The sequence below is a fragment of the Taudactylus pleione genome, unplaced genomic scaffold (genome assembly GCF_031769625.1).
Source record: "Taudactylus pleione unplaced genomic scaffold, aTauple2 ptg000202l, whole genome shotgun sequence".
Classification (NCBI taxonomy): domain Eukaryota; kingdom Metazoa; phylum Chordata; class Amphibia; order Anura; family Myobatrachidae; genus Taudactylus; species Taudactylus pleione.
Genome location: NW_028284604.1, coordinates 7,798,020 through 7,870,108, shown reverse-complemented (window position 1 = coordinate 7,870,108; position 72,089 = coordinate 7,798,020). Strand labels below are relative to the sequence as shown.

General features: G+C 44.7%; 1 protein-coding gene across 2 annotated transcripts; it reads left to right on the top strand.

Moving 5' to 3' along the window:
* Positions 1–22,085: 22,085 nt before the first annotated feature.
* REEP5 (receptor accessory protein 5) lies at positions 22,086–68,271 on the top strand. 2 transcript variants are annotated; one of them, XM_088477722.1, is made up of 5 exons: positions 22,086–22,378; positions 30,080–30,173; positions 55,263–55,401; positions 64,425–64,593; positions 67,851–68,271. In XM_088477722.1, the coding sequence occupies exons 1-5, from the start codon at positions 22,261–22,263 to the stop codon at positions 67,898–67,900; spliced, it is 570 nt and encodes a 189-aa protein (XP_088333848.1). In that variant the 5' UTR covers positions 22,086–22,260; the 3' UTR covers positions 67,901–68,271. The 2 variants fall into 2 exon arrangements, with proteins under 2 accessions (XP_088333848.1, XP_088333849.1); XM_088477723.1 differs by lacking the exon at positions 22,086–22,378 and adding an exon at positions 29,512–29,601.
* Positions 68,272–72,089: the final 3,818 nt, after the last annotated feature.

Sequence of the window (72,089 nt, the reverse complement as noted above, 5' to 3'; positions counted from 1 at the left end):
TAAAGTGGGCGTCCTTATGTAGTGCAGCAGAGGCATTGTGATCGCAATGGATTAGCAGTTGAACAGCGTGCGTAATCGCTATTACATTCACAGTTCCATTCCCTAGTGAATTAGGTCCAGTGTGTGGATGTGAAAATAGTGTAAGCTCTGCCTTCCAGATGATGCAACCGCTAAGCACCTGCCAGATGATGATCGTATAACACGTGTCTTACCTTGTGGTGATCCCACAAGATGTTCTGAGGGATCCAGTACTGTATCCAAAAAATCTATTTACATACCCCTATACTAATATGATACTTTAAAAGACAAAAAAATATTTCTTAACCAGCGCTCCAAACAGCATCTTGGCCCACAACTGAGGTCCACTAATTCTCCAAATGTGTACAAATGACAAATAAATGTGTCCCAAAAAGCGTTGTTCATATGCAAAAACCCAGTTCCTCTATGTGTCTAATGGACCGTACACACGGTCAGATCAGACAACGATCAGAGGCCCTGATTCAGAGCCGGATGCTCTGACAGAGCTCTCGCTCTGAATCAGGGCCGTCCTTCTTGATTTTTAGAGTGGCCTCCTGGCCGCTCGTATAGCTGTGGGTAACAACCCACAGCTATAGCGAGCGGCCAGGAAGATGGTCGCGATGATCAAGACCATTGCGTCCATCGGGCTTGCGACGAGACCCTTGTGGTAGGGTCTAGCTGCCGGAAGCCCTAGAGAGCTTTCGGCTCTAACAGAGCCGAAAGCACTCCCACTGACATCACTTGTGATGTCAGTGGGGCCGGCCCCAGACGGTAGGCGTTCCCATGGCAACGCCTCCGTCTGGGCAGCCACGCCGCCGGCACGCCCACCAAAGGGGACGTGCTGTCACTCAACATCGACAGCACGCCCCCTTTGGTACGAGACCCGGAGCGACGGTTTGCCCGGCGCTATCCGGGTCTTGCGCATGCGCACGACGGAGCCGGCTCCGTCATGCGCATGCCCACTGGGCCAACATCGACCCGCTTGCGAGCACTCAGCGCTCGCGAGCGGGTCTGAATCAGGCCCAGATATAGTTGTCTGATCGACCAGCATGTGCTGGATGATCATTATCGAACAGAAACCAGGGGTTTCTCTATTTACTCTGAGGGGGAGTGTCGGGAGGGACGGCAGCCCCGGGAGTCTTGCCTGCCTTTCCAGGGGCGGCACACAATATTCGGGAGGCTCCCGGCCAAATCGGGAGTGTAGGCAAGCCTGATGCTAATCCATTGCGATCGCAATGCAAACTCAGCAGTACATAAGGAAGCCTACTTTACATTGCACACATCCGTAATACTTAGCATAATAGCAAAACCATCAGTACAATCGAGTAACATCGCAGCCTCACGCACACTTGCACAAGCCCTGACCTTACTCAGAAATTGCTAACAGCCACGCACACTATGAGACCTCACACTGCGTATGGCATCGCAGTGGATAATTTATGCACGGCCATGAAATGGCATGCGAACGCACTGCGCCTACGTTTTCTCGACCATCCCCACGTCACCACCCACAAATGGTGATTCCTGTCAATCAATCTGCGAGGGGTCTGCGTAGCCTCTTTGATCACAATCCCGATCACAATAGCTAGTTTGTGCAGTGCATGCGCCCTGCAATGCATACGCAGTAAGCAATAATCAGCCAATTGCGTGCGTAATCGCAGTTGCGTACGGTAGTGAATTAAGCCCTCTATTCCTAGCTCTGAATCAGACCCTGAGATTGGCCGCCACGCTCACCTGTCAGCCGCTGCACATATGATGAATTGACAGTGCAGTACTGAGATCCCCCGCTGTTAAACTCCAGCAGCTGCTCCTAGACAGCTGCTTCTGTGTGTAACCGCAGTAGATGATCCGTAATAAGGGACCTCCTGGGCTAACCACTGTTCTACCACGCTACCACTGATAGATCTCTGCCAGCCAGTGGCGTAACTAGGGTATTTGGAGCCCAGGGCAAATTTGAAATGGGAGCCCCCCCCTCCCCCCATGTGCGCGCGCCGAAGTCGCGCGCAGCAAAAAAAATGGGCGTGGTCACTTAAAAATGGGGCGTGTCATCATGACACACCCCTTTATTTTCAAACTGAACATTCCTATCCATATGCACCTTAACCCCAGTAGTACCCCCATAATGCAGTTGTGGTCCCTCTCATGCAGGCCCATAGTAGTGCCCCTTATAGTAGTGCCCCCAGTAGTGGTCCCTCTTATACAGCCCCCAATTAGTTCCCCTTACTCAGTACCCCCAGTAGTGGCCCCCCCAAATGCAGTGCCCCACGTAGTGTTCCCCCTTATGCAGTGCCCCCAGTAGCAGTCCCCACAATGCAGTGCGCCCAGTAGTGGTATCCCCTTATGCAGTGCCCTTTTATATAGTGCCCCCAGCAGTAGTCCCCCCCATGCAGTTTTCCCAGTAGTGGTCCTCTTATGCAGGCACCCTGTAGTGATCCCCCCTATCTAGTGCCCCCTGTAGTGGTCCCCGCAGTGCCCGTAGCAGTAAGCCCCTTATATAGTGCCCCCAGCAGTAGTGTCACCCCCTCCCATGCAGTGCCCCCAGTAGTGGTCCCCCTGATGCAGGCTGCCAGTAGTGACCCCCCCCTATCCAGTGGTCCCTGTAGTGGCCCTTCCTATTATTGCCCCCATTAGTGGTCCCCCGAGTGCAGTGCCTCTAGTAATAGTATGCCCCTTTTAGAATGCCCCCAGTGGCAGTCGTTCCCCCCAAGTAGTAGTCCCCAGTAGAGTAGCCCCCCCCAGTAGAGGTCCTCCCAATGGCACCCCCAGTAGATGTCCCCCCCCAGTAGATGTCCCCCCCAGTAGTAGCCAACCCCTCCCCCGTTGTGCAGATAGGCAAGGTTTAAAAATAAATAAATATATATAAAAATATACTTACCTGATTCCACGCTGCTCCTGTCCGCGATGCCGATGCCGCTCCCGCCCTCCAGTCCGCCCGGGCTGGCGCGCTCAGCATTATGGGACTGACGTCATGACGTCAGTCCCATTACCCACTGCAGGAGCCGGACGGAAGTCCGGCTCTTGCAGTGGGTGCTGCAGCAGTCAATGAGAGTCTATCTGACTCTCATTGGCTGCTGTTTAACACACGCATCGCCGCCAGCGCTGGCGGCGATGCGTGTGTTATGCACAGCCTGAGCCCGCCTCCTGGCGCTATTGGGCAAGCGCTCAGGGGGAGGGAACGGGCTCAGGCGTGCAGCACAGGACCGGCGCTGGAAGCCTAGCGCCGGTCCTGTGCAAATGTGTAGCGCTGACCGCACTCATTGCGGTCGGCGCTACACTGGCTATCTAGGGCGGGCGGGCCGGTACCGTGGCCGGCGGCGCCCCCCCACGCCGCCGGTCCAACGGCGCCCAGGGCACGAACCCCGCTCGCCCTGCCCTAGTTACGCCACTGCTGCCAGCTGAGGCAGCCCTTGTGAAAAATGTCCCAGTGAGGCAATGAAGGTGGTAACCAGGTTGGTCAGATTGCAGATAGAAACAGGACCAGTCCTAACATGTTTCCCTGCCGCAGCAGGTTCATCGGAGGGAGATTTAGTAAAACCAGGTGTGGCATAGATATCTATTTATACCTGTTTAACAATACATTTCACCTGGTAAGGTGCCTCTATAGTTGACGTATTTTAAACAGTTTGGGTGGATTAACTGCAGTAAATTCAAAACCTCAGCTGATTAGTTAAATATATAACAATAAAAACAAATGTGATAATGAATATAATTATATATAAATATATATATTATTCTTTGTTATTAAAAAAAACACACAAATATCCTATAATAAAAATAAATGTAAACATGAATATAGCCTATGTAGACAAAAGTACTGTAATTGGACACCCCAGCACAAGCAAAATGCATACCATTGCACACGAGTTCCAAGAATACTTCGTAGGGAAGCCCATGCACTTTCAGTTCTACACAAACAACAAATGTTTTTATCAGGATGACAATGCCACCTGTCATGTTTCCAGGGTGACGCTGGACTGGTATACAGAAAATTCGGTAACCCGGATGGACTGGCCAGCGCAGAGTCTAGATCTAACCCCATTGAGAACCTCTGGGACAAATTGGAGCGATGGGTGCGTTCTAGGTCAACTCGACCTTCTTCATTGTCACGGTTGGTCACTGTACTTAAGGCGAAATGGCAAAACATACCACCTGCTGTTGTCCAGGAACTAGTGGACAGTTTGCCAGGAAGGGTGTCCGCAGTAATCACTGCACGTGGTGGACCTACAACGTACTGATGTCAATAAAATCTTGTGGATCTATTTGCTGTCAGTGTCCAATCACTTTTGTCTACATAGTGTAAATGCAAAAGAAATTATGAGAGAGACATCAATGTGTAATCGAGTAAAAACACTATATATGAAAATATCTGATAAACTGGGTAAACTAGATTCTATTTATATTAAACTACTAAACAACATTATATAGTAAGGAATAACTTAATTGTAGAAAGAGGTTAAGGAGACCAAATGGTGATCAAATGTCTAACACCTATATAAAAATAGGAAACGAAATAGTGTACCCACTATGGGTAAGTTCACTCCAAAATTGTCACAGCGCGCCGGACACCCGGCACACACTTACTGAGTCCGGCGGCGCTGGACGTCGACAGGGAAGTGGATGGGGAGTCCCCTGGCATTCGCTGCTGTGTAGTCCTCCTCCTTCCAGCATCCGGTAGCATGGTAAGGGCAGCCATGGCTCCCCTAGGATCACGTACGCTGACCTAAGTAAGATTTAAATGGCCAGATCCTCCCATTGTGACATCACAGAAGGCGTTTAATTCAAGCCCCTGTCTATATAAGGAAGTCCCTGGGAGCACTCCTGAGCCAGAGTATAGGCTCCCAAAAAACATACTCCAGCATTCCCAGTGATACTACTGCTTGATCTTGGCTTTGTTTGTGACCTGCTTCTGTCTCCTCCCTGGTACTTCGCTTGGTATTCCGGTTTTGACTTGGCTATCCTCCGTGATCTGCATACTCTGCTCCCTGGTACCGTCTTGTCCGTTCGGTTCTGACACCTGTATTAGGGAACCTAATCTGAGGGTCACGACCTGCAGGTCCAAACCTCCTTGCGGGGGTCTCTGGTGAATACCGCCTGCACATTAGACTCCACGCCTCAGTAATAGGTCTCACCAATCTAAAAATACGGGTTAGCAGCCACTATTCTCCATGTGCATAATTGGAGGGGAACCCCATTTTGCGTTCCACAGACTGGAAGTGTATCATTGTGACTTCCGGTTTATGGTCTAAAGACCGGAAGTCAGGCACCGCAGTCTAGTCCAACTGCTCCACTTCCAGACGCAGTGGTATCAAGAATGTACGGAAGCTGAATCCACTGACATGGGACGTTTTTGGACAGTTTGCCCAGTGAAATACATGGGACATAAATACTGGATTTCAACTGCATATTCTTTATACAACACTTAGGGATATGGACATCATTTGTATAGGTATTTTTAAGGATATTTTAATGGAAATATATAGAACAGACATTAGTATTAGTGTCAGGAGTTTTTAAATAAGTGTATGTCCCATTGATTAATTTTTTAATTGAAAATTTGTCTCTTTGGTGAAAAGATCACGTGACCTGGTCCAGTCATGTGACATCTACTTTTAGGTAAATAAGGCAGTTCTAGTGAGTTAAACCCCACACCTTAATAAAGGATTTAATATCCGAAAAGCATTGGTATGTATGTTGGACTCCCTGAACAGGATATACTAAACTGAAAAATGTGGTAAAACCCATGAAAATTTAGTTTTTGGGGGTTTTACCGGATTTCCCATATGTACTATGGCAAAGGACAGTTCTTATTGGGAGAGCTGTCCTTTGTGATTTAAATTGCATTTCTAAGTACATACCGTGGTCTTCAACCCCAGTATGTACACTATAAGAGGCGGAATATACGCGTTGCGGATGTGATGCTCAGTACATCCCACATTCAATCTTTTTGTGTTTTTATGTAACCATGTGAAGGCATCCTTGCCTTCCACGGCTCCCGAGTCTCTGGCGGGACTAATTATTAATGTGCTCTCACTCAGCGCTCTCTGGTATGAATGTGGTCTACCCACTGCTATGGGTTTTCGCATAATATTGCATAATATATATGTTTTTTATGTAGTGCTTTCTGTCTGCACTGAATAAATTTTTAGACTTGGTAATGCACTATTAGTGTGCTTTATATTTGTATACTTCTCTTTTGGGAAACCCCACATTAGGGACTCCATTGTGGTTGGTGAGGAGAGATCATCCAAACATACCCTTTGATATAAGGTCGCCACCTGTGTCAGGTGAGTGTAACCATTATCAGAGGTGTATTTTTATTGAAATATTAGAAAACTGCACCATGATGGCAATTTCCTATTTGTATGTGTTTTGAGAGGACCACGAAATACCAATGGAGATATAGGAAAAGGAATGCATTAAAACTTCATACATACTAAAGAAACCTTGACATCAGGATCGGTTCTATGGTTACGCGTGGTACGCGGCCGCATAAGGCGCCACATAGTGAAGGGCGCCACGGCTGCGACCATGCAGATTTATTAGAGGCTTACCGCGGTACAGACTGTGTCTCTGTGTCACAGCTGCACCGCACGTGTAGCGCTGAATGGACGGAGTTCGGTCAGCGGTAGACAGTGCCAAACACACAGCCGCCGGTGCCGGCAGCTGTGTGTTTGTTTCAGCAGCTGATGAGGGTCTGTCAGACTCTCATCGGCTGCTGCTGCTCCCACTGTGGGAGCCATCTTCCGGCTCCCGCAGTGGGTATTGTGAGAGACGTCATGATGTCATAACGTCTCTCCCATAATACAAAGCGGCCCTGGAGAACGGACGGAGTAGCTGATAGCGGCGGCGGGAGCAGGAGCGGGGATTCAGGTAAGTGTTTTTTATTTTTATTACGTGTGTCTCTACTGGGGGGGCTACAAGGGGGGATTACTACTGGGGGCACTACAAGGGGGGGATTACTACTGGGGGCACTACAAGGGGGGACTACTACTGGGGGCACAACAATGGGGGGACTACTACAAGGGGGGACTACTACTAGAGGCACTACAAGGGGGGGACCACTACTGGGGGCACTATATAAAGGGCAATACTGGGGGTCCTGCATACGGGGGGGAAACTACAACTGGGGCCACTGTTTAAAGGGCACTGCATAAGGGGTACCACTATTGGGGGCACTGCATGGGGGGGACTACTACTGGGGGCACTATATAAGGGGCACTGCATAGGGGGACTACTACTGGGGGCACTATATAAGCTTACTACTGGGGGCACAAGGGGCACTCCATAGGGGGGACCACTACAGCGGGCACGGCATAGGGGGGCGCCAAAAAATCTACTCGCTTACCAAAAAATTTGGGCTAGGGCCGGCCCTGTTTGACATGCATGATTACCACCTATAAAAGGAAGAAAACTTCACCTTCCATGCACTAAGACACACAGAGGAACTGGATTTTTGCATATGAACTGAGGGCCTAATTCAGAGCCGCTCGTAAGCGGCCGTTCGTTCGCTCTGAGCGATGTTCGCACAACTGCGCATGCGTATGGGTCGTAATGCGCATGCGCAAACCAGTCATTGCGGTCAGAAATCGTGCGCTCGCAAAACAGTGAGGGGCTGCTAATTTGATTGACAGAATGTACCGTTTGTGGGTGGTAACAGGGGAAGGTGCATGAAAACGGGGGAGTGGAGAGCCGAATGCAGGCGTGCCAAACGGTCAAAAGGGCGTTTAATGGGAGTGCATAATTAGTAAAGGAGCATCATCGACCACGTCACTTGGTTGTCTTTTAGCCTGAACTGCTTGCAGTGATAGCGGTAAGAAAAACCTACCACAAGCACTGCGAGCAGTTCAGATGCCTTTCGATGTACCCGATTAATCTAATAAATCCCGGAGATGACGTGTGTTGCGAACGGCAAAGGGGCGTCTTTACAAAATAGCGAGCGCATTTTTCGTTCGCTCGCTCAGACATAGAGGCGTCAACAAACCGCAAAGAGCGAGCGCTCAGTTTAAATAGCCGGCCCCTTTTTTGGAACGACCATCCGCAAATAACGTCCGGCTCTGAATCAGGCCCTGAGACCCTATTATAGGACATCGCTTTTTGGGACACAACCAATTGTTTGTAATATGATACCATGTTGGAGGTCTTCAATTTATTTCAGTATCATTATGAGGAATGCTGGCTGATTCTAGTTAGGGGCCTATAAGTTGACAAAGGTAAATAGTTGGTTTTAAATCTTTCCCATCATAAGGCCCCTCTCCTCATCCATGCAAATGATGGATTCCACTGGGGTAACTGTTGTACCAACAGAGCTAGAGCACTGATGCAGCAAATCCATTAGAAATGTTCGCCTAGATGATATGCAAACAGCCTGTGCAGTGCTCCCAGGAATGTTTGGAGAAGATTGAGTCAAGAATTGTTCAGTTGTAGCTTAATGTCATTTTCAGATGTATCATCAAACTTATAGCAAAGATTCTCTTAAGGTTGGTCTGATCCTTACTACACAGAAAGGAGTGGGTATGGCGAGGGTCACTTTTGGAGAGACAGGATCTCATGCTAAACTCCCTGCCACACTTTCTTCAAATTTTTTGCCAAACTTTTTATGATCCATGCAGGGCTAACATAATAGACGATTCTGTTGCTTCTTTCTATTTTTTGCTTTAACTAAAGGGTTACTCAGAACTTCGATAATCGACTGATCTGCATCCAATGATGTGCCTTGGATTTGTGAAGTCGCCGGTGGGCATTTGAATTAGAATCCTGGTGGCTGCAACATTTGCATAGTTTTGCACAATCACAGTATACAAAGACACAGTCACGACAGGATTTGCGTCCATCAAAATATTAAATTGTTGAGGGTAATTACTTAAAAACCCATTATTCGTTGGGGCTAATCTCTTGAACCACTGAACGATTTTGATGGTGTTTTCACTATTCTATACAGCATTGGTCGAGGAAGGTTTATGTGTGAAAAAAGGGAGCCAAGCAGTGACGATTTTAGTGAAGCAAAGCCACAGGAAATAATCTTGCACCAAGCAGGCTGTATAGGAGCTCACCAGGGTGCTGAAACAGCAAAAGACAGTGAGAGCCAATCAGAGATAGCAATGTGCTCTGTTGCTTAGCAGCAGCCTAGAGAGGGGAGGGAGTCAGGGACTGAGCAGGGACATGTCTGAGGCAGACAGAGAGTGAGAGACAACATATAACAAACCCATGAAGATGCCATGATGCAGACACAGTAGCCCTGAAGGAGCCAAGGGAGGCATAGCTATCAGGATTTAAAAAAAAAAACTACCATCGGAACACCATCGAATTATTTCCAATTAATGGTAGCAAAAATTGGACCACCACCTTCAAATTGTAAAAACACTACCATCTGACTAAAAACATTGATGGTTAGTAACCATCGGATTCCAATGTCCATCCCTATGCTGAACCTGCAGGCGGACTCCGGCCACCACTCCTCTACCGTGAAGTGCTCCCTTTCCAATGTGATGTCTCAGCCACACCCATCGGTGAACAGGAGGCACCGACCATGGATGTCAGCACTGTTCTCGGACAGGGTCACCATGGCGAGGAAGCTCAACAGGAAACCCCAGAAATACAGGGAACATAGGGCCTGATTCAGAGCTGAACGCTCTGACCAGAGCGCTCGCTCTGAATCAGGGCCCTCCTCCATCAAAATGGAGCATCCTCCTGGACGCTCGCAAAGCTTATGCGAGCGTCCATGATGATGGTCGCGATGGTCAAGAGTCAAGACCATCGCGACCATCGGGCTTGCGACGGAGACCCTGCGGTAGGGTCTCGCTGCCGCAAGCCCTGGAGTGATTTTGGCTCTATCAGAGCCAAAATCACTCCCACTGACATCACTAGTGATGTCAGTGGAGCTGGCTTCAGATGGTAGGCGTTCCCATGGGAACGCCTCCGTCTGGCAGCCACACCCCCAGCACGCCCACCAAAGGGGGCATGCTGTCAATCAACATCGACAGCACGCCCCCTTTGGTGCGAGACCCGGAGCGACGGAGAGCCCGTCGCTATCTGGGTCTCGCGCATGCGCACGATGGAGCTCCCTCCGTCGTGCGCATGCGCAGTGGGGCAACATCGACCCGCTTGCGAGCATACTGCGCTCGCGAGCGGGTCTGAATGACCCCCATAGTGCAAAGATGATATTTCTCATTGTCATATTTGGCAGCTGAGGAGAAGTGCGCATGGAGACTGCGTAAATATGCACAGGTGCCCAAGCCCAGGAGACATGCTGCTGATGCTTACAGCAGCTGCAATACAAATCTCTTTGATCCTCCTGCCCTTCCCAGCACATCCCAGTGGCCAGACCCCAGCCATGTGCAAGACAGCAGCAGTGGAGGTTGTGGTGACATTGGTGAGATGCAGAGGGCAGGAGTGAGAAGCAGGGGGTTGTGGTGAGATGCATGTGTGTCTTTAGAGAGGAAGGGGCCCATGTGCAAACCCCGTCATTGGCCCCCTCCTCTCACCCCGGCAGCCGATTGACCGGACACCGCAGAATCAGTAGACTCTGAGTCTGATTCAGAGCCGGACGCTCTTTCAGAGCGCTCACTCTGAATCAGGGCAGCATTTTTTTTTGAGAGCCGGCCTCCTGGCCGCTCGCTAAGCTGTGGGTAACCACCCACATCTTTTGCGAGCGGCCATCGGGCTTGCGACGAGACCCTTGTGGTAGGGTCTTGTCCATCGCAAGCCCCAGTGAGCTTCCGGCTGTAATAGAGCTGGAAGCTCACTACTGAGGCCGCCCCCTTCGGGAACACCTCCGTTTGGCCAGCCACCCCTCCTGCCCACCTCCAAAACGGGGCAAGCTGTCAATCACAATCGACAGCCGCCCCGTTTTGATGCGAGACCCATAGCGACGGAGGACCCGTCGCTGGCTGGGTGTCGAGCATGCGCACGCCGGAGCCGGCTCCGGCGTGCGCATGCACAGTGCAGGATCATCCACCCTTCTTGCGAGTGCTGTGCGCTCGTGAGCGGGTCTGAATCAGGCCCTCTGGGCACTAGAGTGTGCACAGAGTCTATTGCGCATGCGCAGATCACCAAGGAAATGGTGCAGCCGCTATTTCCCGGCGATTTCCTCACAGTGCATGTGCAAAACAGCGGGAAAATGGCCGCGGCGACCATTTTCCGGCATTTTGAGCAGCGCTGAGAGAACCGATGCGAGACCTCGGAGAGGTATGTTTTGGATAACATGGGTGCAGGGTGTGCGGTGCAGGCCCCCCTGGACCCAGGGGCCGTGTGCACCGCACACCCTGCACCCATTATAGATACACCCTGGTTAGATGCAGAGGACTGTGGTGACATGGCGTAGGTTGTTATGAGATGCAGGGGGCTTTGACGAGATGAAATCGCTCCCGTGTGAAATCAGTGAGGGTGTCACGTCCAGGGTTTCTCGGCATAGTGGTAGACGGGTAATACCTGTGAGGTCACTGTGGCAGGGGGCGTCTGGCGAGGGGCATTGGTTGTGCGTGGTTCTGTGCGGGCATGTTGTCACTCTGGGCTGGTGAGGCCTGGTGAAGCTTCCGTTCCGTTCGGCATGGGCGCCACCATCTTGCCTCGGGCCATGTGATTCAGCCGTCCTATCCTGGTGTGTCAAGTGCTGTCTCTGGCCAGTCACGGTACGTCACTTGGTATTTAGGGAGGTCCAGAGCCTCTCTTCATTGCCAGTGCAACGAGTTACTCAGCATAGCTGAGAAAGAGTTCCCTGTGCTCACCACCTGTTTTCCTGTGATACGCTACCTGCTTGTCTGCTTGTCTGCTCCAACCCCGCTGGACTACCCTGCATCATCCATTGCCTTCCCCTTGCCTAAGTACCTGAGTCTGCTGTTCACCCTGCACCTTGCCTCCACTGACACTCTGCTGGATAATCCTTCCTCAGCCTGCATTCTTCATTTAAGCCACCACACCTGATTTCTCCAACCTTTCATCTACTGGATATTTCCCTATTAACCAGTCACTACCTGGACAGTTCCCATTGTCTGCCACTACCTGAACATTCCCTATTTTAACCAGTTACTACCTGGACATTTTTCATTGTCTGTCACTAACTGGACTTTTTCCCATTACTTCACCACCGCTTCAAAGTGCACTTAGGGCCTGATTCAGACCCGGTCGCTAGCGCTGAGTGCTCGCAACCGGGTCGGTTTGCCCACTGGGCATGCACACGATGGAGCCGGCTCCGTTGAGTGCATGCGCGAGACCCAGCTAGCGACGGGTGCTCCGTCTCTCCGGGTCTCGCACCAAAGGGGGCGAGCTGTCGATGGTGATTGACAACTCGCCCCGTTTGGTAGGCGGGCAGGGGGGGTGGCTGGCCAAACGGAGGCGTTCCCGAAGGAACGCCTGCCATTTGGGGGCGGCCCCACTGACATCACCAGTGATGTCAGTGGGAGAGCTTCCGGCTCTATTAGAGCCAGAAGCCCTCTGGGGCTTGCGGCCACGAGACCCTACCACAAGGGTCTAGTCGCAAGCCCGATGGTCGCGATGGTCTTGACCATCGCAACCATCAACCTGGCTGCTTGCAATAGCTATGGGTGGTCACCCACAGCTATGCGAGTGGCCAGGAGGCCGAACAAAAAAAAAACAAAAAACGCCCTGATTCAGAGCAAGCGCTCGTTCAGAGCGTCCGGCTCTGAATCAGGCCCTTAGTGCTATATCTGGACTTTAGTTTTTGTCATATTCATGTCTATCAAACCACTCATTAAAAGTTCCAGCTTTTCATTTAAACCTGCTTCAGTGTCTGCTCCTATCACCACCCCGGGCCCACAACAAACCAGAACCTCACAGAGGGTCGCTAATTTGTTATAAATTAAAATGTCCTTTGCAAAACACACAAGCATATTTGAATGTGAAGAGGATTAAAGCAGCAGCTTGGACATCCGATACAGGTAACACTATCAATAATATCACTGTAACCTGTGAACAAAAGCACATAAAGGCAGATTCTGAGATTGGGCAGAAGCCAACATGACAGGAAGCCTGGTAAAATGATACAACTTCAAAAAGAGCTTGTTCTGAAAGTGCTTATGCAATATTGAAATGGAAATATTAAATGGTAAACTTCTATATTTATAGCGCTCCTTGATAATAAAATTATAATGTGGTGCAGATGGGTGACAGGCAAATTCACAATGACTATTTAATATTCCCAATTGCATTATTTAATCTTTTAGGGCAACAAAAAATAACAAAAAGGACCCGGCGCCAACAGTGTATATAAATTTAGATTTACACAGTGTCAACTGCTGCACACCTATACGCGTGGCTTTGCCAATCCTCACAACAAAAGCAGCACATAAAAAATGCCTACAAATTGTGCATGCACATATTTAACATCTACACAATGAAAAAGTCTCAAAGAAAACCTGGAGAATAATAAAGACAGGTGTTGGTACTAAGGAGCTCATTCAAACGTGCTCGCAAGATGCGATCGCTCGCTGGCAAAAAGGTGCCGGATATTTAAATTAAGCACTTGCACTGTGTCGCTTATGGACGCCCACTATGTTTTAGTGAGCTATGGCAAAGTGCGCTCTCAAGTGACTAAAGACGCCCCCTTACCACTCGCAACACACGTCATCTCTGGGAAATGAAGGATTAATCGGGACCATCATGAACCATCGGAGCTGCTCGCGGGGCAGGGAGATGTCGATGACAGCCTCCGTTACAGTGACAGCCTCCGCACACTCACTGACAGTGAGTGTACTACCCGGTGGTGGTGTGTTTGTTTTAGCAGCCAATAAGATGCAGACGATTATTGGCTGCTGCACCCAGGGCCGACACCAGGCTGGAGCTCACTCATATGCTCTGTCTTCTGGCTCCCACAGTGTGTAAAGGGAGAGACATCATGTCTTGACGTCTCTCCCATTGTACCGAGCGGGAGGAGCGGACGGGTGCAGGAGTGGGGATTCGGGTATGTATAGTATTGTGTTCTGTGCGTCTGTGTCTTTTATGTGTAAGGGGCACTACTACTGGGGGCACTGTAGAAGGGGCACTACTACAGGAGGCACTACTACAGAGGGCATTGAATAAGGGGCACTACAATGGGGACATTGCATAAGGGGCACTACTACTGGGGGCATTGCACAAGGGACACTACTACGGGGGGCATTGCATAAGGGGCACTACTAATGGGAGCACTGCATAAAGAGCACTACTACTGGAGGGCACTGCATAAAGGGCAATACTACTGGGGGCACTGCATAAGCAGCACTACTACTGGGGGAAATGCATAAGGGGCACTACTACAGAGGGCATTGCATAAGGGGCACTACTACTGGGGACATAGCATGATGGGCACTACTACTGGGGGCATTGCATAAGGGGCACTGCATAAAGAGCACTACTATTGTGGGCACTGTATAAGGTGCACTACTAATGGGGGCACTACATAAGGGGCAATACATAAGGGGCACTACATAAGGTGCACTACTACTGGGGACACTGCATAAAGAGCACTACTACTAGAGGCACTGCATAAGGTGCACTACTACTGGGGCACTGCATAAGGGGCACTACTACTGGGGCACTGCATAAGGGGCACTACTACTGGGGCACTGCATAAGGGGCACTACTACTGGGGACACTGCATAAAGTGCACTACTACTGGGGCACTGCACAAGGGGCACTACTACAGGGGCACTGCATAAGGTGCACTACTACTGGGGCACTGCATAAGGGGCACTACAGCTGGGGACATTGCATAAGGGGCACTACTACAGTGGACATTGCATAAGGAGCACTACTACTGGGGGCATTAAGATGCATATGGAATTAAAATGAATGTTCCCGAAGTGACGAGAAATGGTGGCGTGTCATGTTGACATGCCCCCTATTTTTGGTGGCAACTACCCTTGTGGCATGTGACCATGCCCACTTTTTTGGCACATGTGCAAATTAGGGGGGAGGGACGCGCCCTTTTTCATCTTCCCAATGCTTCACATGCTGGACAGGCATTCCCAGGGGGATGTGTTTTCTCCGCCCAGGACTGCCAGTCCTGCATGCGATAGCAGAGAGCACTTCCCATGGGAAACCACTCCCCTGCTATCACAGCAGCCCTAGCTGGCTTCTAGAGTCTGCAGCCAATGCAGTCCCTAGATGCTGGCCGGCTTGTTAATTTGTTTAAAGAGTGGTGATATTGGAGATTTATGGCCAGGCCCGCCAAGAGCCGTGGCGGGCCCCGGTAATAGGGGGGGCGTGGTCTAATAGCGGGAGGCGTGGTCACGCCCCCTTGCCGATAGAAAAAAAAAAGACAGATTTGCTGCGCCGCAAAGCCCAGGGGGGAGCGCGATCAGTGTGATCGCTCCCCCGCACAGGCATAGGAGACTGCTGTGGCTGCTGGTCAGCAGCCACGAGCAGTCTCCAACTGCAGCTCAGCACACGCTGTGTGCTGGGCTGCTGTGAGGGGGGGGGCGGCGCCGGACCCGGGCCCCCGCCGGGCCCCTCAGAAAGCCCGGGCCCGGGTAATCTGTACCCGCTCCCCCCCCTCTCGGCACCCCTGTTTATGGCTACATCGCTTCTACTGAGAAAGAACTCCAAAGTAATCATGCTAGCTATCTCTATTACCATCTTTTACATTTATCCTAATGGGTTTATTACTGAATACCATAGAGATGATTATATGACTATTGATAGTGATTGAATGCCCTTATAGTGAAATGCTAAATAAACTTCATAGTTTCCCGTGTCGGGGAAGGAGGTGCACGAGTGCGACTTCCGGACAAGGGGTAATTATGCGTGCCACGCCTCAAGATCAAAGGCGTGTAATACACTTCCTGGTTTTAGTTAGAGCTTCGTGTGAAATTAGAAGGTGTGTGAGCACAACTCCCGGCTGTTGGGAATTTTAGTAGCCGGTTATTTGAGTATATAGAGATCTCGATGTGTATTAAAGGTAATTTCCGGGACACGATTTCTGGGAAAAGGTAAACAGGAAGTGACGTTCCGCTGTTGGAATATGCGTTCCAGGAGGGAAACACTTTTACATTATGTATTATCCATTTATTGCCGACAAATCAGTGTGATTCACTACTTGTAATTTTTTGAAAAGGTATTATATGATGTTTTTTAATGTCAAAATGTATGTAACCATTTAGCTCCTCCTCCTCTGTTTACCAATCAGAGGTGTTTGAGGGGTATTTAAAGATCGTTTTAGCACCAATTAAATACACCTTGAAAAAGACTCCAAACAGGAGTTGAAACGCGTTGGTGACAGGGAAACAGCACCGGAGGACTTTCATCTTGGCGAGGAATACACACCTAGGAGCTGCAACTCCAGGTTCTTTCAGGGAAACTTTGGGATTTATTGGCTCATATGCAAATAGGTGTGCATTATACACCGCCATCTCTGGTACGCTTCTCTTATGTTGGTGAAGGATTCATGTTTTAGATATGTGTTATATTTTTTTATGTGATTAAATTGTACTACGCTATATTGCGATTCTTCTCTCTTTTTTTACATGTGATCCACGAGGGAGTTACCTGTTGGATTTGGTGTTGTTTTGAAACTGAAGGACGTTTCTTTCAATTTCCAGTGAACTTACAAATTATATATAAGACTATATCTTGCCTTATCTGGTCACGTTATTTTAGAAGGTTGCGCCATTGTCCACATCAATATTTGTTTATCAAACGTCATAGTTGGTTTCACAGACACCTGTCTAGACAGACATTCTAACCCACACGTCATTAGCAGGGAAAGTGGAATTACGTTTTACATATACCAGACAGGTGCTGCACCAGAGACAGTGATTATATTCATTTTATTTATGTAAGTGAGAACTTCCACATTATAAACCCATTGAAATGACTTGTTGGGTGGGACTGTGAATGTTATAAGACAGCATTTCCTAATGAATGCACATGTACAGGTGCACTTATTTCTTGCATTTCTAAGAATAATATTAGTCTAAATACTTTTATTTCCATTTCAGATATATGTCAAAACAATACCCAGAAATGTGCCAGCAATAGCAATATCCAGTATGCCAACAGTAATAATGCCTACTGATAGTGATGCCATAGAATATATCCAATAATAAACAAATCAGCCTATTATACTTGGCATATTGCTAGTTATCTATCTATCTATCTATCTATCTATCTATCTATACTGTGTATATATATATATATATATATATATATATATATATATAGTATACACACACACACAGTATATATATAGAATCAGATGTTCGTCAATGCACAAGCCAAACCCCTAGACCTGGAAACATGAAAATCGGGAAGTATATGCCTTCCATGACGTAGGTACCCACTAAGAAGGGATTTTTCTAAATTCGACTGCTAAGGGGGTGAAAAGGGCTAAAATGTTTCCTCCCCCTGTGCAATGTCCTGCCTGACTGTCTCATCGTGTCTGTACCACAGTTCTTAAAACACCAACTGTCATCCCAAGCGCTGCCAAACATCACTGGCAGTTTGTGTGGCTCCTCCCCTATTTGAATAGTGAGGGAAGGGATTGTGTTACCACAGAGGTGAGAGAGGAAAATGTGTTACTACACAGGTGAGGAAGGGGAATGTCAAATGTGTTACTAAGGGGCGACGGAAGGGAATGTGTTAAAACACAGGTGAGGGAGGGGAATGTCAAATGTGTTACTACAGGGTGAAGGAAGCGAATGTTAAAATGCCGACAGCGGCATCCCGATGCTCGTTATCCTGACAGGGGTCGGGTAAGTATACTAACCCTCCCCCCTTCTCCGCCTAACCCTCCCTTCTTGCACCCTAACCCTCCCTGTTAGTGCCTAAACCTAACCATCCCCCCTTAGTGTCTACCCCTAACCTCTCCCAGGGATGCCTAACCCTAACCTACCCCCAGTGGTGCCTAACCCTAACTTCGACCCCCAAGGCCTAACCCTAACCCCCCGTGGTGCCTAAAACCTAAGCATCCCCCCTCGTGGCTAACAGCTAAGATGCCCCGTTGTACCTTCGTTCAGGTTGACGGCTGTCAAAACTCCGGCGTTGGAATTTTGACTGGTGTCGGGATTTCGACGGCTGGCATCCCGTTCGCCAGCATACTGTCACGACCCGTGTTTCGCGGCATGGGGGTTTGTGGTCCTTACCGGTGAGGGCGCTGTGATACGGTCCTTCTGGCGGGGGAGCTGGCGTGTGGAGACTGGCATTGTGTGTACGCAGAGGTCTGCCAGAGTTGGGCCATCCTGGTCCTGGTGTCTCTGGGTCATGGCTGTCTGGGCGCCACCATGTAATCTTTGGCCATGTGACATAGCAGGCGAATCGTCTGTGGGTCACCTGCTCTCTCTGGCCTATCACGTTCCGTTACTGGGTACTTAAGAGTGTTTGGAGCTCCCTGTAGTTGCCAGTGCAACGTGTTCACAGCGTCAGCTGTGAGAGAGAGTTCTCTGCGCTCCTGAACCTTAGTCTTGTGCTCTGGTGCTTGCCCTAGCTCCTTGTCAGCCTCCGGCTCCCTGCATAGCCTGCACCGTTCTGCCTTGCACTCCGCTTGTGATCAGCCCTGCACCTTCCACCATACCCACTCCTGCCTAAACCTATCTCCTCAGTTAACCCATCCCTGCGCAGTCATCTTCCCAGCATTGCCGGATTTTCATTTCAGACATCACAGCATTACCGGATTCTCCTTTCAGCCATCATCACAGCATTACCGGATTTCCCTTTCAGCCATCATCACAGCATTACCGGATATCCCTCTCAGCCATTATTCAGCACACCAGGATATCTACTTCACTCTTAGGGCGGAATTCAATTGTATTCGCGGCCCGCATCTCCCGTCTAAAGTGACAGATCGCGGGCCGCTATACAATTGTCCAAGATGTTCGCGCTAATCACGCCCATAGAGGTCAGGTTTAGCCGCGTAAAGAAGCTAAACCCGACCAAAGTGCTGGGCGCGATCGCGAAAAGTGATGTTTGGGCGCCCAAACATGTCACTTTTGGCACATTTCAGCTCTCATCCCCTAGGGGCTGTGAGCTGAAATGTAGCGCTGGCAGCTCATCGTGCCCGACAGGAGCAAGAATTGAATAGCTCCGTCGGGCGCGATAGCGGCTATACAGAATTGAATTCCGCCCTTACAGTCTATCTGGATTCACCTCATTCATCTCTGTCACTGATCTGGACATTTGTTTATTCCCACTCACTACAGTTCCCTCCGGCCACATATATTAGTTTATTACTGGACTTTAGTTTATCTTATTGTTCATGTCTACCAACATTCACATTAAACAACCCACCTTTCAGTTTAAACCTTTTCCGATGTCTACTCCTGTTACCACCCCGGGTCCACAACAAACACAGACTTTGACACATACTAACTACATCCCCCTCCCACACATACAGCCTCCGTGGGTTACAGCTTGTGCATGGCTGCCGAGCACTGTGAATATTCCCAGCCAGCCCCGGGTACAGCATAAAGTACACTGTAAACCCCTCTCACTTCTCAAAGGCCTCCAGGGTTCAGCTGATCAAGGGTCTCCCCAGCAGTGGGTAGTACTGTTTGGGGGTGCAACCCCCCAGCTGCTGCTCAGTGCAACCCGCCGGCAGCACGGTGGCCACTCGCGGGGTCCCCCCCATCCTGCAGCCGCCTGGCAGCGCTCTGATCCCCGTGCAGTGCTGCACTCCAATCCCCGGTCTGAGCCCCGCACCTCCTGCCTCCAGACCGTATAATGCAGCTGTATGGCACACACCATGTATGGGAGCAGGCACTGCCGGTATATGGGGGCAGGAAATGCCAGTATATGGCTGGCACTGATGAATGGGGCAGGCAGGGGATGCAGTATCCACTAGGCCTCACTGCCCCACTACTGGGGGCACTACATAGGGGGGACCACTACTGGGAGGACTGCATAGGGGGACCACTACTGTGGGCAATGTATAAGGGGGACCACTACGGGTGTGGTATAAGAGATAGACAAAAATTAGTTAGACAATGTCTAGATCTACCCCAGTTGTTAGACAGTCAATAGATCGACAGGTACAAAAGGTTGACAGGTACAAAATGTCGACACACTAAAGGTCGACATGTAATAAGGTCGACAGTTACAAATGGTCGACATGGGAAAGGTCGACGCGAAAATGGTCGACACATTTTTTTTTTTATGTTTTTTTGCATAAATACCATTCGGCCCCTTAAGGGCTCGCTTCGCTCGCCACGCTGCGGGCACGGTGGCTCGCTTCGCTCGCCACATGGATATATTCCCCCTCCATGCCCACTTGGATGGTAGGGAATGACGTTGGATGGTAGAGAATGACGTTGGACACTGGCTCATCTTAAGTGCCTAACCCTAAACCTAAAAAAAAAATGTCGATCATTTCATGTCGACAATTTTCATGTCGACCTTTTGAACCTGTCGACCATTTGTACCTGTCGACCTTCTTACATGTCGACCTTTAGTGTGTCGACCTTTTGTACCTGTCGACCTTTTGTACCTGTCGATCTATTGACTGTCTAACAACTGGGGTCGATCTAGACATTGTCTAACTAATTACTGTCTATCTACAGTCTGGCACCCAATATGGAATAGAAAGGAATGTTCCTAGAGTGACGAGAAACGGTGGTGCGTCATGTTGAAACACCCTCATTTTCCACTGGCCACGCCCCTGTGGCATATGAACACACCCACTTTTTCTGCGCGCACACATACTTGGGGAGGGCCTCCGTTTTTTTACTTGCCCTGGGCTACAAATAGCCTAGTTACGCCACTGCAACGGACAGGTAAGTAGTAAATGGATGCAGGGTATATGGTATGGGCAGGGGTTTGTTTAATAAAGTACTTAAATACTCGGTGTGTGTACAGTGGGCCTGATTCAGAGCCGGTCGCTCTGACAGAGTGCTCGTTCTGAATCAGGGCTGGGCTTTTTTTTTTTTTAGAACGGCCTCCTGGCCGCTCGCATAGCTGTGGGTGACCACCCACAGCTATAGCGAGCGGCCAGGAAGATGGTCGCGATGATCTAGACCATCGCGACCATCGGGCTTGCGACGAGACCCTTGTGGAAGGGTCTCGTTACCACAAGCCGCAGGTAGATTTCGGCTCTAACAGAGCCGAAATTTCTCCCACTGACATCACTCGTGATCAGTGGGGCCGGCCCCAAACGGAGGCGTTCACATGGGAACGCCTCCGTTTGGGCAGCCACTCCTCCGGTCCGCCCACCAAAGGGGGCGTGCTGTCACTCAACATCGACAGCACACCCCCTTTGTTGTGAGACCCGGAGTGACGGGGAGTGCCTGTTGCTAGCCGGCTCCGTCGTGCGCATGCACACTGGCCCACCATCAACCTGGTTGCGAGCGCACAACGCTTGCGACCAGGTCTGAATCAGGCCCTGTGTTTGTTGAAATTTTTTTTACAGGTGCCAGTTGGCTCTTGATGTCCGAGCATGCTGCCACTTGTGGTTAAACAAGTGCCATAATGGCTTGGCAGGCTTGCTGCAACAACTTGTAGGCCATCTGTCAAAAACAATATTATTCATTAATTACAATTACTTCTGTGCCCACTGCCACCAGGGGTGTGAAGATGGGGAACCCCATGCCATTTTTTTTCCACTTATTTTCCAAGACCAGTCTAGGCTCAGAAGCCTTGTACTGGTAAAGGATTTTGGGGTGACCCCATGCTTTTTTTAGTTTATATTTTTTTTGCTGTTGGTTTTGAAGGGAAAGGTCAAAACCGATGTACTTAGCAGCAAAAATCAACCAAAATCGATGTTGGTTGTCATAGAAAATAGTCATTTTTTAGATGCAAACATCATTAGTTACCAGTTAGTTTTGGATGTGATCCAAAACCGATGGATAATAAATTTAGCCCTGTGGGCTGTTCCTAAAACTATAGGCATTGGAAGTACAGGAACTGCGTGGAAGCAAGAGGCCATGTAAGGGAACTGATAGTAAATGAGAGACATCTGTCAGTGTGACATACGGTAGCTCTGAATTCTCAGCTCATGTCTGTATACACTGGGGAAAGTTCTTCCTGTAAGTGCCCGGGCACAATGCGGGCAGCTGGGTTATGTACCACTGCAGTATGATGATCTGGGTGTGGTTGCAGCATTTGCAATGGAAAGAGGAGAAGAAAGGGGAGGGCTCGCAGCCGGCGGGTCGGGACTCTGTGGTTTGGTCTTAGTGCTGACGAGAAAGTCAGATCCGCGCTAGACTCCGCCCGTCCTCTCCCCGCTCATCCTCCAGCAGCCGCCCTGCCTGCCTGCTGCGTGTGTCACAGTCACAGATCAGCCATCTCAGATACGGCGGTCGGCTCCATCCCCAAACCTGCAGCATGGCTACGGCGCTGAGAGACGGCTTTGAGAAGTTCTTGCACCAGAAGAACGTGTGCACCGACCTCCTGGAGAAGATAGAGGCCAAGACCGGGGTGAACCGACGCTACATAGCGCTGGGTGAGACATGCATGCCCCAGCCTTGCTCCCTGGCACCCGCTGCAGATCAGCTGATCCAAGTGCTCCTCATAGCAGGCAACATCTGTGTTATGTATCAGTCAGGGGCAGGGCTGCCAGTCAGCAGGCCCCGGCCAGGCAGAGGGTCACACCTGCCATAGGAGGATCACACCTAGCAAGAGAAAGTGTCCCCTCTTTATTATCTCTTTAAATGGGCAGCATTGGTAGATTCAGAAGTTACCAGTTACTATGTGACTCTTCTCCTACCTGGTGCTCTTCATCTGACTGACTACACAGCATTAAGTAAAGTGTAACAAAGACACACCTGCTGTTATTGCATGTAGCACCTGACATATGGTACATGCTGTATTCTTATCTCCCCTACATCAGCTGCTGCGGTTCCCTCTGGCTCCCTATCCGGGGACTTGTGGGCTTACTGGGTCTGTATTTTTGCCCAGTCTGTAGCTATCCGTGTTCCTGGGTGGTATCAGAAGTTGCTTGCAAAACACCAGACCTAGAGGTGACCACAGCAAATGTATTTATAGTACAAATCCTTTCTGATTTTTAACACTCTAATTTCTTGCACATGATGAGTAAATGATGACACCCACCTGGTAGTAACAAATAAGTGCAGTGTTTGGCAGGCAATGAAATAACACAAGAACAGGAAATATGATAACCTGTACATATAACACACCACTCCCAATCTTTCAACTTGAGTATGATTAACGCCTTATTAAATGGCTTCTTCAGATGTTATACATTCAAAATTGCAGTACATTACATTTTCTTGTGTATTTTAATGTTGCACAAATTATAAATTTGTGAATTTAAGTTGCGTATTGCCAAAGATTGGTAACTGTGGGCATTATTATTATTGTTTATATGGCGCCACAAGTGTTCCACAGAGCCTTACAAAGTACATAAACAGATTGATTTACAGGGACTTACAGTACAATACAATACATTAAAGGACATGGATAATATACATTGCTACATTCGCGACCATAACACCCTTATCTTATTTGCAACAATGCAAAGCAACCAAGTGTTAGGTGCCCTGGTAGAGAGTAAGAAGTAGATGAAGGTAGAGTAAGGAGAAGCACAAGAGGGTAGAGGGCCCTACTCATAGGAGCTTACATTCTAAGGGGGAGGGACAGACAAAGAGGGGTGAAACAAATGGGGTGGGCAGGGAGGAAGGAGCATGTAGCAGCAAGTTAAGATGAGAGCTGGAAGGCTTTGATGAAGTTGTGAGTCTTGAGAGCCCGATTGAAGAGAGGTGGAGAGTCTGATGGGGAGAGGGAGAGAGTTCCAAAGGTGCGGAGCTGCACGGGCAAAATCTTGGAGTGGGAGGAAGTAATCAGTTGGCATGAGAGGCAGCGTGGATTTGTTGAACAAAGAGGGCGGGCAGGAGAGTGAAAGGAGATGAGGTCGGAGATGTAAGTGGGAGAGGAGTGTGTGAGGGCTTTGTAAGTGAGTGTGAGAACCTTGAATTGAGCTCTGAAGGGGAAGGGGAGCTAGTGGAGGGCTTGTAGAAGAGCGGAGGCAGATGTAGAGCATTTGGAGAGGAAGATGAGCCGAGCAGCAGCATTGAGCACTGACTGGAGAGGAGAGAGATGGGAGTTGGGGAGGCCAGATAGGAGGAGGTTACAGTAGTCCCATCTGTAGATGACCAATGAGTGTATGTGGGTTTTAGTGGCATCCTGGGTGAGAAAGGGTCTAATCTTGGAAATATTATTAAGATGAAAACGACAGGACTGGGAGAGATTCTGGATATGTGGTTTGAAGGAGAGGGAGGAGTCCAGGATAACTCCAAGACAGCGCACTTGATGATAGCATCTTGAAAAAGCTGGTGACATTGGGCCAGAGGTCTAGTAGTTAAATCAATTTATTATCAGTTACATATATATCGCCAGCATATTCGGTTGCACATTACAGTAATAGAACAAGACTGGGAATAACAGACAGACATAGAGGTACGAGGGCCTTGCCGCAATCTTACATTCTACAGGGAAATAGGCAGGATAGGTGCTACCTATAGCATATTGGCCCAGCCAAATTGCAGAGGCTCTTGGTGGACTGTATGACTCAGTGACACAGGAATGTTGGTCAGGGTGATGTGAAAGAAAATATGTAAAGTTGTGTGGACTGTAATTGGGTAGGCTAACTTGTTACGGAGAAAGGGTTTCTCTGGAATTTGATTAGCTTGTCTGAATAGGTGAGTTTTCAGGGAATGCTTGAAGGTTTAGATATATATATTTTCAGATTGGTGGATATTAGACATCAGCAAAGAGATGTATGTTTATGTAGAGTGATTAATAGCCTTATGTGTAAAAATATTTTATGTTGAATTCGGTAGAATACAGGCAACCAATGGAGGGCCTTGACAAAGACCCACGATAGGGTTGAAATGCATAGGCAGCAGGTGGATCCGGTCAGCAGTAACAGAGAAAGCCCTTACATTTGCGAAGATCAATGAGAGTAGCCGGTGGCGTTTGCAGGCACTGTGAGAAGTCGGAGCAGTGTTGAATAGCCGGCGGCACCTGCATGCTTGCACGCGCCGGGAGCCGCATAACCATAAGGGAATTTAGTGGCTTGGCAACGCAGAGGTCCTGGGCATAACCTCTATCTGCACAGTACCGCAATATCTGGCTTCCCAGGGTCGAGTAAGCTCCTCTGTTATATACCATCTAGTTTGAGATCATTTGTATATGTGAAGTATGCACAGGTATATCCTGTACAGCAATACATGTAAGAAGTTGGATTTTATAATAAAGCTTTGATGTTTTTTTTACCATTGGTTGAAAGAGAGGCCGGTCTTATTCAGAAATCTTACAAATTGGAAGGAGGAATACAGTTTGTTTTGTTACATTCTTGCTTTAAATGAACTGCATCACTCCATTATGATATGATATACTGTCCTGCAAGAAAATGTTAATTTAAAGTAAACTTTTGAAATTAAGGGGCATATGTATCAAAGCTTGATGTGAGACAAAATTGTGAAATATATATCGCCAACCAATCAGCTCCAAACTATCATTTCTTAAACACAGCCTGCAAAATGTAAGTTAGAAGCTGATTGGTTGGTGATATATATCTCACAATTTTATCTCGCATGAAGCTTTTGATATGCCCCTATGTGTGGTTTTGAAAGCTGTATATGGATTGCGGCGCAGTTTAAACTACACTAATTTCAATTTACTTCTATTAACGGTATCCAATTAGCCCTGAACATTGTTTGGGCGTTAATTGACCTCCGCGATCGTTGGAAAAAAGGGGATTTTTCGCCGAATATCTCTGATTTTCGCCAATGGTTTTTTTCACCCTATCCTATAATTTCGACCAAAATAATAGGATAGTTCTCCCAAAAACACATAGGTGCCGTGATAAGCTCATGGACCTAAGTGTTTTCGCCTTTTTCTCAGTTGAAAAAATGGCAATTATCGTGGATTCTTTTTCGGGACACATCAGGTCCCAAACCCCCCCCCCCCCCCCCCCCTGATAAGTGCCAGCGTCAGGCCGACTTTGGGGCTTATTGGATAGGCCCGGACGAGGTAGTTAATTGGATACCCCCCTATGTGTGGAACAGCAAGTTGATCTGTCTCTGGGCAGGAAACAGCTGCAACAATTAAGAGGTGCTGTGTTGAAGTTTTAAAAAAGATTTTGGAATTGCATTTATTAAGCTTTTACTGAAGCTGGGCATTACTGATATAAAGGTGAATATTACAAGGAAATGCCCAAAACACTAAAGCATTGGATGCTGTATGGGCTATGTATACATTTTATTGGTGGGATTTATTGTACTTTAATTTCACTTGTCAGAATGTCATATTTAATAAATTAAGAAGCACTTCTGTGCGGACACATGGAAAAGGTAAATTACCTATCAGAATCTCAGGCTGCTCTTTTAGTCCACATTTAGGTTCTCAAATTAACTCTCCAGTTGTATTTACCCTGAACTTTAAATGCAAAACTTCTATAGTTGTAAATTAGTATGCTGCGTTATGTATTCATACGATCATGTAAAAAATCTGCTATGCAAATAAGTCACTGATGTTAGCAAGACATGTGATCTTGTTCGAAGGCGACTGTATGTGTGATAATCTCCACTATGCAGTCATGAGACTACTATAAAATGTGAAAAAAAATTGTTACATCTCCTCTCGTTAACTAGTTATTATTTGACTGCATTAATCACAACCATTAATGTATCTATTCCTTTCATTTTTATTAATTTGTACATTATTGAATTGATAGTCTTACACATCTATGCATATTATGTACAATTATGTGTAATAAAGATGACTATATGCTAATATAGGCAACATGTATATTTAAGTAATTTCTAAAGAAGATATATTGGTTTCTCTAGTGTGATACGTTACTGCACACCTCTTTTGGATTTTTTATAATTAATATACTATATAATACACAAGTAATGTTAATATATGTATTATAGACAATGCCTTATGACATGTACAGACCTCCCAAGAATTAAAATGCTTCCATATGACCTCAAGATATAAAGCAACAAACAAGCCAGGTCAATAAGGCAGAAAATGGCGGGCTGTAGGTCTTGACAGCCAATCTATTGCCTATCACTGATTTTATGTTCTAAGACTATGCAGCATTAAGGGTATCTTTTATACAGTGCAGCAAGATTGTTTCAACTAAGGCGTTTAGGTTTTATTGCAGAGAGGCAAATGAGCCCATACAGTCACTGAACAATTTGTCCAGACTCCATCTGTCCTTCCCTCTGCTTCCAGTGTGTCTGCTGTCCATGCTGGTGCAAGTCAACAGCTGACCGGATGTGATCTCAACTTTTGATCTGTTATTACGGGGCAGACACACCGTCCCATGGTTGTATATTTTGGTAAAAAGTTACCCCATCGGCTAATAAAACCTACATGTATGAGTCTGTCTTCTGTGTAATACTGCCTGCCAACTTCTCATGTAGGAAAATGAGGGGCATGTGGGAGATCAGATTAGTCTAGGGAGGTTATAACCAACACAATATCTGCCTTTGTTCCAAGCCTTAAGCAGGTCTTCAGCCCCAGTAAAGTAGAGCAATGCACCCCTTGGCCAAGGTGATACTGGGGCTAGCACTGTGCATTTTATGTTCATTATGATCAGCTCAAACAAAAGCACCATTCCGGGTGTGAAACATTTTGCTCTTATCACTGTTTTTATAAATGTCTAAGGGGCATATATGTATCAAGCTGTTTTTACATAATATTATGCAGAAACTGTAGTTTCTGCATAATTGTATGTAGTGAAACTGTACTAAAAGCACATTGCAGGAGATTTCACAGAAATCTCCGTCAAAGTACTAATTAGCGTTGCCGATCGCAGACCCCATTGTTACAAATGGGGACTACGATCTGACCCCTGTGTACTAAATTCTAAAAAGTGTAGCTTTTTGGAGTTTAGCCCCGGTAGTTTTCACCATCTACTGCAAGCTTATGGGGGCTCCTGGGGCAGGAGAGAGATATTTTGATCTCTTCCCCCCGCAGCTTCATTTGTTAAAAAAAAAAAAGACTGATGCACACACGGGGAGATCCGTGACGCATGCATCCGTCTGTAATAAAATAAGCACAGATGCAGGGATGGTTCAGTGAGAACCTTCCGTGCATCTATGAAAAGAAAAAAAAAGGTTTTAAAAAAAAAACAGCGTGCACCCCCCCCTCCAAAGAGCAACCAGCCCCGGGCTTTTAGGGATCCAGTGCTGGTTGGGCAACATATGGGGGGCAAACGTGTAAGCACAACCAGCACCGTGCTAGTCAGAACCAGCCCTGGTTGCAAAAATACGGGGGGGACAAATTACGTAGGGGTCCCACGTATTCTGCACAACCAGCACTGGGTTCTGATCTGGTTTTGGAAATACAGGGGGAAAAAATTAGTAGGGTTCCCCTGTATTTTCCAGAACCAGCACCGGACTTTTTCTAGCGGGGGGCTATTGCCACAGCCAGGGTAGCCCTTTCACCGGGCCCCCCAGCTGAAGCATTAACCCTGGCCGCCAGTCAACCCAGGCCGGGATCCCGACGGAGCTGGGGAACCCCCCAATAAAGGGGTCCTGTCCTAGAGGGCACCCCAGGCCAAGGCTGATAGCCCGGGACTATCCCTGCCAACACTGGTGGCGGGTTGATAGTGTATATGTGTTGTGTAAAAATAGATGTGTAAACATTGTCTTTACAAGTAGAACTGCAGATCCCAGCAAGCCTGCCCCGCATGCTGGTACTTGGAGAACCACAAGTACCAGCATGCGGGGCATTAAAGGCCCGTTGGTACCTGCAGTTCACCTGTAAAGAAATGTTTAAATAAATACAGGACACACACACTGTACACAGTATGTTTATTAAATATACATGCACACATACCTATGTAGATTATCCAAACGGTACCTGTGAAAAACCCACACAATCCATCATACGGCGCATCGAAAATTGGGTAATTGGCCCGAAATCGCGTAGGTGTATGGCAAGCATAGGAACTATATATACAAAAAAAAAGTATCTTTTTAATTGTTTTGAAGTCCAGTCACTTGTCTACTGAGAACTGTAGGAAATCTACTTATCCAGGGGGATTAAAAACTACTTTAATATTTGCGTATGTCACCAGGAGATAGCAAACAAGTATTTCATTACAACTTGCAAATTGTTTTATTTTCACTTTGGGTATGAATTATATCATGAAACAATTGTGCATTCCCTACTTAAATTTTAAAATATATAATTAGGGAATAATAACCACGGATTGGTGTGGGCGGCATAGATGTAGTTTATACCCTCTAACCTGAGCGTTTAATATTTGGATTACATGGAACAATGCTGTATATGGGACGCAAGTAAAATAAATCTGTTTCCCAAATGGGTTTGTTTGACAGCACAATTTAATCTGTTTCTATCTGTCCAATTGTGTATGTCACATTCTTTATTACAATTGTTCTATATATCCAGTTTAGACCCATCCTTTTATAGTTTATTAGCTATGTAGATTTTGGTTGTTTTATTGCCTCTATCCTGGTGTAAAAAGCTGTGCTTGGGATACATGGACAGAAACACATGTGGTTATCATGCAACAGCTGAAGCTGTGAGGTTAGGGAGTGCGTGTCATTTGCATTTGTAGGAGGGGAGAGAGGGAGGCAGACTTGGCAGCAGGAAAGTAGACGTACACTGTAGGAAGCTTCAGCCAAACAGTCTGGAAAATGTTTCGGTTCCTTGGAGCAGGTAAGCAGCAGAACAGGGACATTTTTAATCTTTTCAAACTTGTCAATTGGCACTTGCATCCAAAAAACTCCCATAATGCTTTGAGTGGCCTTGGTTATGGATCGCCAGTCTGCAGTATGGAAAGTGTTAAAACTAATGCTCATTTCCAATTATTTTTTCTTTACTGGAGACGCCTCTGCTTCAGATGCCGTATGGTGGCAGCTCCACTTGTACCCTATACAAGATGATATGCCATAAGCTTTGATACATTCTTGTTTCATAATTGCTTGATTGCAAGGAACACTTGTGTAGCTGTGAGATTGCAGTTTGGTAACCTCATTTGAAAAGATTTATACCTACTAGGTTCAGTAATAGAATATTTTTGTTCTGGAAGAACTTCCAAGTACTTTATAAATACAAATGTGTGGAAAAATTGTGCAAATCTCTTGGTCACTGCACTCTGCTGGTATTTACAGAAATGTTGTTTTTGTTTTTACAGCAATCATTGGCCTTTTAGCGGTTTACTTGGTGTTCGGGTATGGGGCGTCTCTACTCTGCAACTTGATTGGATTTGCCTACCCGGCATATGTCTCGTAAGTGTGCACTACCAAAGTTATGTACAGTACATATATACCTTTTTTACTTTGTTTTATACCTTGGGGTCTATTCATGTAGAACATGACGTGGCTCCTGAAAAATATCACTATATATCGCATCACATCGATGCGGTATATAGTGATGATTTGTAGCCATTCATGTACACTTACCTGTCTGGCGTCTTCATGCGGTAACTGGCCCCTCCGATCCCTGAAAACAGTGAGAAGACAGACGTAACGGGAGTCCAAAATGTCTACTTCCCACTGCACAAGAACCTGCGTCTGGGAGCAGTAGGTCACGTCAGACCTGCTGCAATGGACGCTGGGCTAAAGGGGGCTGAGCCAACGCTGGCTGCCGGGCAGAGAGCAGTGAAGTATTCAACTTCCCTGCTCTTTGTCTTGCTGTACAGACTACGCCATCCTGAGATGGCATAATCTTTACACTGCAGCAAACGGAAAGCTGAGCTCTTCGTTCGTTTATGAATTGCACTCGGCATACAAAAGTATGGTGATATGATTCAGCCATGGAGTGGTGGTGTCGCTGGAGAAGTAGTGAATTCTCCATGGAAACCCACTCTGTGGATAGCACCCTGTTACTGAAGAACAGGGCTTTTCTCTGCTTTATGAATAGACCCCTTTGTGTTTTCCTGTCTATTCACCTGTCGTATTTTGCTCTTATTCCCATATGACAAAAATCACAAAAGGGGAAATTAAATTACAACTTTCCCAGAAAAGTGTCTTTCATTGCTATTTTCATCTTTCTTGGTGAACGTGCCGAACAGTGTAATGTTATATTATTTTATATACTCAGCTTGGATATAAGGATTCTGTCTTCTATTGACCACCTGAAGTCCATACTTTCTATCTGTTTCTGTATATCATGTTTAGGATGAGCTGGATACAGCAAACCAAGTAAAGAGCTGACCCGTTGTCTAGACATATCATATAATGTTTATGTTTACTAAATTCCAGGTGGTGCACAAGAGGGCGGAATCTTGTGAAATAGATGGAACATATGGTTCCAGGGTTGTGCAATTGGTGGTGGTCAGACTGATATTTGGGTGAGTGGGCATTGTATTGACTTAGGGATCTATATACTAAGCCGTAGAGAGAGAGAGAGAGAGATATAAAGAAGACTGAGGTAAAGTATCTACTAATCAGCTCCTAACTGTCACTTCACAGACTTTTTTAGAAAAATGACAGTAACTGATTGGTTGGTACTTTATATCCATTCACTTTATCTCTCTCCAAGACTTAGTACATAGACCCCTAAATTATATAGAATATAGTTGCATATGAAAATCATGTCACCTCTTCTCAGTATTACTCACCAAATTGCTCTTCATGCAATTGATGAATGGTAACTAAACAGCCTGATTCAGAGATGTACGCAATGCCTATATGTACGCAGTTGAGCCATTATCAGTAAATTGCGCAAGCATCTAATAGTGGGTACACACTATACAGATATATCTTCAGATGATGGTCGTTCATACACACTGAACGGCCATCATCTGTGTCTGGCTGCGGGTCCCGGTGGCCAGGGGATGTGTCTAGGCGGGCGGGGGCAGGTCCAGCCCCCCTCCCTGCGGCTGCCGCTGGATGTGTATGGGCGGTCTGCAGACATATGTGTCCATCAGCTGTGCAGCACAGCCAATGCGATATGTCGGTGACCGACGATGTTCACCAACATATCGCGGGTACACACTGGGCGACGGGCATCAGATATATTGGCCGATCAATTGATCGGCCAATATATCAGTCAGTGTGTACCCAGCATTAGTCGCACTGCACTTGTGTTAATGTATATATCCATAGTCGCTCGCATTGTGAATCCCAGACAGCACTTGGGAAAGGTAACAAGGAGTTTCAGCAAAACACACAGGCGTAGCATGTCACAGCCTGCGTCTGCGATCCCGTAGGCAATACAAATGGCTCTGGTGTCTTGGTTCCCATGCCCATTCTGCGCGACCATATGGTTACTCAGGAGACCGGTAATTGAATGATTTGCAACCGATGCTGCTCATTGTACGCAGATGCCTGGTTCTGCAAAGTCACAGGTGGCGTCTCTGTACATTCATCAGCATCTACAGCATTTGCATACTTTCGCACAGCAGCTGTGTATGGGATTGCAGCTACGACTGATTCAGGCCCAGAGTCCTTATTAGTGTTTAGTTGTGTGTGCAGTTTTCCTCAGCTATTATATATATCATTGCATAAACAATGTGTGAATATGAGAGGCACTTAGGGCCTGATTCAGCAAGGAAGGCACAGGAGAGAACACACGCACTTGGCCGATGTTTTTGCTCTGTGCCTGCGTACGCATCGCACTGCGCGTGCGCGAACCGGCCAGTGTGATGGAGTATGCGTACGCAGGAAGTCCGCAGCCCAAGGGACAAGTGATTGACAGGAAGTGCCATTTGTGGGTGATGACGGGGGTGTGGTTGGGCAAACGCAGGCGTTCCTATGCGTTTGGACAGCGTTTCATGGGCGTTCATACTTAAGCCCTTGCGGTAACGGACGTAGTCTGAGGTCTAGTTGCACACAGGAAGCAGCACAAATCCTGAGGTCAGGTTAACCACTATTATGCTAATGTTCTCGATGTTTCCGCTTTCTTGCCCGTATTAGAGGACGCACGTTAAGGGGAGTGGGAGGTATTATGTAGTGCTACGTGTGCTAATACTAATGAATGCATGCGTATGCATTCATTAGCATATTCTCGCAGCGGACGGGTGCATGTGTCTGCATCCGTGCGTTCCTTGCTGAATCAGACCCTTAAGGTGCATACACACGTAAAGATTATCTGTCCAACCATCCAACTAGTTGATTGGTTGGAATGAAAATCTGGTAAGGTATGAAAGTAAATGACAATCAGCAATTTGCTCCCAAACGCCGGAAAGTGGACAAAAACTGTTGTTTGAACAAATTGTTTAGATCAAACATTTAACAAACTTGTCTGACGACCATTTTCATCTGTTTTCTGGCATTTAGGAGCAAATTGCTGATCATCAGTTACTCCCATATGTTACCAGATTTTCATTCCAACCAATCAACTAGTTGGATGGTTGGACAGAAAATCTTTAAGTGTGTACCCAGCTTAAGTACGTGCATGTTTGAAAAATAGGCTGACAATAGGACACCACAAGTGCATCAATATAGTTAAGAATTGTTTTACTAAATTGATGCATTTCTCAACAAACTTCACTTATTTATTGAGCAACTCCACCGCATTTTTAATAGTTGCAATGCAAGTTGGCAGCGTCCTTTAGATGTTGTGCAAGAACCAGGAGTGCTGAGAGGGGCAGGTACATAGGGCCTGAATCAGAGATTGGTGCAATGTCAATATAGCATACAGTGGAGTGTTTTTATTTATTTTTTTCTTTGCCACTGCGCATGCGACGATGTATTACAGACGGGGGTTGCAGAGAGAATTTATTCACAAAGTGAGTGACAGGTAGTAAGCGTTTGGTGATGGTTATGGGCAGTGTTTAGAAAAACGCAGATGTGACTGTTTTCTGGCTTAGCTCTACTGAGCCCCTGCAAATGCGCTCGCAGTTGCAGTGCATAGGCTGACTCAGAAGTTCAATGTGTGGTCGATGTGTCCCCTACCACTGTGTGTAAGTGGCGGATGTCAGATGCCTAGGGGTGGATGTCTCAGTGCATAAGACAGCGGCTAAGTCATTAGCATATTTTCGCAAGTCTGCTGCATACGGAATCGCAGCAGTGACAGGCATGGTGTTCATCTCTAAATCAGGTCCATAATGCCCAGGCCAGCCTAGGTGTTGTAGTCACATCCCTAATATTGTGTGGCCACGGCTGTTCGAGGCATAACACATAGCAGCTACATGGAGGACTGATATCGATCTGCATGGTGTAGGATGCACTAAACTAAAAATGCGGTACAAACCAAGATTCTGGGGTTTTACAGCATTTTCCGTATGCACTAATGTGTTACCGCCGGGTCTCCGACGCGAGGGTAACGCCAGCATGCCCCACGGCCGCCGCGACACTCTGCGCATACACAGATGGACTCCTGTTCACTGTGCAGCGGAGATCGCAAAGGACAGCTCTTATCGGAAGAGCCCTGGCAAGAGCTGACACTTCACCTTGGGATAATCCAGTCATTGTCATCCTCCTGTAGAACTGTCCTGATTCCCTTGCCATAATTGTCGCTAGACAGGGATATTGTACACATTACAGGTACCTGGGCTCAATTGTAATGCTTAGGCTCCCACATTTCGGTCATCAGTAGGTTGGCTTCAAAATGTGGGCAAGGTGCTGCACGGCAAGCTCTTCAGTCATTGACTGTCGGTCATCTGTTCATAATGGGGCAGATTTTGAGTTGCACGAAAATTGGTTGCTAGGTGCAAGAGATCAGTCAGAAACAGGCTTCCCTTCCCATCCCTTTGCATGGAGCTTCTGATACACACCCATGACACTCGGGTAGCCTCCCCATAACTTGGTTAAGGTAGGATAAACTTTTTTGGACTCAAACGTCTGCATGTCCGTTGTACCCCTATAACCTCCCTTGCCCCGGCTTTGGACAGGACTGTTTCTAAATTTTAAAATTTTCTTTACAATTTCAATGTTTTCCACCTGTGATGATATGTTGTCACTGACTGTGCCTGGGTCTCTGCATACCGTCACTGGTTATAATTTTTCCATCGTTCTTCTGACCTTTATAAAATTATCTGCATTTATTTAAATCAAAAGGATTTTTTTTATTTTATTTAAGCGTTTGCTTATTCTCCATAGCTGAGGTGTGGATGATAAAGGGCACTATCTATTCAAACTCCTAGTGGTGTGTGTTTGCATAGAGAACAATGTGCGTTTGTCTGTGTAACTTAATCTGACAACTGTTCAGGCAGAAAAGGGATCTAACACAAGGGTTAAACTAATTATTAACATCTGTAACTGAATTAGTTAAGTATGTACCCTCACATGTACAGTATGTTCCCTACTAGTTATGCTGGGTACACACTAGGTCGGCCGTATGGCCGACCCGCTGACCTGATTGGTAAGTGCATATACACCTACCTATTGTCCGCCTGATGAGCCTCATTGCTGGATGACGATCAACAGGTCTCCTGTACACACACCAGCAGATGCACCTACAGTATATATCTGCAGATGTATTGGCCATTTGTTGTGCCGCACAGCCGATGCGATATGTCTGTGTACCCAGCTTTACTGTCAATAAATTAGATATTTCCCTAATTTAAGCACATATCAAAAAATATATCAACATTTATTATGGTTCCTAGATGTTGACTTAATACAATATAATTTGAGTATTTGTGTTAGTAAATACTAAGTTACATGCTCCCCAGGAGGAGTTTATTGTAATGTTGTATGTTGTTCTTGTAAAATTGTTGGAATGTAGATTTTATGTTGATGCGTCGTCATTATACTTTTGTTACAGTAAAGACCAATTGACTCCTATTCAGCCAATTTACTTATGAATTGTTAATTTCAGGACAGCCATGTTTATGTGGAGGATGTCTGTTTTCTAAACCCTGAGTGGCTTGTAGCATAAAAACTATACAGTGCACAATTAGGGGATAATGCTTATATCAACTCACTCCTATAAATAATCTCAACATGCGGTTCAGAGCTATATATAACATTTATTAAACCCTTTAGGTATATGAAATAATTATATAAGCCATGCCTGAATTGCATTTATGAAACACAGCAGGGATCTCATATTTTATTAGTGACCTATATACCAATTTCCCAAACGTATCCTTAATGAACCCATATAGTGGATCTCAGTCACTCTGGAATGTTATTTAATGATCGATGGCAAAAGATGGACATGAGGCTGTTACCAGCCCGCTAGTTATTGGATTTCGGAGTCCTCTTTGCAAAGTCCCCTTCTAATGTACGTAACAAAATAATCTCGAGTCTAGACTGACCACTAGAAACTAGGGGACAACATGCTAATGTTAATATAGGCTCTGTTTTAGGAAATGTCCACTGTATATCTTCCCTAAGTATTACAATGAGATGACTTGTTCACGCACATAGTAAAAATATAAATATCAAATGCACAGGAAAACAAAAAAGAAAACATTTTAAGCAACTTTGTGAAATGCATCCAGTAATCTGCTGCTTCAGTATAGGGGCACAGGAGATACACCAGAAATAGAGAGAGAGAAGTGCTCACTGCAATGCTAATATATTTGCATACAACAGTTTTTTATTTACTAAAATAATACAACTGAAGTAGCAGGATGGACATAAAACTTCATGTAACAGGATTCACTGTTGGAAAGTGAAATAAGGCAGTTGCTCTAAGTGGATGGAAAGAAATCTGATAGTGAATTCAGAGATAAAGTTCTATTGGAACCAATCATTTGAATAACAGATATACAACATAGCCTGTATTTTATCCTTGCACCCAGTGCACCATTCTTTCTCTGCGTTTGTATTCACATTAGAGATGCGCAGGTTCTGTTCCCAAAGAACCGACAACAACCGAATTTAGAGGTACCGAGACGTCCCGGTTCGTATCTTCCTGCGGTTTGAAACAAACTGAACTTGAGTTTTGGATTGCATGTAAACTGGTCAAAATTAAATAATTTTAGCTGTTTTTTATTTTATATATTTTTTTAAATACAGTGCCAAAACCAAAATCCGAAGATGAATCTGGATCCAAAACCAACACACTGGAGTCAGTGCACATCTATAGTTCACATTGTTCAGACTATGGAGTAAAATATCATGGAAGACGATACCTGTGACTTTCATTTGTTTCCGTGAGAGTCCCAATTTTTTTTTCTTTTAGAAATTGTCCCTTTTTCTTGGTGTCAATGCTGCAAAGAAAAATGGGCAATGTATATTGTAAGTATGGGAGCCAACCATGGGCTTGGGAGCTGACTTCAAGATTAATTGCATTTTTCATGTATTCTCAGAGCATGAAAAAATCCATCCAGAATGGTGTTTTTGTTCTTTTTATGCTTTGATTACCTTTGCTGACTGGGGAAGATTGAAACTTGCATTTTGCAGCATGTACCTGGAAATGCTCTAGAAAGTACACACATAGGTATGAATTTAGACTTATCAGTGAGTCATGGATGTTGATCGTTGGACAACTTTATGCAAGATCATCTAGATGGCTTGGCTGTGAGACCTCGAGGAACACAAACAACATCTATGCTCTGTAATTGGCTATGACTGCCTTATATTAAACAGTACATTGCAGTCTGTCTTTAGCTAGGCATTCCCTTCACTTTATCTATTTTAATCACCAGCATTCAGCTATACAGTTGTGGGTCTTAAGTTGCGTATCCACTTGGCGATATAAATGATTACGACATCGTAATCATTCAATTGCTCATTAATTGTGCAGTATAATGTTGGAAAAGACCAGCAATGCGCGCTCCCGCTGATCGTTTCCGACATCAATCATCGCCTGAACATGCAGGTCGATCTGCCGATAACGACAGATGGGGCATGTTCGGGGATGAGGGAGGGTGCCTGCACTGAACGACATCGTTCAGTGTAGGCACTACAGGGGATGAGGAACTGTACGATTACAATGTTGTAATCGTACTATCGTTCCTCTATCTGTAAGTGGATACGTGGCATTAGGGCCTGATTAAGCTGCAAATGCATTCGCAACAGCAATAAGTTACAGATCACAGTTGCTAAAATATGCTAATGTTTTCCAAAACACAGCCGGCGTAAAGATGCCCACTGCTGCCTTCTCATATCCATCCAATATCGAACTCCTCGTAAACATCGGTACCATCTATGTGAAATCAAGCAGTCATGCAGCATGTACGGCTTGTGTAACCAGCCGCAAACACTGCAGCGCAGAGAGCTCTCATTCTGAGAATGCAATCGCGATGTCTAATTTATGTACGCCAATTCAAATGGTCAGATACATACATACAAACATAGAATTTGACGGCAGATAAGAACCACTTGGCCCATCTAGTCTGCCCTTTTTTTACCTTTTGGTAACCTCAACCTTATGTGATCCTCAGTTCTTTGTAAGGATATTCTTATGCCTATCACGCCTGCGTTTACTTTACCACACCCCAAACACTGACCACACGACAATCACTTTGCAAATGGATCCTACGCAATGCAATCGCGATGCATGCGCAGTGCAACTTACACGCATGTGCAATGGTAAATAATCGCTCACACTACCTAGACATCGGCGCTGCTGAATCGGGCTCTTAAAGAAAACCGGTCACCAGGTTCTGCCATCCCACTTTATGTATATAGTGAACAGTACTCTGCATGTATAAATGCAGTGCTCTGTCTTGTTAAGTAGCCTGACCTGGCTGTCGTGTCAAGTTGCATTATGCGCTTTGCTCTCTCTCTGGCAAGTTCATCATATGTCACAGCTTTCTTGTCTTGTCAGTGTGATAGCAGCTGAATGAGGAAGCAGCCGGGGGGGAGAACATATAGCTGCACAGCTTGTGGGCACAGTTAAGTTTTTTTTTTTTTTTTTAACAAGTATTCTCTGCAATTACTACTTTATACATGCATAGTGCACAAGGTACTATGCAATATATACATAAAATGGGGAGGGTTATCTTTAACCTTCAATTATTTTATTGAAGTATAAAGAACATGATACAGAAACATAACGCAGAGGGTAAGCAGCTATTGTGGCAGCACTCATAAGGGGTAAATCATTTACAAATCAGACAAGACAGATGTTATGCTATTAGAGCATAGGGGACAGGTTATTAATGACTGGCACACGAGACGGGTAAAGATTTAAGGCTTGCTTTTTGAATTACTTGTATGTATTTACATATAGCTGCATGTAATAGGTAGAAGAAATACATATATTTAGCCCTGATGAGATTACATAAATCTATTAACAAATAAAATGTTGAATCTGCTTATTGATTAATGCCCTTTACTTTGTGTTTAAACCGATGCTGGTCATCAATGACATACATTGTGCCACGTTACTGTTAGGGAATGGTACTATTCTAGGTACTAGGCTTTTCACAGTTGTTTGTTTTGCACTAAAAGGGGAACACCTTCCTCCCTCCCATCCAAAGATGATGTGCCTTATTTTCCTCGGTACACAATACCTGTAATACCTACTCCAGAATTGTCCTGTTCCTTGCAATCTATGTCCTCAAATGAAATTTTAACTAACACATCTTTTAAATTACATGACCGGCCCATGTAACATGTACGCGAATCACTCCAGTTTAGAACTTATAGCGACCTGGAGAATGAACCAATCCTTACTAAATGATTCTAGCACTCTTAATCTATTATTGAGCCGATTTGCCAATAATCGAGCGATTGGCCTCATTTATTGTACAGTGTGTATGTACGATTGATTCACCAATAAAACCATTAGAAAACATTCACAAGTGCATTACTTTGTATCGATGTGTCAAGACCAAAAATCTCCCGATATTGAGTAGCGTGTGTGTGTGTGCGCTGTATTTCCTATGTTTTCCTGTATTTCCTATGTTGTCCTGTCGCTATGTCATCCTCCTTTTGGGCAGACATAAGCAAAATCATTGTGGTTTGGCGGAAAATGTGTAGCTTCTAATAAATGATTGCATAATGTGTAGCACAGATTTTGGGGCTGGCAATATGCCGAAAAATCACCTGGTTTGTCATTCCTATTAAGAAAAAAAAATCAGGCCTTCGTGTACCTAGCTTAACTCAAATACACACTGTTGTCACTGATTCTTAATTAACAACACTCCTGATGTCACCCCAACGACACTATGGGATTCCACTTATACGTTATGGCATCTAAAGTGAAAAAAAAAAAAAAAAACTTGCGGAAATGATCCAACTCACAAATCCCTGATGATAAGCTCAGTCCAACAATCCAAAAAATCTAAAATTTCTCTCTGTTCTCGTCAAACCACCAACAATCTTAATTTGTTGAGGCAAAGGTAACAAAAGTGAAGGTCAATAAAGCCGATATAATCTTAGCCACTAAACTTTAAGCTAAAATATGCACACACACCAGGTTAAATGTATTTTCGGCTGCCCAATTAAAATTTTTTTATGTTGGCGTACATCTATTTTTTAATATTTTTTTTTATATGCATCATGGTAATTCCCCCCCCCCCATATCTGATTTATACAGGATCCAGGAGTTTGGAGATGGCATCTGGCTTTGTGTCCCCCTAACGCTAACCCTGCCATGCTGCATAAACCGAACACTCCCCTCTGAGGCTAACAGCTAAGACACCCCCGACTTACCCCGTTTGGGCTGGCGTTCTGTCTGTATTCCGGCGTCGGGATTAAGATAGGTCTCCGGTATTTCGACCCCTATTTTAAGTCCCGTGTCGGGCTTCCACCGTCAAGGTTCAGACCGGCGGCATGCCGTCCGCCGGTCTGCTAAATACATCCCAATAGGACAAGCCTCACCCTCATGGCAAGTCATGGATCAATACCCAGTTAGGAGAATAGCATGTTTTCATTAGATATTGGTGATTACAGAACTAGAAGTAGGTGAGAGCATCTGTAAATGATATGTCTGCGTCACCGTTAAGTGCTCAAGGTATTCCTTCATAAGTGTTCCATAGTATTTTGTCACCATGCCTAAAGCCTTACTGAAATGTGATTGGTTGTGCTAGCTGACTTTCTTCTGAAACAGCCTGTTGCAATATAGTGGTGAAGGGGTTGCAAAACAATAAACATGAAGAATGTTATCAAGAGATGACTGTGATGAATTGCAGTACCAGCAAAAGGTGGACATGGATCAAACATAAGGCCTGATTCAGGATGGATCGCTATTGCAGCTCTGTAATCGCATTGAGGTCTGCTGCAGAAATATGCTAATGAATGCAGTCTTACAGCCAGCATAGAGACGCCCACTACCTCAATCTCACATCCGCAATACCTCTCTGTTCTGCGTATACAACAGTAACATCGGCCCCTCACGCAGAATTACAGCAGATCTAACCTGCCGCAGAAACTGCTTGTTGAACTCTGAGTACACAAGCTCCGTATGCTGTCTGACTAATTTATGCACGCCAGGGAAACGGACAGACAGGCCTGCGTTTCTCTGATCACTCCCCCGTCACCAGCCCCAAACGCTCACAGCCTGTCACTCACTCTGCGTTGGCTTTTATTCTGCTTGAGCGAACGCTGTTGCAGTTGTGACCCACGCTGAATCAGGCCCATAGTTTGCATTTGTGAATTGTCCCAAAATCATGTTAAAATGTAACTCTCTTCGCTGTTTGCATTTTGAATCAAAGAGGTGCAGAATCCATGTATAAAATGCATGCAAACTTCCTTTTTACATTTGGAGAAATGCAATTGTATTGTATCACTTTTTTTTTTTAGAATCTTGTGATGTGCGCACTTTCAATTGTGGTATTTTAATGCCATAGAAAGGTAAAATGTTTGCTTTTTGTTTTAGAATATTGTTAATTGGCAACTGCACATGTGACAACAGATCCCTTAAGGCCCCCATACATCAGCATTCGATTATGGCAATTCTGCATTTTGCAGATGATTGTGTAAAATAAATCTGCAATGTATGGGCTTCACAGATCGCAGATTTCAGCCAAAAAGTGATTGGAATTGGTACATCAGATTGTCCAACATGTTCGATTTCACAGATCAATTGAGACTGTAGATTGCTAGTGTATGGTAACAATCAGCAGATTTGAATCCAGTTACTAGTAAAATGATGGTCCTTTTTAAGATTGGCAGATCTGTATCTGCTGAAAACGATCTGCAAATCACTGAAACAGATCTGTAATGTATGGCTGCAGAGTTTTAGATTGGGAAATCCTAAAATCGGGCAACAAATCTTTAAATTATTTAATTGTGGTTTTTTGATTGCTGATGTATGGGGGCCTTAATACATATATTCACTAGTGAAGAGCTCAGGAAACCTCCCTACTTAAATAATGGCTATAACAGGTAGGCAGTCGTGTTCAAAAAGCTTTACTACAATCCGCATTTAAAATGCAGTTGTAGTGTGATATTTTAACCTAAATCCGCATTGCGAATTTAGGAAATGCCACAGGGATTTATCAAAAATCCTTAGCAGGGACATATCTTGCGATAAAACTGTGTCCCTGTGAATCCCCTCCACAGTCTACTCACTGTATTTTTCGTAAAAAATACTGGGCCTGATTCAGAGGCGGACGCTATTTTCGCTCGCTCTTTCAGAAAAAGGGTCCGGCTATTTAAATTGAGCGCTCGCTCTTTGCGGTCTGTTGACGCCTCTATGTCTGAGCGAGCGAATTAAACATGCGCTCGCTATTTTGTATAGACGCCCCCTGGCCGCTCGCATCCTACGTCATCTCCGCTATTTATTTGATTAATCGAGTACATCGAAAGGCGTCTGAACTGCTCGCAGTGCTTGTGGTAGGATTTTCCTACCGCAATCATGCGAACAGTTCAGGCTAAGAAACAACCAAGTGACGTGGTCGATGACGCTGCTTTGTTAATTATGCACACCCTTAAAATGCCCGTTTTGACCGTTTGGCACGCCTGTGTTCGGTCCACTCCCTGTTTTCAAGCACCTTCCCCTGTTACCACCCACAAACGCCTCATCCTGTCACTCAAATTAGTAGGCACTCGCTATTTTGCGAGCGCTCGATTTCCGACCGCAATGACTGGTTGGCGCATGCGCATTACGACCCATACGCATGCGCAGTTGTGCGAACATCACTCGGAGCGAACGAGCGGCCGCTTACGAGCGGCTCTGAATCAGGCCCACAGTGAGAAGGTGCTTGCGCATGAGCCGACTGGCACACCATACCCGCCCACTCTGCGACCCCACCCCTCCTCACTTACACTTACCTCGGTGATCCAATGTCCTCTGGGGCTCCGATCAGCTGGTCTCCCATCTCCTGCACTGTGACCCCGGTTTTTACTGTTTTTTTTTTTTTTTCTCCAGCAATCTGGTCTCTTTAGACCACACAGCTGATCACTGGGGCCAGCTCTGCTCTGCCTGTTATAGCAGAGCAGGAGTCGGGGAAACCCTGGGTAACGCCATTTCTAGGTGGAGTTATTATCACAGGGCTTCCCCTGGTATTTTTTCACAAAATCTGGCCAGATCACATTTTTCATTACAATTATGGGAAATGCGATCTGCTTACTAAAAATGTGATAATTTTACGAATTCTACTCCAATTGCCCTTTTAGTAAATTTATGTTAAAGTAAAATAATGTGAAAAGGGTGTGAAAACACCCTTTTTCACTTTATTTTACTAAAAAACTATTTAATAAATAGAGCCCTTGGTGAGAGATGTAGTAAAATTGCAGCAGAAAAGACAGAAGTATCACTGTAACATGACAAGTAGAGCAGCAGGGTAAAATATAAAAAAAAAATATGAATGCTGGGGCTTTAAATTGTGTTTGAACAAATGTGTATCCACCAAATGGACAAACAGTCTACATGATTTATTTGTACATGTATAAACCTGATCCAGCTGAAAGAGCCAAACCGAATTGCCAATACTTCTGTCTTATGACTGAGCAATACTAGTGCTTCATTTAATTTAGCATTAATCCTAACATATTTTAAACTTCTATGTAAGGTGTAATCTATGCTAAACTGAAACTGTTCCCAACATGAAATGTTTCTATTGGTTTGTTTTTTCTGCAGTGACCCTCTCTCTATTGCCTGCTGTTATCAGCCACATGAACTTCATAAGTGTACTAAGTGTATTGTGTACCAAGTGTACCTTGTGTACCAAACAACAACAATAGATCTCTAATAGATCCATCCTAAAGATACCTTCAGCACTTATGTTCATACATTATAGATTATAAATGTGCTGGCAATTGGCTTACTATTATACAGCTATAGTACCTGCCATACATTTTCCCTTTCTCATTAGTAAGAGAGGTGACAGCAGTAAATGTAAAGAGTGAATCTTGTATGTAATCGGCCTATATACATTATACACACGTTTTGCACAGCCCCTCGCTGCTTGTACAGATCAATATGCATGCAAGAGGCCTTACTAGACACGGAATAATGCTTCATAATCATCAGTAAGTGCCTATGATGAGCAACACACACAATCACCAAGTTGGCATATTCATTTTAGGCAGAAGTTGATTTATTTTTTCCTTTCTCTCTGAGTCATTCTCTTAGTGCAGTCTTGTCTTACTCTGGTTATTACACACTGTTCAGGAAATGGTGCAGTGTCACAATGTAAGCTGCTGCTTGGATACAAGAATGTAAGTGCCTTAGGTGACCCCTCTCCTTGATCAGGGCCCCCAGATGCATTGCAACATGTGACATTTAGTAACATCAAAGTAAAGTATGTATCTAACATACAAGAGAGTATTTTGAAATTAAGTGGCTGTGGATTTGTAATATGTATATATATATATATATATATATATATATATATATATAATTTGTATGTGTGTCTGTATATGTATGTGTATATGCACCCACGCACTAGTAAAGGAAGGCGGCACTCCAATTCGCGAAGAAGTGAATTTCGATTCAGAAAAGCGACATATTCATGGCAAATACATGTGTCGACGTTTCAAGGCTCATAGGCCTTTTCATCAGTACATAAATGGTCTATGTCCTGATGAAAAGGCCTATGAGCCTTGAAACGTCGACACATGTATTTGCCATGAATATGTCGCTTTTCTGAATATAAAACTATATACATACTAGCCAACTTGTGTATACATGTTAGCTAGTAGCCCATACAAACCTCTGTCCAAAAAATCGGGCAGGGCGCGGCACTCAGCTAAAACTACTTAGCGGGAACGCTAATTGTGCAAGATAATCTGCAATTTATGCAGCTCACAGCTTATTTTTGGTCCAAGTTTGCAGACAGTTACTAGTAAACAAGGAGCATTTCAAGAGTGGCCGATTTCTTTCCTGAAAATGATCTGCAAATTGCTGAAAAATCTGTAATGTAGGGGCACGGATTGGTGGATTGGAGAATCTTTAAATTGGGGGGAAAAATTCAGTGAATCTATGAATAGTATTTTTGTGATTAGTGATGTATGGCCCCTTACGGGAACCGGTATGTAATGCCGGCGGTCGGTATGTCTCCAGTCAATACACCGACAGCAGCATCCCAATGGTGGTATTCCAACAGGGATAGGGTAACTATACTTGCCCTCCCCCCGTCTCCCCCTAAACTTCCCTTCTTGTAGCCTAACCCTCCCTGTTAGTGCCTAAATCTAACCCCTCCCCCTTAGTCCCTAACCCCACTACGCTGCCTAAACCTAACACTCCTCTCCCCCCCCCCCCCCCCCCCTGCGCGGCTAACACTATGGGCGCCCTGGACTTACCTCGTCTGGGCTGGCATCCTTCTGGACTACATCCGGATTAAGGTAGGCATCTGTATTTTGACGCCTATCTTAAGTCCCGTGTCAGGCTTCCCCCTTCGGGATTCAGACCGGCGGCATGCCGTACGCTGGTCTGATAACTACATTCCCCCCCCCCCCCTTACGATAGCACTTTGGTTTTATTATGTTTCTTGTAGAGACAAATATCTGTGTGATTGTGCATGTTTCTTTTTCAATCCCAGAGAACTGTAGGGGGACATCTGATCTGATGCTGGAAAATCTCTATTATTTGAAAAAAAAAAATGCTCCTAATTTTTTATACATTGCAGACCAAAAAAGTAAATGTCTTTTTTTTTTTTTCATAATTTAATTTTATCTTTCATTCTAAGCTGATAGTCATCAATACACAGTGTAACATCCAGCAGATACTGTATGACAGTGCTGAAATATCCTCCTTTATTATATGTTTGAATGTGTATTACCTGCTGTGTGCCAGCACACTATTTCCGCTTCTCCTACATGGAACCAGTTTTTCAACTACTAAATGTCTGATCTGTACACAGCAATACCAAGGTATTAATTACTATTCATGGATGTTAGAGCCCGGTTCAAAATGCAGATTTTTACTTCTATTAATTGAAATTCTGTTTTGTGTTACAAAACCTTTTATATTTTTGAGGGAACTAAACTTTTTCTCGAATTACACATTATTTAGGGTTGGGCAATTTGCTCAAGGCATTGTCAAGAAAATGTATAATTGCATAGCATAATTGACAGTAGTTATGTGCATGGGTGTAACATATGGTCAGTAAAAGGCTGACATGAGATCACTTTAATCACATAATACATCAATTAGGAATGGACAGACTGAACTCTGATTTCAGTTCAGATGTAAAATGGACATCAGATTAATTTGACATCAATGCAAAATATTAATTCCAATAAAATACTGTACAGCCATGGCAAAAAGTTTTGAGAATGACACAAGTATTGGTTCTCACAAACTCTGCTGCTTCAGTTTTTATGATGGCAATTTGCATATATTCCAGAATGTCATGAAGAGTGATTAGATGAATTGCGATTAATTGCAAAGTCCCTCTTTGCCATGACAATGAACTTAATCCCAAAAACATTTCCACTGCATTTCAGCCCTGCCACAAAAGGACCAGCTGACATGTCAGTAATTCTCAAGTTAACACAGGTGAGAGTGTTGACGAGGACAAGGCTGGAGATCACTCTGTCATGCTCATTGAGTTAGAATAACAGGCTGGAAGTTTAAAAGGAGAGTGCAGCTTGAAATCATTGTTCTTCCTCTGTTAACCATGGTTACCTGCAAGGAAACACGTGCAGTCATCATTGCTTTGCACAAAAAGGGCTTCACAGGCAAGGATATTTCTGCTATTAAGATTGCACCTAAATCAACCATTTATCGGATCATCAAGAACTTCAAGGAGAGAGGTTCAATAGTTGTGAAGAAGGCTTCAAGGTGCCCAAGAACGTCCAGCAAGCGCCAGGACCGTCTCCTAAAGTTGATTCAGCTGTGGGATCGGGGCACCACCAGTGCAGAGCTTGTGCAGGAATGGCCGCAGGCAGGTGTGAGTGCATGTTCACGCACAGTGAGGCAAAGACTTTTGGAGGATAGCCTGGTGTCAAGAAGGGAAGCAAAGAAACCACTTCTCTCCAGGAAAAACATCAGGGACAGACTAATATTCTGCAAAAGGTACATGGATTGGACTGCTGAGGACTGGGGTAGTGTTAGGGCATCTGGAAAAACGCTAGTCCGGAGAAGGAAAGGTGAGCGCTACCATCACCCCTGTGTTATGCCACCAGTAATGCATCCTGAGACCATTCATGTGTGGGGTTGCTTCTCAGCCAAGGGAGTGGGCTCACTCATAATTTTGCCTAAGAACACAGCCATGAATAAAGAATGGTACCAAACTTCCTCCAAGAGCAACTGCTCCCAACCATCCAAGAACAGTTTGGTGACTAACAATGCTTTTTCCAGCATGATGGGGCACCTTGCCATAAGGCAAAAGTGATAACTATGTGGCTCGGGGAACAAAACATTGACATTTTGAGTCCATGGCCAGGAAACTCCCCAGACCTTAATCCCATTGAGAACTTGTGGTCAATCCTCAAGAGGCCGATGGACAAACAAAAACCCACAAATAAGCGTGCATTTGTTCAAGCCCTATCCTTGGTACAATAGAGCCGTCTGAAAACACAGAGCTCTCTGTACACTTAATTCAGCAAAGCTCCCAATTCTGTTGATACACCCTCAGCACATCTCTTCCCCCCCCTTCCTATATTACCACCAAGTTACACCCCTTCAGCAGCGAGTGGAGATGCAATATTTGTGTACAGCTCGGAATCGCTGGTAGATGTGTGCGCTTGGCTAGAGAGTACAGTATGCACAGTGCTAAAAAATTGCCAAAGTCATCCACAAAATGGACTTGTGTGAATTTATTGTGGATCTCATCATATGCAAGTGCTAGCCCATTTAAGTGCATTTGCACATTTATAGATACACAGCAATAGGTCAGTCTTGTGTTTAACTTTCTCCCCTAAATGCCCATTTCTATTATTGCTAGCCTCTTGTAAACCATGTATGTTCATGTATCCTGTCATTTCTGCACTCTTTTAGGAATAAAATCCACTTTACCATACCTGCATTATGGGATCTTCTTTCCACTCCTTGGACTTTTGCATGAACTGAAAGGTGATCTATGCATTACATGTTGCATTAAAAATGGGAACACTTTTACTAATACTCATTTTTCAATGGCATGAAATGAAAACACATCAGTGTACCTACTAGCAGGCTTTCAGGATTCTTGCTGCATTTAGTATACATAACATTACATTACAGTAGTAATATTCCAGTGGTAACCAAACTTTTTTGAATCACGGCGCCCTAGAATGTCACCATTGTTTTCGCGGCACCCCTAAGCCAAAAGTTTGTTATTGAGAAATAAATTTAGAGAAGTAGTAAAGTGAAGTAAATTGTGCTTACCCGCTATCCTCAGTTTCAGTTATGTGGTGGTGGAGAGGTTTGCACTTCTGTTTGTCCACACATTTACATTACATTGACCATAAATAATTAATTTTTTGCTTCAGCACCAACCTGGGGTACCCCTGCAAGTGTCCCGAGGCACCCTAGGGTGCCACGGCGCACAGTTTGGGGACCACTGCCATATGCTATTGTCTGTCGGCTATTCAATCGCGTTTTAAAGGACTTTATGGTGGAACCAAGTTTAAAATATTTCAGTAGAACAATGAAGTGAATGCAATTACATGAAGGCAATTCAATAATGTTATATTTTGAACAATGACGACCAGTAATTTCAAATGTGACCACACACACATGGACATAGGTACTGGAGTCATGCAAGCTACTTTTATTTCTCTTTAAATCATGCTACTTTTGTGTGTTTGTCTGTGACCGTTGCACTGCACAATGTGTACTCTTGTAATTACGGCAAGATGTTTAAATGCCCAGATTATTAAATTTTTATACATCCAGATTTTGAGGTTCTCTTCTGTTAATACTAGCGATACATCTGGAATAGATAAAGTGTAGAATGTAATCATCTGCAAGTCTCTGTAAACGGATGTGATGTGTAGCTGCCTTTGATGAAATTAGGGGCTACTGTCCTATTAAAATGGTGTTTGCTCCTTCACATTTATGTGTTTGGTATATCTATGGGAATACACAAAAGAAAACTAATGAAACAAAAAGCATGAGCACAATTGGTTTTGATGCCATACAGCTAATGGCTGGAAAAAAAACACAATTTCTTCTTCAAGGTCCATAAGGGCTCCATATGGAGACAATGGGGTGTAGGTGGTACTTTGAGGACCAGACACCAACAGCAAAGCTTTTTCCTGTCAGAGGATGCTTCGGTCCTTCTCCCTATACCCCGCCCACAGCCAGAGGGCAATTCAGTTTCGTTAATACAGTGGGGCTGCTATTAAGCAGCTCAAGCTTTATTTTTATGATTTCAATTTTATGTTGTTTTACTAAGTGCACTAGACAGTCCTCTGGGCATCTGCATTGCTGCTCAATCACCCCTCCACGGCGCTGTGACACCAGCCCTAGGCTATATACTCTCGGCGGGGCTCCGGGGGGACCTAGCTAGCATGGCTCCTTGGACTCCAAACTGCAGCCGGGACTCAAGGGGACAGGTAAGGCGGATTCACAAAGGCCAAACAGGCCTGTGCTACTAGACATCCACCTACCAAATCTGAGGACAAGCTCTCAGCCTGACAGGGTGGGCCTCTCCGTTCAGTTTGCCTAGTTCTGGCATCAGACGCCTGGGTAAGAGAATTGGTCTCCCACTGATACGCCCTCTCATTCCTGAGGCGGCCCCCCCAGCAGTTCTTTTGCACAGGACCTCCATCGGACCCAAGCAAAACCCTGCTTCTCCAGAAGGCCATTTAGTCCTTACTACTCACGGGGGTAATATTTCTGGTCCCCTCATCACAGAGAGGGAAGGGCTATTATACTACCCTTTTCTTGGTTCAAAAGCCCAACGGATCTCATCAACCTCAAGTCTCTGAACAAATTTATCAGGGTGTCCAGACTATGGAGCCCTGGGGACTTTATGGTGTCTCTAGACATTTAGCACGCTTACCTAAATGTACCTATAGTGCCTTATCAGCAGTATCTATGGTTTGATGTCATACAGTAACATTACCAATTTCAAGCACTGCTCTTTGGCTTTCTACAGCTCCTGGGATCTTTACCAAGATCATGGCAGTTATGATGGCCTATCTTTGTCAGGGGATCAGACTGCTCCCATACTTGCACGATCTCTTAGCAAGCTCCCCAGAAATTCTTCACCGCCATCTACAAGTAACCATTGCATTTCTACAAACACACGGTTGGCTGATAAACTGGAAAAAGTCTTCCCTGACCCCTTCTCAAAGAATGGTACATCTGGGAGCCGTCCTGGACTCTGGCTCAGAGAATATTCCTGACAGCAGACAAAATCTCTATATTACAGCACCAAGTGCGCAGGTTACTCCACAGTTGCTGAGTGTCAATTCACTCTGCAACTCACTCAATTTCACTCCAGGCCCCTACAACACCTGATTCTCTCCAGGTGGAACGGGCTGCCTCATCTCATCAGATCCCAGACGATGAGCCTCTCTCTGGAGGTTCGCCTGTCCCTATCCTGGTGGCTACAGATGTCCCACATAAACAAGGGTCGCCCCTTTTAGATTCTGGACTGGGCACTCTTCACAACGGACGCAAGCCTCCGCGGGTGGGACACAGTGACCGGCCAGCACTCTTTCCAAGGGCGTTGGACTCCAGACGCGTTGGTCTTACCAATCAACATACTGGAACACTCCGAGCCATTTACAAAGCCCTCACTCTGGCTCAGGATATTCTTCAAGGCAAGCCTATAAAAGTACAGTTTGACAACACCACAGCAGTGGCCTACCTCATTCACCAAGGAGGCACTCGAAGTCAGTCAGCAATGGCAGAAGTGTCCCGCATTCTCACATGGGCCGAACGCCATCTCCGCAGTGTTCAACCTGGGGATTCTTAATTGGGCGACTGATTTCCTCAGCCATCACGACGTGCATGCAGGGGAGTGGTCTCTCAATCGAGAAGTTTTTCAGCTCCTGGACGTGGACCTCATGACACACCCACAAGCTTCCAGTGTACGGGGCCAGGACAAGAGACCCCGATGCAGCCTTTGTGGATGTATTATGTGTGAAGTGGACCTTCTATTTGGCATACCTCTTTCCTCCAGTCTCCCCTCTGCCTTGAGTTCTTTGGAAGTTAAAGCGGGAAGGCAGCACGGTTCTATTCAGGGCCGGATTATAGGGAGGGAGATGGGGGCGGTCGGCCAGTGTCCTCCACACCTTGGGGGCCCCCACACTGCCGCAGATATTGGCCGGAAGCCTGCCACTCACCCTGGCCGGCTCCCAGCAGAAGAATCACACAGGCATTCAGGCACAGACAGCACACTCTAAGGGACACGGGCTAATGCTGTGACGTGCCCACCCCGATCAGAAAGCTGATGGCTGAGCTCCTGCAGCTTCAAAAGGCATGTGTGTGTGCTCACTGTTCCTTCTCTCTCCTTCACTTGCTCTCCCCCTCAGTTCTCTCCCCCCCCCCCCCCTCCCTCTCCGTCTATACTGATGTGGACGATATGTCATCGGATTCGCCCGATCGGATGTCATATCGTCTAGTGCAGTGGTGTCAAATTCGGGCCCTCCAGCTGCGGTGGAATTACACATCCCAGCATGCAGTGCCACAGTGTTGCTATTAGGGCATGCCAAAACTGTGGCAGGGCATGCTGGGAAATGTAGTCCCACAAAAAGCTGAAGGGCCTGAGTTTGACACCACTGGTCTAGTGTGTACCCGGCTTAAGTGGAATAGTAGTTGCTGCTTGAGGCAATTTTATTGATGGGGGGGCCCCCACAATTTAGTAGCCCTGGAGCCCCCATAAGCCTTACTCCAGCCCTGGTCCTGTTGGTAGCTTCGGCTTGGCCCAGACGATCTTCAAAGTCTCTCCATAGACGTTCCTCTCCAACTTCCTCTACGACCAGATCTGTTGTCTCAGGGTCCCTGAATGTATCGTGTGCACAGGGGACTTTTACAGTGGGAAAGACTAAGGTGAATTTACTCATTAAGTCACTCTGCTGATGCACTATTATAAGCTACCTGACGGGCTCTATATGTTGAATTGTACATCTTTTCTAGTGTAGCTACTACAACCAACAGCTGATCCAATAAAATATATTCTAGTATGTGGATGGATAGTTTAGAAGGAATCCCCAAGTGAACTGTCTTTTTTGTTGGAAACCCTGCAACCAGCTATTTGGCAAGTCTCCAATACATTGGATACAATTAGGACAATTGACAACTGCTCTGTCCTCTTGGCTCTCCTAAGGAAACTTTTTTTTGCTATATAAATTGCAACAAACATACGTTACTGTTTTCTAAATTCCAGCTTGTCAATCGGGACAATTGAGAATACCTCTGGCTCATTTGAGAAGTTTCTGCCGGATACTTATTTTTGCACTGAGTTTTATCAGTGTGATAAACTCCTTTTATGATGACTAATACTATTTTATTCTAAAGAATGTTTATATGTTTCCCTATATAAAGACTTGTTTGTACAGTATGTGGTACTTTGTACAACTTGCAATATTACTGTACCTTGATTGTTGTTTTTTATTGATGAAGCATTGTGATTAAACATCTTTTTATTTTTGGTTTAATTGATGTCCCAGCAAGGGTGGTTAAGCACAGTTATCTTGTGCTTTTGGTCTCGGGGTCCCTGTCTACATCCGGACCTGGCCCGTGTGTCTAATGGTTTGGATCTTGAGACATCCCTCCTATGGTCTAAAGGGTTTTCCAGCTCTGTGTTCAGAGTGCATAAACCGGCCATTGCCAGGATTTATCACCAGGTGTGGCATACATATTTCCAGTGTTGTGCTACTAGAAACTATGACCCTCAAGTTTTTAGGGTTTCTATAATTCTTGCTTTTTTTTCAAGCTGGATTTTATCTCGGACTCCGCCTAGCCTCTATGAAGGTGCATGTCTCTGCTCTATCCATCTGCTTCCAGCGCAGAATTGCTCCTCTACCGGATGTTCACACCTTCCTGCAAGGTGTTCTACGTATACAACCTCCCTTTGTCCCTCCTGTGGTTCTGTGGGATTTGTCAGTGGTTCTTCACGCACTTCAGGAACCTCCATACAAACCCCTGAATTCAGTAGATGTCAAATGGCTCACTGCGAAGACTGTTTCTTCTGGCTATAGTATCTGCCCGTAGGGTATCAGATTTAGGGGTGCTTTCCTGTCGCTCCCCATTTCTAATCTTTCATCCGGACAGGGCTGTTCTTCCCAAGGTGGTATCTCGATTCATGCTCTTTGATAAAGCTTCATGTAGTGAAAGCAGAACTAGTTAGAGGATTTTCATCAAGTGACAGTCGTTTTGCTGATTTTGGATACCCGTTTATTTCCACGGAGAGCCATAAGCGCTACACATTGCGGAGATGGTGCCCGCTGGCTGGATTCAAGACGGTGAGAGATAACCAGGCGGTCATGTGTTGACCATATTACAGCCTCAGGATTTCCCCGTCAGAGGATAACCTTGTCCATTGGCCAGGCGGTAGGAGATACCAATAACCGTTACACCTCTTCAGGATATACAGGTGGATTATATGTGCGCTTCGAATTAGCATGGAGTCCGTGTTTCCTAAATAACATTGTATTGTTTACAACATTCCAGCGCTACCCCTTGTCAAAACCCGGATGTAAAATCAAAGGGGTTATTAGGACTCTCATATGTGGACTTTGATCGGGTGAGAACTGTCAGATTAAGATTGGTCACAGTTTACATGCAATATACAATTTTTTTTTAGATTTTTATGTTTTCTTTAGTAATCCTGTCAGTTATGCAGGTTTCTATTAGGAATCAAGAGGTTCCATGGTAATATATGATAGTCTGTACAGACTTTTACAATATTAAGGTGATTGTTATATGTCATTTGTATACGATTACTGATATGCTTATTGTGTATTTATTAAATTCATGGTAGATTTATTTGGTGTTTTGAATTCATTTCTGCCACGTTAAGTATTTATTTGTAATTACAAATCCAATTAGCGCAACACCATCAGTGTATTATCTTTATTTGAGCAACCACCATTTTGTGTGCTAATGTTCTGAGAGGCATTTGAAGGGTGTGCTGATCCTTGTAGTTTCATTGGGTTCGTCCAGGTGAGTTGGCTTTCTAAATCAAGAGCTATAAATATATGTGCTATTGTCACGTAGCATGAAAAAATGCATGGCGTGGCTGGTGGCTTTAACCACATGTTTAAAAATATATTTACTGACATCTTTGCAATTACCATTATTATATAGGATACAAATCTCTTTACTGGCCCATGTGCAGAGTGCTGGGGAATTTGTCTGTTTTTCTTTTTGTGTAGATTAACCTCTCCCTTACATGCACCTGTAATGGGCTTATACATTTATTTCAGCAACCACCATTTTGTGTGTTAATGTTTCTGCAAGACCCTGTCCTTCATGTACAGATATACAAGCAAGTATCCATGTTTTAGCCTGAGCAGTTTTGGGGTGTGTCGTGTATAAACACAAGAAAATAATTGTTTAATAATTAGTGAAATATTTAGAAGTATTTGACCATACTGTACAATTAAGCTTGTGGTACAGTGATTTACAGTATTAAGTAGCACCTGCCAAAATTTATTATTTAGAACATCCCATGTAGGTTTAGGGAGACTATAACTGTACTAAGCTGCCCCAGCCACATGATTTAAACAGACAATAATAATGTTATATTTAATAATTGCCCCTATAAATTCAGTGGCCATAAATGTGACGGCTTAGAAAATTGCTGCTCAGTAAAATTACTACTAGTAATGGTTTTCTGGCATTTTATTGCACTGAAACAGACTTTCTCCATGAACTGGTCCATGACTGTTAATCTAATGTCTGCAGTCATTTCAGTCATTCACCAGATCCTTATACTCCAACAGAAAAATAAACACAATATATAATCATAAGAGCTACTTCACTGTAATGAGGGAGCCCTCCCAGTGGATGGGGCACTACAAGGGCTTAATCTATGCTTTTCATTGACTGCTACTTTGTGTCCCAAGAGCTGGGTGCACACTTGTACGTTTGATCGACATATGATACATTGCGAGTGCATCGGCGGGTGTGTACACCCGATATGTCTTTGAACGACATTTGTTCAAATATTTTGCCTTGTCACGATGTAATATGATGTGAAGTTACCTGCTTTCTCACCAGTATGCCAATTGTCTGGGTTTCTGTTCCCTTCTCTCTAGAATAAAAGCAATCGAGAGTCCGAATAAAGATGACGACACTCAGTGGTTGACTTACTGGGTGGTGTACGGGATATTCAGCATCATCGAGTTCTTCTCTGATATCTTCCTGTCCTGGTTTCCTTTTTACTACATGATCAAGGTTGGTCTATCTATATTATTTATAATATATCAGCTAACAAAGTTCAGAGCAGTCCGTATTGAGTGGACTATAGCAATGCATTAACAGATAGTGACATTAGAACACACTGGTCCACTAGGTCAGTGTCTATCAATCAGTATCTGTGTACGCAATCAGTGACAGCTGATGTCATCATTTATAATGGAGGTCTGACGTCACTCCGTTTGTGATCCAAAACCTGGGCTTATAGCCTTTTGTCTCATGTTTGGACCACCTTGGAGTAGCAGATGCACAGGCACACACTGCAGTCGCCGTCCTGATGCCATTCTATGCAAGACCTACAATACTGTCAAAATACCGTTTAGGGTAAACAGGCGCAGATCTTGTGACTCCTAATGATGCCTACAGTACCTAAATGTTACATTCATCTCTGAATCAGTCACTACAGTAACTCTGACTTCTGAACTGACCTAAACAACCATTGTTCTAAATAATCACTCTAGTACCTGAAGACTTGCCTACCCTGCAGTAACCAAATAGCTGTATATATTAAGACTGCAAAAGTACTGTACTAAAAATTCCTTCAGGAAGAATTACACAAGGCTCGCAGCTTGGTGAAAGACAGGATTGTTATACCACTCATGCACATAATATAGTGCACACAGGACTACTTTCACAGCCAGGTGCAATTGTAGCTTTGCCTTTCACAAAACTGTAACTATATACAAATTCTAGTACAAATGACAATTCTGGTTTGTCTGTGTGCGTGTATACCGATTTAATGCACACACGCATGTCCTGCTCATATAAAGCTTACACATCACACTGTCAGGCGTAAAGTACAAGTTCTGGAAACCACATTCTGCATGGGAACCTTCTGATCATCAAGTATGCTGACTCCCACACGTCTTAGTAAATATCTATTCATAGTATGCCAACAGCAGGGTGTGACTTGTTTACAATTCTTTATAGTTTAATTAAATCACTCTTGACACTCATGTTGGCTTTAGTTTTCTTTTAAATGTATCTTGCATTTTTATATGTGGTCTTTTTAATATCTTTATCCCTATGAAATCAGTCTGCAGATAAGTACACAATCACTTATTCATGATGTATATTATAGTTTTATGGTAACATGTCCTGCTCCTCTGACAGCTGACACTTCAATTTTTAGATGTAAGATGTGTCCACATCTTACAAGTCACGTTAAACATAACGTGTGAGCGGCATGCGCCATGGTATCGCCAAGCGTATTTTCGTGCAACTTTTTACCTTCATATGTTTCTTAATCACAAAATGATTAAATTGATATGCGGCATGCCTATATTCTGTGTGCGACTGCGGTTATATCTGCATGCAAAGTGCTATGGTAGTGTCAGCGGCTGTGACACTGTAATCTGCAGAAGCTGCTTGTGCGTTCTAGTCACATGTGCTTTGCAAAAAAGACGCATTTGAAGGTAAAAATTAGCATGAAAATACACTCAGCACTGTAGAGTCACACCATGGCATGGCACAACTAGAAGGACTGTTTAACGTGCAAGGAAGTAAAGGTGCGTACACACGGTACAATATTTGTGAACGATAACTATATCGTTCAACGTTAAATCGCTCAAATCGTTCATTTTTATGCAGCAAACTAGCAACGATGCGTGTTCCCGCATGGACGATAACGATATCTATGGTCGTCCGTACATGCAGGCCAACTTTGACGATTTCATCACGATTTGCATGTTGAGATGTGGCAGGATGACTTCACTGAAAGATATCTATCAGTGTGTACACCCAATATAGTTTGTCCTGCACTACTGAAAAGTTCAAAGGTATTCGTTCAGCGAGATCGTTGGTTGTGCAGATCGTACTATGTGTACCCAGCTTAAGATGTATGTGGACATATACGTACATATGCTGAGATTTCTCTTCACCATTACTGTCCAGCAAAAAGCAAATAACTATTATGTATTGGAGATTGTCCTAACTAATTAGCTTGTTGTGGAATTCCCATACATGAAACAGTGTATAAATAACTTGTCTCTAACCGGATTTTCTAGATTCTTTTCTAAGTCACCTTTGTTGTGGTGGAAAAAAAAACAGCAGCTGAAAGCCACAACATAAGTATTGCAAAGTGTCAGAATGTATTCTAATATAACAAAAATAAACTGCAGTCTGACGAGAAGAACTAAAACATAGGTCCGTATTCAATTAGAGGCGAAAAGTTGGACAAGTTTCGCCTGTCCGACTTTCTGGCTCCTTCGCCTGTTTCAGAACGCGCGAAATCTGAGAGAGGCGAATGCGGAACAGGCGGAAAGTACTGTCAGAAGTGGGGAAATCAGTCTGTACCCCAAAAAAAGATGCAGTAACATAGGGAATCAATGTAGATGTGCATTAATAGCCCTAATAAGTGTTTGGGGTACTTAAGTTGTTTAAATTGCTTCTTATTAGTGTCTCTGCATAAGTGGTGAAGAATGGCATAAAGCAGCATTTTTTTGGTAAAAACGAGTACATCTCTAAAGTGAAATTTGAAAAAAATGTCAAAAACGCACCTGTGGCATGTACCTGCAATCCTAAAAACACCTCACCCATCCTTGCAGACCCCTAAGAAGTCTATTTCGCTAGTTTTTATGCTTGTCCCCCCACTTTTTACTTTTTAGCCCCAAAAAAGAAAGTGCTTTTTTTGGGGTGTTCTTAGGTTTTTTTTGTGTGTGGTTTTTTTTTTATGACCGATTTCTCCTTTGGGGGACTGTGCCAAGGGTTCTGGGCCATTTCCCCACATTTGCACCCCAAAATAAAGATTATGGGCGGGATGTGTTAACCTTGCAGAGTACATCCTGCCATGCTTCGCATTCCTACTGATCTCGTATACACGAACATATGCGATCAGTAATGCTAAGGACAACTCTTCCGATAAGAGCTGTCCTTTGCGATGTGCGCTGTGCCGTGGACTTCCGGATTTATGACCTGGGAGTCCATCTGAGCATGCGTAGAGTGATGCGGGGCAGGCTGGGAGGATCCCTCATAGCCACGCGATGCGGTAGAAGCCCACAGGCTTCTATAGGGTAATGCCAGCAATAACTGCCGTTACCCTCCGCTTCGGAGACCCAGCGGCCAGGTGATGATACATATGGAAAATGCTGTAAAACACAGAAAATGGGGTTTTTACTGCATTTTCCATTTAGTACATTCTGTCCTTTGCACTTTCCACCTGCTATTCTTAGGAGAAACTTTTTTGCCTATTACGTTGCATTGAGTTTCCGCTTAGGCGAATTCCGTCTGGAATTGAATTTGAAGATGAGTTCAGACCAGGCGAAAGCGGCAATATGTGAAATTCTTTCGCCCATTACGGCATTTCGCCTCTAATCGAATACGGCCCATAGTCGGACTGTCCCTTTCTTTTCATCATTCTCTTGTTTATCCCTATTTTGAAGTGGGAATAAAATAACCTGTAAATTTGGAACGTTCACAGCAGTATATAGTATTTCAGTAGATGAATGTATTGTAGGTGACAGTGACTGTTCCACTTGTGCTACTAAGGACAGGGCTGTATGTGACAGGACCAGCCTCATGTTGTGTGTTGGGGAGTGGACTAATGCGAGATGCCATAGACTCAAGACAAGATAGTGGAACAGGGTTCCCCAGCAGAAGAGGGTAGTGATGTGAGGTTCCTGTGACATTGATGCTGGAAGATTGTGGTGTTAAACACACATCTATCGTCCTACATCCAGCTTATTGTGGTGTTCTATTTTTCTTCCCCGTATTTTGTTTAACCATCTTAAATATTCCCATCACCACCTATTTTACTAATAAATAATAAAATGTGCTTGAGTGAATTAATGCATTTGTTTTTTGATATAAGCATACTTTATACCGTCATTTTATTTGTTTGTTTTTGTTTTTGTTTATAAAGGGCTAAATACGATTACTCTTTCTACTACTATTGCTGGTTTATTTTGGGGTCTGGGTAGACTGTTTATTGGAGTGTACTTGAAGGCTGAATACATGCATTCCATGTAATATATGGCTTTCCAATTCTCCTGAACATGGAGCAGACTGCATTATTACTGATAACGCTAATGGTTCTGGATTACTTACAAACCTTACTTGTAATAGAGAGCACTGAAATAATTCCACACAAATACAGATTCTAAAATAAATGACCATGTTTTTACTTAGACAGCTGAATCATACATATATTTTGTCAATGCAGACTTACAACAAAAAACATAGGTTATACCAACAGCAGCAGGGAATACTTTTAAAAGAAATTTGTGACACCCAGTACAGAATAGCAGGAGAGCAGTCAGTCAATACTTCATACATACGTAATGGCACCCTCGACCCTCGTTCTGCGCTCTCTCTCCTCTGTTCTCCGACTGCTCCCCCCTCCCTCTTTCTCTGGTCATATTTATACCTTAATTTTGTTTATAATTTCAATTAATCCAATTAGTCCAATTAATCTAATATTTGTACGTACTAAGGCCTCACTCAGAGCCGCTCACAAAAAGCGAGCGCTCACTCTGAGGGCGGACGCTTTTTTTTTTTTTAAAGCCGACCTCCTGGCCGCTCACAGCTTTTGTGAGCGGCCAGGCGATGGTCGCAATGGTCGCGACCATCGGGCTTGCGACGAGACCCATGTGGTAGGGTCTCGTCTGTCGCAAGCCCCAGTGAGCTACTGGCTCTAATAGAGCCGGAAGCTCACTACTGACATCACTGGTGATGTCAGTAGGGCCGCCCACAAACGGCAGGCGTTCCTTCAGGAACGCCTCCGTCTCTCCAGCCACCCCGCCTACAAAACGGGGCGAGCTGTCGATAAACATCGACAGCCGCCTCGTTTGTAGCGAGCCCCAGAGCGAGTGAATTTCTCACAACAATTTCTCACAATTCACAACCATCGACCCGCTTGCAAGCAGGTCTGAATGAGGCCCTAAGTCTTTATTGGCTATCTATGCCTTAGACATAATAATGACATAATCCGCGTTCTCTTATTGTTCCCATTTAACCTTCATTTCTGCTTATTGCAGTTACATGCTATATCAGTTAGCTCATTTGTTATAAAAACTGAGACCTGCTACTGTCAGCTGTTCTATGCATGTTAAAACTTATACAATTTAAACCTATAATTCTTATTACTAAAACAATATATATAGCAGTTCAGCCTATGCATATCTCTACAGTTAGTCACACCTGCAGAGAAATAAACCACTAATCTACACACTTTTTAATACATCATTTAACATGCTTTTAGCTAAAATACAAAACAAAATGGCTGCTGCATCAGACACACACTTGCCTACATTTAGAGAGGAAAGTGAAGGCCTCATCCTCTCTAGGCCTCGGGACATTTGACAAGTGGTGGCCTTCTGCAACTCGCACAACTATATATAAATTCTCAATAATTTTCTATATGCCCTAAATTGCAGTGCAGGTTAATAAAGTAACATAAGCAATAGCATGCATATCTTTGTGAGTGGCTGAATGAATATGTACGTCCACATATTCCTGTTTTATCATTACTAAAGCTACACATTGCGCTGCATAGCTACACATTGCATACCTGCCCATATGTATCCTGCTAATAGATGACTGCATTGTTACTGCACATTGCACTGTGAGCATACCTGCCCATATGTATCCTGCTAATAGATGACTGCATTGTTACTGCACATTGCACTGTGAACATACCTGCCCATGTATATCCTGCTAATAGATGACTGCATTGTTACTGCACATTGCACTGTGAGCATACCTGCCTATGTATATCCTGCTAATAGATGACTGCATTGTTACTGCACATTGCACTGTGAGCATACCTGCCCATGTGTATCCTGCTAATAGATGACTGCATTGTTACTGCACATTGCACTGTGAGCATACCTGCCCATGTGTATCCTGCTAATAGATGACTGCATTGTTACTGCACATTGCACTGTGAGCATACCTGCCCATGTATATCCTGCTAATAATGACCACATTGTTACTACACATTGCACTGTGAGCATACCTGCCCATGTATATCCTGCTAATAGATGACCACATTGTTACTACACATTGCACTGTGAGCATACCTGCCCATGTGTATCCTGCTAATAGATGACCACATTGTTACTACACATTGCACTGTGAGCATACCTGCCCATATGTATCCTGCTAATAGATGACCACATTGTTACTACACATTGCACTGTGAGCATACCTGCCCATGTGTATCCTGCTAATAGATGACTGCATTGTTACTGCACATTGCACTGTGAGCATACCTGCCCATGTGTATCCTGCTAATAGATGACTGCATTGTTACTACACATTGCACTGTGAGCATACCTGCCCATGTGTATCCTGCTAATAGATGACTACATTGTTACTGCACATTGCACTGTGAGCATACCTGCCCATGTGTATCCTGCTAATAGATGACCGCATTGTTACTACACATTGCACTGTGAGCATACCTGCCCATGTATATCCTGCTAATAGATGACCACGTTGTTGCTGCACATTGCACTGTGAGCATACCTGCCCATGTATATCCTGCTAATAGATGACTGCATTGTTACTGCACATTGCACTGTGAACATACCTGCCCATGTATATCCTGCTAATAGATAATAGATGACCACATTGTTGCTGCACATTGCACTGTGAGCATACCTGTGCATTGTTACTGCACATTGCACTCTGCCTAAGGCAACCAACACAGGTTTAATATTTTATTTTCTCAAAAGCATATTCCACATCCTGTAGAGCAGGGAGATTCAGCACACACATAGCAGTGATGTCATCTTTGGTCCGGGCCATAACTAGGGTAGTGCGACCAGTGCCATGGCACAGGGCAGGGGGCGCTGTTTGTACCTGTCAATTTTCCTATTTATTATCATTCTCACTTGTAGTTTCCTCTTATTTCATCCCCAGCATCTCCTGGCCTCTCCTATCTCTTCCTTGGCCCTTCCCCATGTTGCCATGGCCCTTTTTCAGGTGCACTATCTTATGTCCCTATTTAAAAAATGAAATAGGGGGAGGGGGGGTTGGGGAGGGGGGCTGTGCTCTCTTTGGCACAGGGCACCAAAAAGTCTATTTACGGCTCTGTCTTGGTGATAGGAATGATATATTTGCAGTAAAATAAATCTGTGAATGTTAATCTCTAGTGAAAATATTATTTAAAATATTTATATTTCTTATTTCTTTTCAGTCCATCCCTAATTTGTTTGGAAATGACACAGCCTAATTTCTGATATACATTTATAGCGACCTAGTGCAGGGTTTCTCTAACTGTTTTTTTTCTTTTTGATTTTTTTTTTCTGAAAAACATTTTTATTGAAATATAAATAAAGTACATAGAAAACTTAACTTAACTTAACTTACCTTCCCAAGTTTCTTTGAGTTACAAAAGTTAAGAACATTGTATGTCCCTACAACTGGGGATTCTTACACAGTACAGTAGAATTCAAGATGATACAGATATGTACAGAAAAAGGGGGAGTGAAAAATAGGAGTATAAGGGAATCTCAACCCTTTTGTTAATCACATTTCCCCTACTGTCTTTGTATCATTACCAGCAATAATGTTCTTAAATAGGAATTACCCTCACTTTGAAGCTCATGGTCGTGTCCATGAACCTGGGGTTGGCAGCAACTCACAAAGTTTGCATAAAAATCTTAATTGCTTTAAATCAGATTTTTTTAAAATGTATTAATTTATTTTATTTTTAAAGTAAACGGTTTAAATTTTTAAATGTTTAAAAAAAAATAAAAAAAAAATCCTATTTAAATCAAATAAGTCCGTTGTTTGACTGTTTTTTAAAAAAAATCCAATTTTATGCAACCCAGTCACAAATACAGGGTGCAAACAAGCTAGAGAAGATGTGAATGTCATTTGCATGCTGTGGTCGCTGTGCCTGTCTCACCTTGTCCAGCCAAGTGTAGGAACAACCTTCCACTACACGTGGTGTTACCATCAGAATTCTCTGCAGGGTTTGGTTTTGGTGGAATAGCTCCATCAGGCTGTGATGACTGAGAGGAGAGCACTGCATGGTACAAGATTAATTGGAAACAAAACGAGCTTGCTATGCTGTGACCCTGATCTCCTGCTGTATTTTATTTTACAATCTATTCAGAACACCATCAAAATTCGTTATATCTGCTACAAGGGAAATCATTGATCATCAAATATAAGGATATTATTGGGACAACCTTAATATTAATCAAATAGTACAGAATATTGTAAAGTAGTAATTAAATGTATTCATGTGACTTATGTAAACCTATATAGAATGTATCCCCTAGTGTGAAAGATAGACATTAGGCACTACATTTTGAAAATTGTCTCGCCATCAAAAATTGACTTTGTCCCCATTCCTACCCCAACTGCATAGTTCAGCAGAATAGTATCGCCGTGATCGCTACTCTGTTTATAGCCTATAAATGCCTCCAAAATGCAGCACTACAAATGCAGTGCAGATGGCGTTGTGTGGGGTAGTGATGTTTGGATCGCTGACACATTGCAGTGTTGAGCTTTCATTTCAGTACTATATTATCACCAGATGAGGTGCTACATGACTATATACATACAGAAGGTCTCACCATCCTGCAGTCACATTAAATACCTTTTTCCATCCGAAAGTAAGTGGATCCTGTATTCATTTAATAATACACAAATTTGAACTTGAAACAAAGCAAGATGGCTGCATGAAGTAATCCTCGTGTCAGTGGTATTTTAGGTCAAAATGAGTCATGGGACATCGCTACTACACATATAGGAAAATATGAGATATATTTGCATGTAGCCTACATAAGATATAGATCTATAACTATATGCAGTGCATTCTCTTTATACTGCCAGCTGTAAGCAGATCGCACGTTTGGTGTTCTAGCAAGGCTGACATTTAGTCCTATGATGCAGATAATGCATATTCTTGAGGTTATAAAGAGGGGAATCTATACATGTTATGCTATAAAATCAGATATAAGTAGTTTGGCACTGTGTGGTTGTATATGAGTAATTGAGCAGAGTATAAACCTGTCGGCTGTAAGTAATCTCTCCCTGTACCTGCACAGTGTGGATTCCTGCTCTGGTGTATGGCTCCCAGCCCATCTAATGGTGCCGAGCTGCTCTACCACAAGATCGTCCGCCCTTTCTTCCTGAAACACGAGAGGCAGATGGACAGCCTGGTAAAGGACATTAAAGATAAAGCTGCAGAGACTGCGGACACTATTGGGAAAGAAGGTAATGTAAAGCGAAATGGAATACGCTTGTGATACATAAATGAATGTTAATAATGTGCTGCCCACAGCTCCAGCTGCTGGGTGTATTTTAGGGCTCTGCTCCTATTTATGGTATTAATGCCAGTGCCGTATGGACAAAGTTTGTATGGTAATAAACATACGGATAGGAACTATTATTTTATGATGTGTTTCTATTAGCTCTCCAAAAACAGGATAGCAAGTTTTCCAATGTATTACTATTACATGCAGCTCATGGAAGGGACCATTTATATAGTGAAACAGTAGCTGGGGATGCAGTCAGGAAGCCGACAGTCGAAATGCCGACTTGTCTAATCCCGGGAGGGGTCTAATGACAGGCTTGTAATTTTACCTATGCCGGGAGCCCGACGTCCGGCATACCGATCAAAGGTAAGCCGGGTGCGGACAGCCGCGGAGGGGGGAGGGTTAGGTTAGGGGCTCCCGGGGGGGGGACTTAGGGTTAGGCACCCCCCCCGGGATGGTTGGGTTTAGGTAGAGGGGAAGGGGGGGGGGATAGGGATAGGCACCCCTTCCCCGGGAGGGTTAGGGTTAGGCACCCCCCGGGAGGGTTAGGTTTAGGCAGAGGCGAAGGGGGGTGTTATGGTTAGGCACCCCTAAAGAAGGGTTAGGGTGAGGGTTTAGGTTAGTTAGTACTTACCTTTAGCGTAGTCGGGATCTTCACTGGTGTCGGGATTTGAACCGCCGGACATAGGTCCGGCGGTATTTCATACCAATCCCTGTAGCTGTCTCACATTTCAGAGGTAGATCTGTTGTACATCTGTTTAATGCAAAGATCTGTTCTATGGAATACATAATAGAAGATATGCCACAGGTGTCTTATTCACCCAAGTCTTGTGCCAAGGTTTTATTCACATGCTGCTTATTTTCAGGGTGTTTATCATTCTACTTTATATGTTGTCTAGTTAGCCTCTAATTAGGATTCATCTATTCTCCCACAAGAGCGTAACAGAAATGTATAAAATAAAGGTACATATGTATGAAAATTGCTGGCTTTCCCAAACCAACAATTGTGATGTAGGAAGCTGAAGTTGTGCCTGTTACCGAAATAAAATGTAGGCAACCATTTTGTGAACTGTACAAAAAAGTGAAGTAGGGCCCTAATGGTGCTAAATGAGAGATGTTTCAGTTGCTAAGAGGGGTGTCAACCCTCTAACTCAGAGGTTCCCAAACTCTGCCATTACAGTCCAGGTTTTAAGGATATCCATGTGTGAATTCAGATGGTTAAATTAAATTGACTGAGGTAAGTCACCTGTGCTCAAGCATGGAAATCCTTAAAATGTGGACTGTAATGGTGGAGTTTGGGAATTTGTGCCCTAGCCCATAGAGCTTAAAGGCAGGGAATATAAAAACAGCGCTAAAATGTTCAATTTCTCTCTAGTTTAATAAATAATATATGTGGCTCTGTAAATTAAACTTATATAGAATTTATTAACATACTCCTAAAATAACGTGCAGGCTGTACGCAGACAAGTGACGTTCAGGCTGTACGCAGACAAGTGACGTGCAGGCTATAGGGGAGGATTACAATATATGTCCAATGTCGCGAACTGCGAAAGGTCCAAAAGTGTAAAGATGATCTAGTCCGTTGGAGAGATCAATTAATAAAGATGTTAATGGAAATGCCATCCACAGGAACATCCAGTTCTCTGGTGGTCAAAGTGGAATGTACCATGGGGGGGGGGGGGGGATGTCTTCTCCGGGATGCTGCCATTAAGCACTGGTGTTGTGTCCACGGGAGACTCCAAATGGCATGGAGAGGCATCCACTGGTGGCTGGTTAGGATGGAGTGTAATTAAATGGGAATCCAACAAGGTGATCCTGCAATTACGAGGTTGATCACTTTTCACTGGGGAAGAGCACCAGTTACTTTTATAGGCATGTAATGTATGACTGGTGAGGGCAGTCTTTAAATACCAAGGAATTAATGAGATGATTGGAGCAGCTGATACAATGCATTTACAATTAACACATTAAAACAACAGGTCTGCATATAAAACTAGCTAATGATGGGGTTTCCTTGAATATTAATAGGACAGTCACAATTATTCCTGTTTATATTATGAAATAAGGGCCTGATTCAGACCCGCTCGTGAGCGCTCGCAAGCGGGTCGATGTTGGCCAAGTGCACATGTGCACGACGGAGCCGGCTCCATCGTGCGCATTTGCGAGACCCATATAACGACCGGCAAGCCGTCGCTATGGGTCTCGCACCAAAGGGGGCGTGCTGTCGATGGTGATTGACAGAACGGCACCCTTTGGTGGGAGTGCCCGGGGCGTGGCTGCCCAGACGGAGGCGTTCCCATGGGAACGCCTACCGTCTGGGGCAGGCCCCACTGACATCACTAGTGATGTCAGTGGGAGTGCTTTTGGCTCTGATAGAGCCAAAAGCACTCCAGGGCTTGCGGCAGACGAGACCCTACCACAAGGGTCTCGTCGCAAGCCCGATGGTCGTGATGGTCTTGACCATCGCGACCATCATTTTGGCCGCTCGCTATAGCTGTGTGTGGTCACCCACAGCTATGCGAGCGGCCAGGAGGCCGCTCTTAAATTCAGAGGGACGACCCTGATTCAGAGCGAGCACTCTGTCAGAGCGTCCGGCTCTGAATCAGGGCCTAAGACCGCTACCTGCTAACAGACGATCTGACAAGTCAGACATACGAAGCTCTGTGACACAAACAAATCGGTCACTTGTTCCTCACCAACCAAGGATGATTCCGTGGAGACCTGACTCGATTGCTGTGATTGGATCACGTGATAAACAAAACTAGTACAATCACCTGTGTAATGGCTGCCGATACTGGAGTGCCAGGACATGTCACAGATGCATTTGATTTGCATTGGGTTACTATCCAGGCGCTCCTGCATAGTAAGTACTGTCTGCCGGGATCACTCTGGTGATAAGGAATATCCAAAAATTTATTGCAATAAATTATACATTACCAGCTTATGGTTAATTGGAACATATAAGAGGGGAGAGGGGTCTTCTAAATCTGCTGGACCCGCTGCAGTGCCTGGATCGGAGGAGTGGGTTTAGATTCACCACTGTGGGTTGAGTTCCTACTGTACTCTGCAACAAGTGAGACTGAACATTCGTGTAGTGCACAAAGTGGAAGAAATGTGCATTTATCCAAAATAGAAGTGTCTATTTATTGTAATATATTACATTGTATAATATAGAATATTATCTAATTTTTTTTTTATTTTATATTCTGAATTTAGCTAAACGGGCCACAGTGAATTTGCTCGGCGATGAGAAGAAAAGCACCTAAATCTTATCTGGATGGAAGCAGTCCCTTATAGCAGCTACCTATTATATGGGACAGTGATATCGTTTATACTCCCCCCTTGGCCAGTGGGCCTGGAACACATCGCTGACCATTGACTGGGGAGCTCTGAGTTTCAGACCTCGCTGGTGTTGAGGGGCATTAATATTGTTGCCTTGGAAACCTGTTTTTTGATATGAAGACAAGAATGTGTTGACGTAGTTGTACTATTTTTGCTGTTGTCTGTAGAGGAGGTAAGCATTTTTATTTAAAAGCCATCAAGTGTCCAAAGCTTAAACAAAATCAATGTGGGAGGCTTTTAAATGTATTGTTTTTGTCATGCATTTAATGGTCCTGAATAAAACAAAGTAACCATACTCATTAGTGTATAATTTTTTTATTATTGGTAATATAACGCAGCTCTTGTAGGACTTATGAAGATGATAGGTTGTTCTCTTCTGGTGTATTAAGAACAAGCAGGATAAGGTTTCAAGCTTTTTAGAGATATATAGATAGATAGACCAAAAATGTGTCGGCACCACCTTCAAGTTTTCTAGAGGATTGATACAAAATATATGTAATAATACGTACTCCCTTAATATAAAAGGTGTCAGCTAGAACCAAACGTGAGAGGACTTTTGGATGAGCCCTTAAATGTGAAATATTGCAAATATGTTAGGTGATCAGCGACTTACGTATATTCTACAATGATTTGTGGAATGTGTAACATAAACCAACAAATATACCATACAGAGTATAAAAATCACAATTTAATATTTAAAAAGTATATCTAGGTCCTGTGCATACAAGCACAGATAATACAAATAAATTGATTGAATTTCCCAGTGTGTGCAAATATTGCTAATAAATATTTAAGGTGACATTAAAAATTCAATTCATACTTTTAAATACATCTTAAAAACAAATGGAGTTCATATGTTTAAATATCTAAAAAAGCCAGTTTACACAAAGGGATCAGTGGATAAAAACAAGTAAAAGGTATTATTAAAAAGGTTCAAAACTTGTTTAAAAATATATAGTAAGTTTTCTACAAAATGAGATGCTTATATGTAATAGTTCATTCAGTCAGACAAGGCAGCCAACCCAACGCGTTTCATCCACTTGGGGACTTCACCCCTTTATGAAGTCCCCAAGTGGATGAAAGGCGTTGGGATAGCTGTCTTGTCTGACTGAATGAACTATTACATATAAGCATCTCATTTTGTAGAAAACTTCTTATATATTTTTAAACAAGTTTTGAACCTTTTTAATACCTTTTACTTGTTTTTATCCACTGATCCCTTTGTGTAAACTGGCTTTTTTAAATATTTAAACATATGAACTCCATTCATTTTTTTTTAAGATGTATTTAAATGTATGAATTGCATTTTTAATGTCATCTTAAATATTTATTAGCAATATTTGCACACTGTGGGAAATTCAATCAATTTATTTGTATTATCTGTGCTTGTATGCACAGGACCTAGATATACTTTTTAAATATTAAATTGTGATTTTTATTTTTACACTCTTGGTTTGTGTTACACATTCCACAAATCATTGTCGAATATACGTAAGTCGCTGATCACCTAACATATTTGCTATATATATACACACACACGATGCTTACAGCGCCAAACTAATAGAGACTTCTTGTTATGGGTCACCTCTGTGTATATCTTTTTACTGTTTATACAGAACCATAATATATCAAGCACTCCCCAATGATATGGGTATCAGCTCAGCCAGTATAAAATGTATCAGTGGTGGTCTGATACACATAAACAAATAACGGAACTGAAAATGGGATCTCGTTCTAGAAGGGAATAATGGAAATTTCTACTTCAGGGTCCATAGGGTATCCACAGGATACCTTGGGGTATAGGTGATGACGTCAGTCTTCAGGCACCACAGAGTTAAAGTTTTCAGCCTCCCAGGATGCATCTGGGTCCCTCTCCTATACCCCGCCCCCGGGCCAAGGCATCTCAGTTTCGTCGGTGCCTGGCCGGAGTCGGAGGCACTGTGCAGAGGGGGGCTATGAAGAGCCCCTGAAGTTTCTTTTAAAGGCAGCGCTGGCTGCACATCTGGGAGTACAGCATGGACAGTCAGTACTGACGTCCATGCCGTCTCCCCTACACCCCGCCGGTACCAGAACGCCGGTACTGATCCGGGGATGCTGGTAGACATCTGGGGTCACGGCTAGCGGTGTCCCCAGATGTTTTGGACCATGGCCGGATCCAAGGGGATGCAGGTAAGCAGCGGGGTCCCGCGGTGGGTCCCCGCTGCTCACATGGTCCTGAGTCCCCAGGCAGGGGGCTCCCTGGGGACTGGCTGCAGCGTGGAGCCAGGCGACCAACCTGCGCTTCCACTACCCCCTGGGACAGCGGGCCGCTGCTGAGCGGCATGCGCTGCGGCGTCCCAGGGGTTAAATGCATGCCAGGGGAGCGCGCTTTCCCTGTCTCACAGCCGGCGCCTCCCCTGCTGCACACAGCCTCTCTGCTCTGCCTGATTGGCCACAGTGTGTCAGCTGTCCTCCCCAGGCCGGCCTCCTTCATCTTCTACTCCTCGGTGGCCATCTTTAAAGCATGGTGAACACTGCTGGAAGCCTGTGAGCGGTGGCATTGCGGTCTGGACCCCCAGCATACCTCTCCGCTGTTTGTCACAGGTCAGTGTATGCAGCGCTGAGTCCTACCAGCCTGAGGGTCTGAGTAGTTGAGAATCAGCGCTAATAGTGCAGGGATTTGTTTCTTCTGCATTGTATGTGACTGAACTGCTAGCCTGCTGTCTGTACTTTCACTTTCTACTGTCAGCTTTATTACTGCCCCTGATCTTGCTCTGCTCAAAGCCCTTGCGGTGCGCGGTGTGCAGGGTGTTATTCACACTATACCAATACGTATAGGTGTGAGTGTCACATACTTACCATCATGTCTGAGACTGATTTTCCTCTCCAGCTCATGTGTACTAAATGTAAGGTACCAATAGCGGAGGGGGAGGGTAACGCGGAGGGGTTATGCCCCCAGTGCCTGGCACTGTCACGGCCGATTATGGTCACGGTCCCGGTACAGGAACCTCCCTGGGCTTGTTTCGCTAAGGCGCTTACAACCCTTGTGGGCCAGCTAGCTCCGCCACCTGCGTTTACCCAGACGGGTTTGTCCCAGCAGTCAGTGGTGTCGTCACCCATGCGGGAGTTCCCGAGACAATTGATGGTACCCCACAGTCTCCCTGTCCCTTCCCAGGTTTCTCCGGAGCCTGCGTGGGTTAATACTCTTAACTACATCGGTTCAGCATTTGTCCGATGTTTTACAGGGGGAAGTCTGTGTTGCGGCCTCATAACGGCCGGTGGCGTCTTTATCTGCTCCTTATGGGGATGACGTTGAGACGTCAGATCATGGGGAGATTCTGGATCTATCTGACCAAGAACCTCTCCGTACCAAAGAGCCGGACGCTAAGTCCAAGGTGTATATCCCTGGTCTTATTCGAGCGGTCCGCTCGGCTTTAGTTATTGAGGATATTGATCCTTTGGTGGCCACATTCAAATATGCCTTTTTAAGGATATTAAGGGTGAGGCTACGGTGTTCCCTCTTTCTGATCAATTAGTGGATCATTTAGAGGAGGCGTGGAAAAATCCAGGTAAACGGTTTCAGCCCCAGAGACGCTTAGCCGTGGCTTATCCGTTTGCGGTCAATTATTTTTCTAAGCGGGAATCCCCTACGCAAGTGGATTCACATGTCACACGCCTAGTCAAAAGTGCCACATTGCCTATGCCTTCGATGTCATCCTTGAAGGATGTCACTGACCGCAAGGTGGAGATCTGCCTCAAAGCCGTTTATTCCCTTGCAGGGAAGCATCCAGACCGGCTCTGGCCGTGTGTTGGGTAGCCAGAGCTATGGAGCGCTGGGCGGATAATTTGGAGGAGTCTTTGGACTCTGACTGTTCGGCTGAACAGACCGAGTTGGTGGGCAATCTCCGAGACTCGGCCACTTACATTAATGAAGCGGCTTTAGATATTTGTATGCTCACCTCTAGGATCTCCTCTGCAGCCGTGGCTGCTCGTCGCACCTTATGGTTGCGTTCTTGGAAAGCGGACGCGGATTCCAAAAAGGGATTAGAAGGTCTGGACAGGTACTATTTGGTCCAGATCTGGACAAAATTGTAGTTACGTTGGCAGCAGCAAAATCTGCATGTCTTCTGTCTG

Bases quoted from the DNA above. Each gene is read 5' to 3' on its own strand.
- REEP5 (XM_088477722.1), top strand. From the start codon at position 22,261: ATGGCTACGGCGCTGAGAGACGGCTTTGAGAAGTTCTTGCACCAGAAG. The intron at 22,379-30,079 runs GTGAGACATGCA...TTGTTTTTACAG, and splicing joins CCGACGCTACATAGCGCTGG to CAATCATTGGCCTTTTAGCG. The intron at 55,402-64,424 runs GTTGGTCTATCT...GTACCTGCACAG, and splicing joins CTTTTTACTACATGATCAAG to TGTGGATTCCTGCTCTGGTG.